Source organism: Camelina sativa, chromosome 7 (genome assembly GCF_000633955.1).
Source record: "Camelina sativa cultivar DH55 chromosome 7, Cs, whole genome shotgun sequence".
NCBI classification, from domain to species: domain Eukaryota; kingdom Viridiplantae; phylum Streptophyta; class Magnoliopsida; order Brassicales; family Brassicaceae; genus Camelina; species Camelina sativa.
In genome coordinates this window covers 18,569,674-18,621,100 of record NC_025691.1, presented here as the reverse complement: position 1 = coordinate 18,621,100, position 51,427 = coordinate 18,569,674, and the positions used below count along the sequence as shown (strand labels likewise).

Genomic DNA, 51,427 nt, shown 5'->3' with positions numbered 1-51,427 from the left:
TGTTAATGAAATGCGATCCACCATCGCTAATGACTACCCGTGGGACACCAAACCGTGGGAAAATAACCGACTTGAACATCTTGAGCACGGTCTTTGCATCATTATTGGGGCTGGCCAAAGCTTCTACCCACTTGGACACGTAATCGACAGCCACCAATATGTACTCATTGCCGAATGAGTTCGGGAAAGGTCCCATGAAGTCAATTCCCCAAACATCAAATACCTCAACCTCCAAGATGAAATTTTGAGGCATTTCATTCCTCCTGCTGATGTTCCCTTGTCTCTGACATGTGTCGCAAGTAGACACGAACCGCTGCGCATCTATGAACATGGTAGGCCACCAATAACCCGTTTGAAGAGCTTTGGACACGGTTTTGAAAGTAGCAAAGTGTCCAGCATAGGGTGAGCTATGACAATGAAACAAGACTCCAGGAACCTCCTCCTCAGTCACACACCTCCTGAAAACACCATCCGAGCAATGCCTATAGAGGTAAGGCTCATCCCAAAAATACCGCCTTATGTCTTTTAGGAACTTCTTCTTCTTGTTCCCCACAAACTCAGTAGGTTCTTTCTCTGCTGCTAGGTAGTTTGCATACTCTCCAAACCAGGGAAAACTCGGCTGTTTGTTGGTATCGATTGCCTTGCACGGGGTTTTCGGAGCATGTGCTCCCAGGCGGAGCATGTGCTCGGCGGGATCAAAGATGCCGATCGAGTAAACATGTTCTTCAGGAAGGCTATCATCCAAGGGTAGCTCTTCTTCTATCCTCATTCTTGACAAGTGATCTGCAACTCCGTTCTCAATACCCTTCTTGTCTTTAATCTCCAAGTCAAACTCTTGAAGCAACAAAATCCAACGGAGTAGCCTTGGTTTTGCATCCTTCTTGGTCAGTAGATACCTCAATGCTGCATGATCAGTGTGAACAACCACTTTGGAACCAACAAGGTATGATCGGAACTTCTCAAAAGCAAACACAACCGCTAAAAGTTCTTTCTCGGTTGTAGCGTACTTGCACTGAGCCTCATCCAAGGTGCGGCTGGCATAGTATATCACGTGCAGCTTCTTGTCTTTTCTCTGTCCCAGAACTGCTCCCACGACATAATCACTCGCATCAGTCATGACCTCAAAGGGAAGGTCCCAATCTGGCGGTTGTACAATCGGAGCGCTAACCAAGGCTCCCTTGATCGTGTGAAACGCTTCCAAGCAAGCAGAATCGAAATCAAACTTCACTTCCTTACACAACAGCTGGGTAAGTGGTCTTGCTATCTTGGAGAAATCCTTAATGAACCGTCTGTAGAAACCGGCGTGGCCAAGGAAACTGCGGATCCCTTTTACCGAATTAGGCGGTTGTAAACTCATCATCACCTCAACCTTGGCTTTGTCAACCTCAATCCCCTTTTCAGAAATCTTGTGTCCCAGCACTATCCCATCTCTGACCATGAAGTGGCATTTCTCCCAATTCAGCACCAGATGTTTGTCTTCACACTGCTGCAACACCCTGCACAAATTAGACAAACAAACGGAAAAGGAGCTCCCATAGACGGAGAAATCGTCCATGAAAACTTCCATTATATCCTCAATCAGGTCAGTGAAAATGGACATCATGCATCGTTGGAAGGTCGCTGGTGCATTGCACAAGCCAAACGGCATTCTGCGGTAAGCAAAGGTGCCGTAAGGACATGTGAATGTGGTCTTCTCTTGATCGTCGGGATGGATTGGGATCTGAAAGAAACCTGAATAGCCATCTAAGAAACAGTAGTAAGGATGGTTAGCCAATCTCTCAAGCATTTGATCAATAAACGGCAAAGGAAAATGATCCTTACGGGTCGCAGCATTAAGTTTTCTATAGTCTATGCACATGCGATGTCCCGTAACTGTCCTAGTAGGAATCAACTCATCCTTATCATTCTTAACCACTGTAATTCCACCTTTCTTAGGGACTACATGAACTGGACTAATCCAGGAACTATCAGAAATAGCATAAATTACACCCGCATCTAGAAGTTTCATTATCTCTTTCTTAACAACATCCTTTAGATTCGGGTTCAACCTCCTCTGATGTTCTACCGAAGTCATTGATTCATCTTCTAGATGTATCCTATGCATGCAAAGATCTGGTGAGATTCCTGGGATGTCATCTAGTGAATACCCTAGAGCATTTCTATACTTCCTAAGTTCACAAAGGAGCAAAGCGGTCTCTACATTGTTTAGTTCAGAGTTCACTATCACGGGGTATGTAGAGTTAGGACCTAGGAACGCGTACCTTAGCCCGGCTGGAAGTGGTTTTAGCTCTACCTTTGGAGCTCTTAACTCGCTCCAAGGACCGTCCGCTGACTTTACCGGAGCATGTGCTCCGGAATCCGGAGCAGGTGCTCCCTCGGCGGATTCCTCCCCTGATTGGTTCTCATCGTCTAGGCTGGCGTAAGCTACCAGTTGCTGGAACCGTGTACCTGCATCCAAAATGCGTGTAAAACCATCAGCTTCCTCATTCAAGAATCCATACTTACCCTCTGCCTTTGTCAAGGCAACCTCCAACGGGTCGAGAGTGAGAACTTCATCGGTAACCTCATGTGCAACCTCTGAACCATCATCAACCACAAAAGTCTGACCATCTATCATAGGTTTCTTGAGCAGCTTATTCATCTCAAACCTTGCGATCATATCCCCCAGCTGGAGATCGATCGCTCCCCCTTGCACATCTATAATCGCACCAGCTGTGCATAAGAATGATCTACCCAAGATCAGGGGGTCACGTGGTTCTTCTTCAAGTTCCAGAACCACAAAGTCTGCTGGTATAAGCGTGTCCCCTATCTGGACATGTAAATCCTCCAACACTCCTATGGGGCGCTTGGTGGATCTATCCGCGAATACTAACGAAATCCGTGTAGACTTGAACTTCGTGTATCCCAGCCTTTTAGCCACTGAATATGGCATAAGGTTCACACTGGAACCTAGATCACAGAGGGAGTTTGCAAAAATCGTTTTACCGATTCTCACGGATAAGACAAATCGCCCTGGATCATCTCTCTTCTTTAGCACTTTGTTTTGCAGCACAGCACTGCACTCTCTTGAAACCATCATCACGTTCTCTTCCTCTGACACTCTCCCAGAAACTAACCCTTTCACATATCTCTTCAAAGCAGGTATCATCTGAACAGCATCAGCTAGGGGTAGTTTTACCGTCAATTCTCTCAACATCTCCTTGCACTTTGCATCCTCCAAATCCTTGCGAGATTTCTTAGGAGGAACAGGGTAAGGAACCCTAGGGGTGTACACGCGTGCAGGAGGTACCTCAGTAGGAACGGTCTGATCGGGAGTCGGGAGCACGTGCTCGCTGGGTGGGAGCACATGCTCGCCGGATGCTTCGGCTTCTTTTTGACTCAACGGTGGAGTCTCAGCAGCATGTTGAGGAAGGTATTCTTCAGCAATACCCTTGCCCTTGTCAAGCCTAGCGGATGGTGCTTCTCTAGGGGGTAACTTCTTTCCTCCCCTTAGCTCAATCGCATTGACATACTCGTTCCGCGGGTTTGCTTCCCCTTTTCCAGGCAGAGTCCCAGGAGTTCTTTTCACGGCTTCAGCAGTCTGTGCAACCTGAACATCAAGCTTCTTCACATGTGACATTACTGCCTCATACTTCCCATTAAGGTCATTGTACATGGTATCGACCTTAGCGTTGATTTCCACTGAAGCTTTTTGTTGATTCACCAAGAGTTGTTGCATCATGTTTTTCAGCTCATCCTGAGAGCTGCTAGCAGGTGAAGATCCCAACTGCTGGTTGGTGAAAGGCAGTGCTTGCTGAGCGCTTGTATATGCCTGCTGGTTCCCCCCTTGGAAACGGTTTTGAGTGGGCACAAACTGTTTGCCTTGGAAGTTGTTTGAGAAGGTTTTCTGATAACCCATCTGATTCTGAGCTCCTTGCTGCGGATACACCTGATCCTGAGGATTCTCCACGTTGGTGCTTCTATAGGACAAATTCGGATGGCTTCTGTAGTTCGGGTTGAAACCCCTGTTCTGCACAAAACCTTGCCCACTCACATAATTAACCTCCATCGTTTCATCCTCTCCATCACAAATCTCCTGAGCTAGCGGCATGTCTCCGGTCTCATCGACAAAATGGACAGTTTTCTGGCTCCCCTTCAGAAGAAGGTTCACCTTGGCTGTCAACTCGTCGATCTTTTGCGTATCGACACTGTTGACCTTCACGGACCTGTCATACTCAGGAGCCTTGTTGCTGGAGCTTGCAGCTAGGTTCTCAATCAACTGATATGCTCCTTCCTTAGACTTTGTCATAAAATCCCCATTGCTGGCCGAGTTGAGAGCGTTTCTGTAGTCCCAGTTAACTCCATCATAGAAAATGCCCAGAATCTGTTCATCACTGAATCCATGGTGCGGACACTCTCTACGGTACTCTTTGTACCTCTCCCAAGCCTCGCAGAAGGCTTCTCCAGTGTGCTGTTGGAACGATGAAATCTTGTTCCTCAGGGCAGCGGTCTTAGCCTTGGTGTAGAAATGGTCCAGAAACGCAGATCTACACTGTTCCCATGATGTCAGAGACCCAGGTGGCAATGACTTCAGCCAACGTGAAGCTCTATCCGCAAGAGAGAAGGGAAAGAGCTTGCACTTCAGAAAGTCTGGCGGTATCCCATTTGAACCAGTGGTGCTACATATCTCCTCAAAATTCTCGATGTGGTCCATCGGAATCTCAGCTGGGAGACCGTGAAATAGGTGCTGCTTCACTAGAGAGATCATCTGTGGCTTGATCTCAAAATCTTGTCTCTGGATGGTGGGAGGAACAATCGCCGCTCGGTTGGTGTAGAACATATGCGGGTTGTCCTTGTCCCCAATGGGCGGTTGTGGCGGCGCGGCTCTTTCGTGTTGAGCACGGAGCAACTGCCCCAACTGTTGTCGAAGTTGCTGCAACTCGGCAGCCATATCCTCATTGTTTCTGTTGTCACCCATGTTGACGGATTGAAACTTTCTGTTCTTGCGGTTTGTTCTTTCTGCCAAAGAGAGCTCTGCGGCTGACAAAGCAACTAGTTCTTCGGTGTTGTTTCTTCTTGTAGATCTTCTTGACATGCACCTGAAACACACGCAAAGAAGAAGCAGAAAGACAAATCAGTAAGGTCTTAGTCTAGTAATTTCGCCGAAAACCAAAGGTAAAAATTTGGTCCCCGGCAACGGCGCCAAAAACTTGATACACAGAGTTTTAAACCCTATTTTCCTACTGCAAGTGCACAGCAAAGAAGTAGTACTTAGGGGTCGAATCCCACGAAGACCAAGTTTTACTCTATGGTTCTATTGGTTCAATTTCAAGCTAAGACAATTCAAAGTTGGGTTTGTTTGGTAACAGTAACGCGATTAAAACGGTATAAAAAGGCAATAAGCAAAACACTAGATCAGGGGTAATTCTTGGGAATTTCAGAGATAGCAACTAAACAACTATTCAGGGCATAGATTAAGTACCAGTCTAGAACTCAAACATAAATATAAACTGATCCACTGTTGTGGTATCAATAACTTTATCTGATCGATTCTGTGCGGAAAAGCGGAGCACGTGCTCAGACATCCGGAGCACATGCTCGGCGGTCCATAAACCCTAAACTGTCGTTTGAGCCCAGAATCGCAGACAAGCATTAAAGAACAGGAATGATAAGTTCACAAATCACCTACACATCAACTTTCGCAGGTCTAGGATAATTTGCCCACTAATGTCTTTTCTAGCAACCTATTACACTTTTGATGAATAGATAAACCTAGAATCATAGATTGGGTGATCAAATCAACCTAAGCATTAAGTCTAACAATAGTGAAGACAATCGATTATATAAAGCCCTATTTGTGTTCTGTTGCTAACCCATGAAACCCCTTTTGAAACCCCTAATCTAGCAAAGAAAACTACTCAGACATAGAGAAATGAATCATAGCAAAAGATGAGAAATTCAATGACATAAAAATAAAAAGGGTTCAGAGAATGCTTCACAAGGTAGCCGCTCTTCTCCCTCTCACAAAAACGTCGCTCAAAAACCAAAAGAAAAGGTATATTATCTCTCCTAAAAACCCTAGGTTAAATAGCATACAAGTAGAGAAAAATAAGGAAAGATTCCAAATTCAAATCTCCCTATTAAAAAGCGATCTCAGCCCTCTTTCTCTCACAAAGGATCGCCTAAAATAAGGGGAATTAGGCAGGGAATCAGCGCCTAGATGCTTGCCACGTGTCGTCATGAAACCGTAGAGTTGGGAGCATGTGCTCGGAAATCGGGAGCATGTGCTCCTGGGTCTAAAATCAGCTTTTCTGCTCCAATTCAACTCCTTTCTGCTCCGATTGCTCATGCTGTTCCAATCCTTGCTTTTAGCTTCCTAGCCTCTTATTATAACCTGAAAAGGACTCAAACAACTACAAAACTATCAAATAAACGGGGTCAAAGTGAGTCAAAACCGTAACATATCAATACCTAGAGCAGTGATCAGCGAAGGTGGAACTTATTTCATCAACAAAGTGTTTGAGAGTATGCTGAGAAAGTATGGGGTCAAACACAAGGTATCTACTGCGTATCACCCTTAGACCAGCGGACAGGTTGAAGTCTCGAATAAGAAAATCAAGGGGATCTTGTCCAGAATTGTTGGGGTTTCGAAGAAAGATTGGTCTGTTAAGCTGGACAAGACTCTCTGGGCGTACAAAACAGCGTTCAAGACGCCAATAGGCAGAACACCATTTCAGTTGGTATATGGTAAAGCATGTCATCTCCTTGTGGAGGTTGAGTACAAGGCGATTTGTGCTATCAAGTTGTTGAACTTGGATATTGATACAGCTTAGGCTAAGAGGACTCTTGATCTACATGAGTTGGAAGAGATCAGACGTGATGCCTATGAGAGCTCAAAGATTTACAAAGAAAGAACCAAGAATTTTCCTGATAAGAAAATGGTTGTCAAGGCGCTCAAGGCTGGAGATCAGGTTCTGCTTTTCAACTCCAAACTTAAGTTATTTCCTGGAAAGCTTAAGTTTAGGTGTTCTGGAGCTTTTGACGTCAAGGAGGTTCTGCCATTCGGAGCCATCACTCTTCTGAACAAGGATGGTAGCGAGTTCACTGTAAATGGTCAAAGATTCAAGAAATTTTTAGCTAATCAAGTCCGACCAGAAGGGTCTTCTGTGCTCCTCTATGAACCCGAAAAAGCATAAAAAGCTGAAAAGTCAAGCTAGGGACTTTAAACAAGCTCAGTTGGGAGGAAGTCCCAAAGGTATCATTGTAAATATTTTTTAGGATCCCTGTGTTTTTAATTTTTGTTTCTGGTTTTCTAGTGTTCAGGAATCTACAGAAGGGAGTCTAAGCAACATAAAAAAATACAATTAAAAAAGTGAGTTTAGAGTAAAGTTGAGTATGATGGGTTCTACAGGAGAGATAGAAGATATAGAGAAAATTGAGAAAAAAAAGAATTAAAAAAAAAAGAGTGAAGAGAAGTAAGAAAAGGAGAGAAGTACGTCATGCTTACCCCACCCATCACAATCATTTTTCTTCTTTTCCTCCCAACCATTCGTTTCCTATCTACTCCCTCATCACTCCCTCATCTCCCCACTCTCGCCGACGTCCAAACCTCTCTCCCTCTTTGTTGGATTTTCCACCCACGTGAACCTATCAACTCTCCATTTTTCTTGCTCCCTCTCATGAGACACAAAAACTTTGTGTCACCTCATCCCACCACAACACTCCATCTCTCTTTTTAGAACCTTCATTCTCTATTTATTTCACACCTCCCTTTCACCCTCTAATCACCCACCAACCAAACGTCTCACTTCACTCTCTCTCTCTCTTTCTGCTCGACATCACCACTCCGGTCCAGTCTGACGAAGTCACGCCAGTGCCCATCTACCGGAACCGTCACCACTTTCCGTCATCCTTGTACGTGTCTGTCGAGCCACTCTCAACTACTCGATCCGCCGTTGCAACACCACTCGAGCCGTTCTCCGTTCACTCAACCGAGTTTAGTCTCAACCAGTTCGTCGTCGCCAGTTCAACATCCGCTCCCAACCACTCTCTCGAGCCAATCTCAAAATCCCGTCTGAGACTCTACAATCGAGCCAATCTCACAACCCCTCTCGAGCCACGCTCTCGTCACCATCTCCATTCACCACTCGAGCCGTTGTCTTCACCGTCACGTCTCTGCAGCTGTATCACACACCATAAAGTTCAAATACCGTTGCTGTCTCCTTCTCGTCCACAAATGTTGACCCGCTCGAGCAGACCACCACTCACAATCGAGCCGACGACATCAAGCTTGACTCGAGCCTCGGTCGTAACACCTCTCTCGAGCCGTTTTCACACCTCTCTCTCGAGCCGCTCTCATACCGTCAATCGAGCCGTCTTCAACGCGCGTCCCCTCGAACTCAATAAAAGCCACTCTCGATTCTCGCCTCCGTCGCACCAATCGAGCTGTCCACCATTTTGTTCAAGCCAACAAGTCGACCTTGTCACCCACACGATCGGATAATCCTCTCTTTGCATTCTCAAGTTTTAAACTTCCTAATTGCTTTTGTCGCTTGCGCACTAACATATTAACGCTTAATTTTGGGTTTATCATGTCTCAACGCACTACAACAAATATGTACATTGATAGCACGAGAGAAACACTATAATATGTAATTTATAGCTTTTTCACAAACGCTATGCTAGGCCACTGTTATTGTAGGTACCTCACATATGATAGCGCAGAATTCATATGCTATGGTATAGTAATATACCATAGTAGTAGAGAAATGCTATGTTATCCCGCTTTTCAAATTTTTAAAGATAATGTTATAAGTCATTATACACGCTATGTTAGGTGATTCTACCATAATGTTAGTTAAACTCTACCATAATGTTAGTTAAACGGTTTAATTCAGTTTTCGTTAGCTATATGTTTATGCTATAATATATTTTGTTATAGCAGGATTTTAGATGCGATTATAAGTGTTTTGGGAACATTGGTTTCTTGTTATTTTGAAATTGATTGGGAACCTGTATTATTATTAAATCCCCTAATTCACCATATCACAATCCAACATAATACATAGTACATAACAAAAGTTTAAAATCCATAAGGAACAAGACAAGTCTCAAGATAAAAAGCAAATCCATAAGATAGATTGTAAGTTTGAAGTAGGAGTCAGTAAACCTCATGGTTAATTTAAGACATGATGATCACTTTGTCCTCTGGCCATGCAATGACTGTGCCAAAGGCATCTTCCATCATCTCAATTTCTTCTGATGGCCTCCAAACTGCTGCATCGCTTACCTTGACAATATCTACCCACACTTTAACTGCATTAGAACCCAAACGAACAAAGTGAACCTTTTGGTCTGGATCGTTTGTTGCCCATCGTCCTTTAGCAACAATCAACTTCTTCCCGGTAATATCCATCAGTCTGCACTTCTTATTTTCCTTTGAGACAACTTCATTGATATGCTGCAATGTCAAATAATATAAGCCAACCAACAATCATATGACTTGACAGAAACAACTTCATAACATATAAAACATTTACCTGAGATTCCAGGATAAGAGACTGTGAATGCGGTTGAGTTTTCTTAGTTGGAGAGCATGGACCTGTTGCATCCTCAATAGGTGATTTCGAACATGTTGCTGCAGATTTTGCCACTGCTGTTGATGTAGAACCTGATGGTATATTAGTTGATGGAGAATTACGTATAGGAGAACTCTCGCCATTCTGACGAACAACTTTATGGGCAGGCCATGCTACATAAGTCATCAAACAGTCCTCGAGGTATGTCATGTCCATTGTAGGCCTCCATATGAACGTGTCAGGTTGACATACTGAATCCACGAATACTTTAACAGCTTTTGGCCCAATAAGAAGACCATTAACTAATGCAGATGGTTCTTTTGTGTGCCAACGACTCTCAGCAACAATCAATTCATCCGTAGACAAATCCAGTAGTTTACATTTGTTCAAGGAACTTCCATTTAGGTCCTGTCATACACAATCACAAAAACACAATTCAAATAAGAATATAGTAAAGGACAATAAATTATCTGGATTGTCTGGAAAGGACAATAAATTTTACCCTCGGCACAATGTCTTCTATTTGAATCTCTTTATCCAAAAGAACACATTTATCTGCAGGCCATGCAATCATCTGTCCAACAGCTTCCTCAATAGTAAACATTTTAGTTGCAGGTCTCTAGAGGAATGCATCTGTTTTCGTAGCAGATTCAACCAAGACTTTCAGATCCGTAGGGCCTAGACGAGAGTCATTCACTATGTCATCAGGATCAGAAGAAAGAATACGCCCCTCATCAATGTTTTCATCAGTGTCAGACCAATCAACCAACACACACCTAGGGTGTGATTTTTTGTTTACGCTCTACAAATGTTGAAGTCGAAAATAAACATAAGTTAGAAATTTGAATAAGCTTGAAGGAAAAACTGACCATTTATAATAAGAATAAGGAATAACTTACTCTTGGAGCTGAGTTTTCACCAATTTCAGGCCCTAATCCCTCTAATTTAAGAAAGCAATGTCAAATTCCATTAAATAAATTAGCAAGTTAATGATTACTTTGAGAATCGTCAAAGTAATTAACTAACCTGCTTCTTATAATTTCATTTTGCAACTGATTGACCTGCTTTACTAACTGAACTTGCTTCTCTTGCATGTCAGCCATACATTTGTTCTTAATTTGGAAACAAGCTAATTTGGTCTTACTCATGCCTCTACCCATTGCCCTCAGCATACCAGGATTGTCAGGTCCCAAAAGCTGGGAGAGATGATCTACATCCGGATTTGTTGTACTTGTTGGACCATCAGTACCAACCAGTTCAACTGTCTTTTTCTGGATAAGAGGAAATACAATATTTAATGGGTAACAAAATCACTAAGCCACATGCCAATTTGAAACTTACAATCTTTTCTGCGGCAGTCGTATTAACTGGTGTACCATCCTTTTTGGTACGCGACTTGACCCAAACCTTTAGCCTTGTCACTTCAGATGGATCCTCGCTTTCAACTTTCTGTGAAAAAAGCAACACATCAATTATCAAGGTAGATATTACCAGATCAAAAAACATAGATGGTAGTATGCTTACCATTTCTTCCGTAAGTCTGACCATTCCTTTACGACTAGTAGTGTGAGGGATCTGTTTCTTCCTCCTTTCTTTAGCCGTGTCACTCACAACCTAACATTTAAACATATTATTAACCATCACTCAAATATTAAACTTACATAATTTAAAGTAAATACCTTAAAGGCTTGGCTTGTTTTTGTATTCACAAATTTACGCCAGTCGAGAGGAGAAATGTACATTGGTCTCAGATTCATCCTCTGCTGGTTATTCTTAGCCTCATTAAGTTGCCTGACAATGCGTGACTTGTATGCCCTCCACAAATTTCCCATCTGCTTCAGCACAACAATCCTTGGAAACTCTTCATCAAGCTCAAATCGTGCCTGCACTCAGTTACCATTAACATGTAATTATTAAAATCACCATGTTCTAAATAAACAAAAGCATATTTTAATGAAATTGTTACCTATACAGATTTCCATAGAACTGTTTTCATATCTTCACTAACTTGCTTCCAATTATCAATTTTGATAGGAACGTGTTCCCATGCCAATGCACCTACATACGAAGCCAACTTAACTGACCCTGGACCATAAGGCTCTCCCATGAAAGTGTAGTCAACTATTACTCAAACCGTTGGATCCTTGGCGATGTTTTTCATCTTTGTGGGTCCTCTCTATCTCTTACGCTTGGCAGGACGGTCATTTTCATCATTCAACCCAATCTCACCTACATGCTCTTCCTCATTTAGCTGCTGATCTGCTACAATCGGGGGCTCTTCATGGCTGTTGGGTTGCTGAGCTGCTACATTCGGGGGCTCTTCTCGCATGCTGGGCTGCTGAGCTTCTACACTCGGGGGCTCCTCATGGCTGCTGGGTTGCTGAACTGCTACAGTCGGGGGTCCACAGTACCAATATATACTGGGTCATCATCTACTACCTTTTTTTTTTTGTGCAACCTTTTTCTTTGGTTGACCCATATTAATTCACCTACATCACAGAAGAAACGAGTTAGAATCTGTCAACGCTAAACATATACTGAGTAAATAGACATATATCAAGAAAAAATTCACACGATGAGTTAACAAACATAAAAAAAAAATCACAAGCAAGAGGAGACACAAATTAAACATGTAATCACTACATTTGAGACATATATGCCTTCACAATCAGCTCTAGTATATTCAGCTTCATCCAGTTCAACATCCATGTCAACATCTACTAGCATCGGACCAATATCTGCAGGTCCATCTTGATCATCTTCTTTACTATATGTCCGTGAAGAACTTCTCATAACAACATGCCAATTTGATGAATCATCTTCCCTTGAATAAAAGATTTGCTTTGCCTGAGAAGCTAGTATATATGGATCCCTCAAAAAGCTTACTTGGCTTTGATTCAAGTTAACAAGTGTGAACCCAACTTCAATCTTAACTCTGTTACCTCTTACTGCCCATTGACACTGGAATATAGGAACATAGAACACATTATAATCAAGCAATATTATGTCAATTACTCTCCCATAGTAGGATACCAGATCAACTACTTGGGAAGTATCTTTAGCACTAGACCTACACATAGCCGTTGTCTCATAATAAACCCCACTATTCTGATTTTGCTTTTCAAGTGAGCTTGTGTGAAAACGTTGCCCATTCACTATATAGCCAATGTAAGATCTTGCAGTACACCTTGGACCATATGCCAGCCATTTAATTATATCTTCATGATTATTTGAAGCCATATGTATCTACCAAATTAAAAAACAATAAGAGTCAGTAACTTATAGACAACTAAACCATACTCAATCTTACAAACGACTTACGAAATTACTTGCCTATTCTTTTAACCAAGATGCAAAATACTTAGCATGCATAGTCCATAACATTGATGCATCACGTATACACCTTGGATTTATGTCTTGAAGATGTTGCAGGTGCATGCTTGCAAAAGAGATATACAAATAGAAATAATCAGCTTGATATATATGTACAATGCAAATGACAAGGACATATATCAAATAAACAGAACTTACTCTACATAAGGATCCAAGGCAGCCATATTTTGAATGACAGCAAGATGTGCTATGTTCTTCTCCATTTCAGTGAGATTAATTGTTGTTCCTGCGGATAAGGGACGACCTTCTAGTATTGAGCTGTTCTCATAGTCTATATTTCTATCAAGTTTTTCTTCTGCACTTGTTGTCTTTTTCAGAAAATCACTACATAACTGCATACATTCTTCTGCCATATATGACTCAGCAATACAACCCTCTGGTCTTGCAAGGTTTCGAACAAATTCTTTAAGAACTTTCATATATCTGCAAATTGAAAGATATACGGATTAGCAACAAAATAGAAAATCACTACAAATACATATCTAAAAATAATAGTAGAGAGAAAATAAACCTTTCAAATGGATACATCCATCGAAAATGGACTGGTCCTCCTAGTCGAGCTTTCCTTCCTAGATGTACAGTCAAGTGTACTATGATATCAAAGAAGCTAGGGGGGGGGGGGACCTTTCAAACATACAAAGAGTTTCCATGATTTCAGCTTCCATTACCGAAATCACCTCTATATCAATAACTCTCTGACACAAATGGTTGAAGAATGCGCATAAGCGCAAGATTGCTGTCCTAGGACCTTTTGGTAACAACCCTCTAAGTGCAACCGGAAGTAATTGCTGCATCAACACGTGATAATCGTGGGATTTGAGCCCTGTGACCTTACAGTCCTCTAATGACACACCCCTTGATATATTAGAACAGTACCCGTCTGGACCTTTAAAGTCAAATAGATGTTTGCAAAAAAAAAATTTCTCTAGCTTGGATGTTTGGATGCAAGTCCTTTCTTATACCCATATCTTCCAAATCTTTACGAGCATTGAGACCATCCTTAGATTTATCACAATGCAACAATGTAGAGACAAAGCTTGCAGCCACATTTTTCTCTACATGCATTACATCCAAATTATGCCTTACCGGAAGATCCTACACAACACAATTACAGTTCATAAAAATCCCAACTTAAACATAGCTTAATTAATCAAAAATTAATAAACATACCTCCCAATAAGCCAGTTTGAAAAAAATTGATCTTTTTTTCCATCTTGACAACCCCTCCTGATCTACTTCTACTTCCTCATCTTCCTCAGATTCACTGGATACATCGTCATTATCATAGACTGGTTCCATACAGTCAGATATTTTTCTCTTCCTCCCAGATTCTTTCACATTTCCAAACTCGTTTTTGAAGTTTTTCAGATTCTGAGATATCTCACGACCTGTTAAAATTCTTCCCTTCCTCCCATAATCAGCTTTTCTATCAAACCAAGTCTTCTTCTTCCTATAACTATGTGTTGGTGCCAAACCCTTTCTGTGACACATATACACATGCTTTCTGCTGAACTTCAACCACTTACTATCTGTGTTTTTACCACAAATGGGACAGCCCATTTTCCCTTTTACGTTGCAACCAGCGAGGTTTCCATACGCAGGAAAATCACTAATGGTCCAGAGAAGCATTGCCTTTAGAGTAAAAGTACTTCTACTAGAGGCGTCATATGTTAACTATCCCTCCTTCCATAGATGGTTTAAATCGTCAATGAGAGGCTCCAAGTAGACATCAATACTGTTGCCAGGTTGTTGTGGACTAGGAATCATCAAGGTTAGCAATATGTTCTCCTTCTTCATACAAAGGTGAGGAGGCAGATTATAGTTCACTAACAGAACAGGCCAGCAACTATACTTAGTATTCTGCATGTTGAACGCATTAAAGCCATTAGTGGATAGTCCAAGCTGTAAGTTCCTCTCTTCGGCTGTAAATGAAGGATACTTGTCATTCATCTTATCCCATGTAACATAATCCACACGATGCCGGAGTTTACCATCACTGCTCTTGTTACTAAAATGCCACCTTAAATCCTTGGCCAATTCCTCAGACCTGAACATTCTCTTCAACCTTGGGATTATTGGAAAGTACCGTAATACTTTCTGTGGGACACCTTTCTTTATTTCACTAGTGTGCGTATTTATCTTCCACCGTGAAGCATTGCATTTGGGACAATTGTTTAGCTTCTTGTACTTGTTTCTAAATAGACAACAGTCATTAACTCTGAAACGACCCGACCCGTTTTATTTTTCAATATTAAATAATAAATATAATATAATAAACAAACTACGACTAGTGGTCCCATAACCACTAGCCACCTAACCACAATCACAATCAACAGCGGAATAACCAATCTCAATAACCAATAAATATAACAATAACAATATCCAAAATCAAATGACAGGAAACATAGAACCAGAAACCTAGCAATGTTCTAATGACCCAACTCTAGCAACCTAGCAATGCCAGACAACATCAAACCGAGCCTCTAGAACATCCTCCTCTTCATTGTCTTGATTCCACGATCACACTTTGCCTTTACCTGCACCACAAACACATATTGCAATGCATGAGTATTTAATAAACACTCAGTAAGGCAATCCTCCCATCTACTGGGCTATACACACAACTAATAGAGTCATCTCTAACCAACAAACAACAATCAACAAACGACAAACACAGACTCTGCATCGATCGACACCATCATGCATCGACCGACACCACATGGGGATGCATCGACCGACACAGAAGCTGCATCGACCGATGCAAGTTACACTTGCATCGACCGACACCCAATCTGCATCGACTGACGCATGCTCGACATAACACGAAAACCCTAGAGTTTTACGCGCCGTCCTTGCACTTGCATCGACCGACGCAAGATATGCATCGACCGATGCAATGCCGAGCATCGCGTTTTCCCCGAAGCTTCTCGCCGGATCTTCGTTCCTGCAAACACAAGACTCGATCCCAAGCCACGAGAAAGCTTCCTAACGTCCCAATTATCCATCTAACAAGTCTAACAACACATAAAAAGCAGATTAAAGAGTTCTCTAGCTTAGATAAGCTATGGTCCTGCACTTACCTTTGCCAAGACGATTCTGAACCTTAAACACGCAAGAAAACACTTCTAGGAAGTTCCTACGACGATCCTAGCTACAGATCTCCACAAGAACAGCCTCAAATCTCCAGAAATCACCAAGAACACCCACAAAACTCTTTCTCTCTTTCGTTTTCTCGAAAACAGCCCAAAAATGTCGAATGAGACCAAAGCTCGACTTAAGGGTTTCCTTCCCCCTTTGCCCAAAACGCAGCGTTTAACTTAAGTTAAAACGCACGAAATTGAGTCTGCATCGACTGATGCTCCACCTGCATCGATCGATGCACATCCTAAACCGGGATTCCGGTTCGCGGATGTTACAATTCTCCCCCACCAATCTAGATTCATCCTCGAATCTCGAACAACACTCGACCAAGGACTCCCGTGCTACCGTCTCCACGGCCTGCACTCCTCTGACCGATCTACAGAAGGTCACCTCTAGGCGATAGACTCACGCTCTAGACATTATTTGCTCTCGACTTTTGGACTCTCCTTTTTACTCACAGGCCTAAACCTTGAGTTTTTATTGGCTCCTCATCAGACCGAAGTCTGCATGCCATAATATTGGCTCCTCATCGGGCCTAAGCCCGCATGCCATAATGTATATAAGGGAGCCCAATACTCGTCTCTCGGGTTGCCACCCTACAGCGCGCCCCCGAATCGTCATCCGAAGTCGATATACCAGCCATACTCCCAAGCCACAAAGTCTTAGAATATGACGGTACTAGGAGGACCTAAGTCCCCCAAGAGTCGCGAGCAAACAATTCTGAACACGTCTGAGTCTTATCCCTATCCAGGTTTCCTTCCCGTGGCTCACGTAAGACAATACGATGCCCTACCAACCACTTATCCCCTCACTGGAATACCTCATGACCACACAAGGATCATCTCTCTACCCAAAAAGGGCCGCCACAAAGGCCAAACAAAATGTCCTAAACAGGACCGCCACCAAGACCAAACAAATGTCCTAAACAGGACCGCCACCAAGGCCAAACAAATGTCCTAAAAAGGACCGCCACCAAGGCCACTCGTCCCGAAGGACCGTCGCGAAGACCATCTGTCCCGAAGGACCGCCTCAACAGGCATTCTGGCTAAACAGCCCGCCACAAAGGCCACACTCTAGCTAAACAGCCCGTAACAAAGGCCACACAATGGCTAAACAGCCCGCCAAAAAGGCCACACAATGGCTAAAAAGCACGCCACAAAGGCCACACAATGGCTAAAAACCCCGCCACAAAGGCCACACAAAACTCAAAAGACCATCACACACGGCGCAACGACTCAAAAGTCCACCACAAAGGCCCCACAAGCCCTCACCAAAGCTCTCCACCACTAAATGGACAAATTCTAACTCACATAAAACTTTCCATTTTTAGCACTTTTCACTTCCGGAAACTTTCCACTTATAGACACTTCCAAAACTGGAAACTTTCCTCCAACACACTGCCTCGCAGAAACTTTGTACCCCCAACACCACCTCATCTTGTTACTTAGTCGCACAACCAACCACCCCAAGCGACAAAGTAAACAAGAGAGATGGGCTGGAATACTCCATTCCCGCTCCAGCCACGGACTACAGATGGGACCAGGCTAGGCAAGCTCAAGGCGCGGCTTGTTTCTCATACCACTTCTTAAACCTTGTCTTCATCCTCGCCTCAGGCTCCCAAGTCTGCTCCTCGACACGATCACAGTCCCAAAGGACTCTCATCAAAGGAATCTTCTTCTTTCGAAGTTCCTTAATTCTCCTATCGAGAACCCTCACTGGTCTCGCCTCCAAAGTCATGTTAGGCTGAAGATCCTCAGGAATCTTAGCTAACAACTGATCATCCTCACGGAGACACTTCCTCAACATATTAACATGGAAAACCTTATGGAATGCACGCATAACCTCAGGTAACTCCAGTCTATAAGCCACTGGTCCAACATGCTCAATCACTCTGAACGGACCCATATACCTCAGACTCAACTTAGTCTTAGTCAATGACCTGTTCGGACCCTACAACATGGCCATCTTGAGGTACACTCTATCTCCAACCTGAAACTCAAGATCTCTCCTCTTCCTATCGGCATAACTCCTCTGCCGATCCTGAGCTTCCTTCATGTTCAACTTGAGAACCCGGATCTTCTCCGAAGTCTCCTGAACAAAATCTTCCCCGTAAATGCTCCTCTCCCCCACCTGAGTCCAACATAACGGTGTACGACACGACCTCCCATACAAAGCCTCATAGGGAGCCATCTTAATACTTGTCTGATAATTGTTGTTGTAAGCAAACTCTACCAAGCTCAAATGATCTACCCAATGGCCTCCCCAATCCAACACACACATCCTCCAGCATCTGAATCGTCCTCTCTGACTGTCCATCTGTCTGGGGATGATAAGCTGTACTCATATGCACCTTAGTGCCCATCTCTGCCTGAAACGCTCTCAAGAACACCGAAGTGAACTTAGAATCCCTATCAGACACAATGCTCGTTGGCACCCCATGCAACCTGACTATCTCCTTCACATACTTCTTAGCCAAGACCGCTGCTCCATCAGTCTTCTTAATGGCCAGAAAATGTGCTGACTTAGTCAACCGGTCCACTATGACCCAAATAGCATCAAACGTCCTGGACACTGGCAAACCCACAACGACTCCTGAGCCAACCGCACTCTGCTCAACAAATCTGCTCTATCAGCTGCAACCAAGCCCAACAGTTCCTGAGAAACCGCACACAAGCTCAACGCACTGATCTCTCCTACCAGAGAATCCATATCCTGCTCCTGAGCCGAAGCCGCCCGCTTCCGACTCAAAGCATCTGCAACCAAGTTAGCCTTACAAAGATGATAAGCTATCTCCAAATCATAATCCGCCACAAGCTCCATCCACCGCCTCTGCCTCAAATTCAGCTCAGGCTGAGTGAATATATACTTCAGGCTCTTACGATCTGTAAACACCTGCACCTTTGCACCATAAAGATAAGATCTCCAAATATTCAGGGCAAAAACTACAGCAACCATCTCCAAATCATGAGTAGGATAGTTGCCTTCATGCTTCCGCAACTGCCGCGAAGCATAGGTAATCACCATCCCATGCTGCATCAGAACACACCCCAAACCAACTCTAGATGCATCTGTATAAACCACATAGGGTTCTCCCTGCTCAGGCAAAGCCAAAACTGGTGCAGTAGTCAACATCTCCTTAAGGCTTGCAAAGCCTTCCTCACACTCCTCTGACCAAACAAAAGGAACATCGTTCCCTCTCGACGTGGTCATAGGACGTGCTCTGCTCGCAACCCCCTGCACGAATCTCCTGTAGTATCCTGCCAACCCAAGAAAACTCCTGATCTCTGTGGCATTCTGCGGTATAGGCCAATCTCTGATAGCCTGAATCTTCTCCGGATCTACAGAAACCCCGTCTGCAGACACAATATGACCCAGAAAGCCCATCTCACGCTGCCAAAAACTGCACTTGCTCAACTTAGCAAACAACTTCTGCTCCCGCAGCTTCTCCATAACTTCCCTCAAATGCACTGCATGCTGCTCAGGACTCCTAGGATAGACCAGAATGTCGTCGATGAAAATGATGATAGACACGTCCAGAAACTCCTGAAACACGCTGTTCATCAATCTCATAAACGCAGCTGGTGCGTTGGTCAACCCAAAAGGCATCACCACAAACTCATAATGCCTATACCTCATCCTGAATGCAGTCTTCCTCATATCTGCCTCATCTATCGGTATCTGATGATAACCCGACGCCAGATCTACCTTGGAGAACCAAGTAGCACCCATCAACTGATCCAACAACTCATCAATCCTGGGAAGAGGGTACTTGTTCTTCACAGTGACCCGGTTCAAACCCCTGTAATCAATGCACAACCGGAAACTCCCGTCCTTTTTCTTGACAAACAACACCGGTGCTCCCCACGGTGATACACTAGGACGGATGAAACCCTTACTCAACAAATCCTCTAGCTGCTTCTTCAGCTCTGCCATCTCTGCTGGAGCCATTCTGTAAGGAGCCTTGGATAACAACATCGTCCCTGGTTCGAGTTCAATCGTGAAAGGATCAGACCGAGATGGTGGCAACCCCTGCAACGACTGGAACACTTCCTCAAACTCCTCTACAACTGGGATACCGCTAACCGTAGACTTTCCCACTGACTCTAGCATAGATATATTAACCAAATAAGCCTCACGGCCCTTCTCAATCATCTTCCCAGCCTGAATGGCCGAGATCACGAGACTCCCCAAAGTCGGTCTAATCCCATGAAAAACCAACTTCCCTCCTGGACGCTCAAACTCCACTCTACCTCGATAGCAGTCCAAATGCACCATATGCCGATGCATCCAATCCATCCCGAGAATAACATCATACAGCTCCACTGGGCTGATAAGCAAATTCGCTGGCCATGACTCTCCTGCGATCTGAATATCAACTCCCCTAGTTTGTCCAATAACCATCAGGAACTTGCCTCCTGAAACTCTGACAACTCCTGTACGCTCCCCGGGATCCCCTTTGATTCCTGCACTCTCTGCACACTACAGAGTAATGAAGTNTGCTACCGGCTGCAACTTGGGACAATAGGGCCTGATGTGCCCTGGCTCCGTGCAATGATAACACACACGATCTACTGCCGTCTAAGCACTCCTCTAGGGACAGCTAGCAACCTTGTGATCCTTGCCTCCACACCCGAATCAAGTCAGACCACCTGGCCTCTGCGTAGCCTCCCATCTCCGCTTGGTTCCCTGCGCAGGCTTGCCGCCCTTGCTAAAACCTCCCTGATGCTGTGCCTTGCTAGGCTGGACTGCTGGGTTAGCTGCCACTGACTGTGCCCAGATATCCTCCTCAATCCCTGCTGCAGTCTCAACCAGCTCCGCACGCGTAGCATAACTCCGCCCTCTACAGTTAACCCTCAAGTCATCACGTAGGGCCCTTAAAAACCTCCTGATCTGACCCTCCTCAGACTTCATATCCCGACCCCCATACCTCAGAAGTCGGCTGAACTCCAAGTCAAACTCCCGCACTGACCGAGTCCCCTGAGCTAGCTGGAGGAACTGCACCTTCAACCTATCCAGTGCCTCTCTAGGGAAATAATTGCGGTTGAACTCCAAGACGAAGTCAGCCCAAGTCATCTCCCTCTACACTCTCCTGGCTGCCACAGAACTCCACCACAACTGAGCATCACCAGTCAAATGGTGGACCCCAATGTCCACCCAAAACTCCTCAGGACATCTCAAAGTATGGAAGTTACGTTCCACACTCGTCCTCCACGCCTCCGCAGCGGTAGGATCAGTACCTCCCGAAAACCGCTCGGTATGAATACGACCCATCTCTATCAGCATACTGATATAATGAGAATGGACCCCCACATCCGCAACCATTGGCTGCCGCTCCTCCGCCACCACCGTGGCACTACCTGAGCCTGAGCCGGTGCCACTGGCTGCAACCGCTCTAACAACTGTGCCAACAAACCCGCAAGGTCGACACCCATGACTTCCCCCACTAGGACACCCACACCTGGGGCCCTAACATCACTGCCCCCTCCGACCACACTCACGGAATCCCCCTGGACACCCTGCGACTCGCCGACACCCTCTGCTGTCACACTCTGGTCCTCGGTCTCACTAACCACTGGGACTCTGCCCCTACCATGACCATGTCCGTGTCCACGAACACGTCTGCATCCACGACCACGTCCGCGTCCATGACCACGACCAGCAACAGCACCATCTCTAGCCATCTGCACTACCATGAACAAAAGACTAAGCAACAATTTGTACTACAACACACNCCACGCCTCCGCAGCGGTAGGATCAGTACCTCCCGAAAACCGCTCGGTATGAATACGACCCATCTCTATCAGCATACTGATATAATGAGAATGGACCCCCACATCCGCAACCATTGGCTGCCGCTCCTCCGCCACCACCGTGGCACTACCTGAGCCTGAGCCGGTGCCACTGGCTGCAACCGCTCTAACAACTGTGCCAACAAACCCGCAAGGTCGACACCCATGACTTCCCCCACTAGGACACCCACACCTGGGGCCCTAACATCACTGCCCCCTCCGACCACACTCACGGAATCCCCCTGGACACCCTGCGACTCGCCGACACCCTCTGCTGTCACACTCTGGTCCTCGGTCTCACTAACCACTGGGACTCTGCCCCTACCATGACCATGTCCGTGTCCACGAACACGTCTGCATCCACGACCACGTCCGCGTCCATGACCACGACCAGCAACAGCACCATCTCTAGCCATCTGCACTACCATGAACAAAAGACTAAGCAACAATTTGTACTACAACACACAAACATAAACTCACCATGGAATCACACAGTAGGCTCGAAGAGGATGTTCTAGGACTCGATGCCACACACAATTGACTAACTCACATAATCAATCAAGACATGCAATCCCAAACATCACAACAGAAACCTAGTGAACCCAAACCTAGAACCGTAAGGGCTCTGATACCAAACTGAAACGACCGACCCGTTTTTTTTTAATATTAAATAATAAATATAATATAGTAAATAAACTACGACTAGTGGTCCCTTATCCACTAGCCACCTAACCACAATCACAATCAACAGTGGAATAACCAATGTTAATAACCAATAAATAACCAATAAATAAACCAATAAATATAACAACAACAATATCCAAAATCAAATGACAGGAAACATAGAACTACCAACCTAGCAATGTTCTAATGACCAAACTCTAGCAACCTAGCAATGCCAGGNCTGGTCCTCGGTCTCACTAACCACTGGGACTCTGCCCCTACCATGACCATGTCCGTGTCCACGAACACGTCTGCATCCACGACCACGTCCGCGTCCATGACCACGACCAGCAACAGCACCATCTCTAGCCATCTGCACTACCATGAACAAAAGACTAAGCAACAATTTGTACTACAACACACAAACATAAACTCACCATGGAATCACACAGTAGGCTCGAAGAGGATGTTCTAGGACTCGATGCCACACACAATTGACTAACTCACATAATCAATCAAGACATGCAATCCCAAACATCACAACAGAAACCTAGTGAACCCAAACCTAGAACCGTAAGGGCTCTGATACCAAACTGAAACGACCGACCCGTTTTTTTTTTAATATTAAATAATAAATATAATATAGTAAATAAACTACGACTAGTGGTCCCTTATCCACTAGCCACCTAACCACAATCACAATCAACAGTGGAATAACCAATGTTAATAACCAATAAATAACCAATAAATAAACCAATAAATATAACAACAACAATATCCAAAATCAAATGACAGGAAACATAGAACTACCAACCTAGCAATGTTCTAATGACCAAACTCTAGCAACCTAGCAATGCCAGGCAACATCAAACCGAGTCCCTAGAATATCCTCCTCTTCATTGCCTTGATTCCACGATCACCCTTTGCCTTTACCTACACCACAAACACATATTGCAATGCATGAATATTTAATAAACACTCATTAAGGCAATTCTCCCATCTACTGGGCTATACACACAAGCAATAGAGTCATCTCTAACCAACAAACAATAATCAACAAACAACAAACGACAAACCAGGACTCTGCATCGACCGACACCATCATGCATCGACCGACACCACATGGGGATGCATCGACCGACACAGAAGCTGCATCGACCGACACAGAAGCTGCATCGACCGATGCAAGTTACACTTGCATTGACCGACACCCAATCTGCATCGACCGACGCATGCTCGACATAACACGAAAACCCTAGAGTTTTACGCGCCGTCCTCGCACTTGCATCGACCGACGTAAGATATGCATCGATTGATGCAATGCCGAGCATCGCGTTTTCCCCGAAGCTTCTCGCCGGATCTTCATTCCTGCAAACACAAGACTCGATCCCAAGCCACAAGAAAGCTTCCTAACGTCCCAATTATCCATCTAAAAAGTCTAACAACACATAAGAAGCAGATTAAAGAGTTCTCTAGCTTAGATAAGCCATGGTCCTGCACTTACCTTTGCCAAGACGATTCTGAACCTTAAACACGCAAGAAAACATTTCTAGGAAGTTCCTACGACGATCCCAGCTACAAATCTCCACAAGAATAGCCTCAAATCTCCAGAAATCACCAAGAACACCCACAAAACTCTTTCTCTCTTTCGTTTTCTCGAAAACGGCCCAAAAACGTCGAATGAGACCAAAGCTCGACTTAAGGGTTTCTTTCCCCCTTTGCCTAAAACGCAGCGTTTAACTTAAGTCAAAACGCACGAAATTGAGTCAGCATCGACCGATGCTCCACCTGCATCGATCGATGCACATCCTAAACCAGGATTCCGGTTCGCGGATGTTACAAACACATACATGAATCTTTTTATACCCCATATCAAAGCTCTTCAGAAATTTTTTATCATCATTAAATGATGTGTGAAGCACATTATCCTCGGACAATATCTTTGGCAATGTCTCCAGCAGTTCATTGAAGCTCTTGTCGGACCAGCCATTATGTGTCTTAAGCCTGAACAAAGACACAATAGCCGATAGCTTGTTGTTGATTGAACAACTTTGATATAATGGCGTACTAGCATCTGCAAGANCTGCAAACACAAGACTCGATCCCAAGCCACAAGAAAGCTTCCTAACGTCCCAATTATCCATCTAAAAAGTCTAACAACACATAAGAAGCAGATTAAAGAGTTCTCTAGCTTAGATAAGCCATGGTCCTGCACTTACCTTTGCCAAGACGATTCTGAACCTTAAACACGCAAGAAAACATTTCTAGGAAGTTCCTACGACGATCCCAGCTACAAATCTCCACAAGAATAGCCTCAAATCTCCAGAAATCACCAAGAACACCCACAAAACTCTTTCTCTCTTTCGTTTTCTCGAAAACGGCCCAAAAACGTCGAATGAGACCAAAGCTCGACTTAAGGGTTTCTTTCCCCCTTTGCCTAAAACGCAGCGTTTAACTTAAGTCAAAACGCACGAAATTGAGTCAGCATCGACCGATGCTCCACCTGCATCGATCGATGCACATCCTAAACCAGGATTCCGGTTCGCGGATGTTACAAACACATACATGAATCTTTTTATACCCCATATCAAAGCTCTTCAGAAATTTTTTATCATCATTAAATGATGTGTGAAGCACATTATCCTCGGACAATATCTTTGGCAATGTCTCCAGCAGTTCATTGAAGCTCTTGTCGGACCAGCCATTATGTGTCTTAAGCCTGAACAAAGACACAATAGCCGATAGCTTGTTGTTGATTGAACAACTTTGATATAATGGCGTACTAGCATCTGCAAGATTTGCAAGGAACTCATCTTCTCTCTTGTCCTCACCCTCTGCAATCTCAACTAAGTCACCATCTGCAATCTTACATGAGTCACCCTTACCCTTACTCGCCAACTCTTTGTCAGAATATTCAGCTGCTTTATATAACTAAAGAATTTCCTCATTCCACTGATTTAGTTTGCTGTCACCATCGACCACTAAGTTCACGTCTCCATGATGATACCAATCGTTTTTCAGCTTGTAAGCCTCATCCATCCCCCTAGTTACAAGATGATCAACCACGTCACTGCCTGATTTGCGTTCTACATTACAACAGTCTTTGCAAGGACATATCATCATATCAATGTCCCCTAACGCCGCAGTCACATCCCGTACAAATTTCCGAGCGCCTCTCTCATAACCAGGATCGCCTCTTCAATGAATAAGAAATGGGACAGAATAAAGAACTGGGGTAAGTATCCAAACCCCAGCTTAAACCTAACTTATATAAAATAATTCCTTACCTGCATAGATGCACCCATGCCTTGTCCAACATTATATGTTCTAAGCTTAATTAAAACCTTATCACAACATTTCAAACCAAAGCAACATTAAAAAAGTGTTCCAGATAAGTAAACAATTCAATCACATACCACTGCAAATACGCTAATATCATCTCTAGTGCACAACAAAACAATTACAGCCACAAAACAATTACAACCACAAAACAATTACAGTCGCAAAACAAAAACAAAAAACCCAAACAACAACCAAAGAATAACCATAAAATTTTGTCTCAAGGGACTAACCCGCACTGTTGAGTACAACAAAAGCGAGCTTCAGTCCAATGCCAACAACCACAAACACTTGACAAATAGCAAAAAGTATCCAATTAGAAATGCATGTTTCGATAAGCTTTGGAAATTTGAAAATTCTGAAAATCCCTAATTTGAATCAAATCCCTAATTATCATAATCCAAAATTTGAATCAAATCCATAATTTTCATAATCCGAAATTTGAATCAAATCCCTAATTTGAAAATTCCCAAAATTCCTAATTTGGATCTAATCTCAGATCGATGCTCATAAACCCTACAATCGATAATTTCAAACCTTTAGAGTAAGAAGAAACAAGGAAATTAGAGTAAAGAAGAAAGACATGCCTTCGATTCGAGCTCACTGACGGCTGTGCTGGAGAATGTGTCTGCGGAGGAGCACGAATCTATGGCTGGCGAATAGAAAAGAGGTGTATTAGCTTGTTTTGTCGTTAAAATAGAAGAGAATCTTAGAGAAATTAGGAGTGTGTTATTTTGCTGTTTTGCTCGAGAGTGTTAGGTTTTGCTCGAGAGTGTTGTTTTGTTTGACAGTGTGGTGCTTAAGTGAACAAATGTTAGGCGCTTAAGTGAAATAATTCGGCTAAGGGTTGGCGGAATAAGATTTTCAGATTCCCACTTAAGGATTTTATACCATAGCGTTTATATTGAACTATTAAAAAGTGACCAAAAAAAATAATCATCTTTTATAGCAGTTCATGAAAATGTGCTATCTTCTACTGCTATCAATGTACATATTTGTTGTAGTGGCAGAGCAGAAAGAGTACTGATCTAATAGAGGAAATGAGAGATGAATATGGTTGTAAGGCTGGAGAACGCTCATCGCCTAAGTTTATGACGAAGAGTTTCTTAGTAATGAAAAACATGGTCGGCGAAGTTGTAGGGGGTTCAGGCCAAGCAGCAGGGTCAAGCAGCCCAGCCAATCCGCTCTCTAAGATCCCAAGAAATCTGTAAGACGGAAATCAACCAAGACAAAACTGACTCCCAAGGAGTATTACGAGCTGTTTCAACAGTTGGAGTTCAGTGGAACATGATACCCTCATGTTGAGACTATGAAGCAACTCAGGATTGCGGAGGATGTTCAGTACTTATTTAGGCGGTGCCATCTGGAGAGACTCATGAACACCCCCAGGAATGGATACTGGGAGGAGACAGTTCAGTTCTTTTGTACTCTGGAGATGCACTTCTATGCGGATGAGCCGAGAATGATGTCTGATGGAGGTCTGGGCTACATTACAATTCGTATTCACGGCCAGTTNACACTCTTACCTTCAGAACCGTCGAAGAGATATTTGGACTTTCCAAACGGGGACTACGCCACAGTTCGATAAGAACGAAATATCAGCACTCTGGGTGACAATTGGAAGCACGCCCATATTCACTTCGTCAAAAACGAAGGCGACGAACCTGAGAAGTCCAGTGTTGCGTTACTTCTAGAAGGCGATAGCCAGTGCATTCTACGCCAAGGAGATTAAGGGACTCTCATTCGCAGCAATGGATAGCATCGAGCTGCAAGGTGACACGTCCAAAACTTCCGTCTCGCTCTACCTCCTCAACTACATGATGTTGTACAAGACTTGGGTCTCAAGACTCAACAACAACCACTCTCCAGGAGTGATGTGTATGGGCGGCGTGGTGACTTGGTTTCTTGAGGCTGCTGGAGTTCCATTACTATCCGAGTCATATCGACCACGCTGGATCGACGTGAACAACCTACGATAGTTGCGCACTCTGGAGCGGGGTTTGAGGCAGGTATAGTTGCTTTACAAGTTTGTGCATCCGGAGGTCGGTCCCTCGAGATTACTCCTGCCTTGCGTCGAGTTGACTACTATCTTGAGGGGTGAACATGTAGAGTTCATACCTCCCACAGACACTCTGTACGAGTCTGGGGATGAGGTGCAGCAGGTAGAGATTGTAGAAGCAGGAGCAGACCCGATGGAGGAGGACGCAGTTGAGTACCGCCATGAGCAGTTTCACTTTGAAGAGTACTCAGAACCGAGAATGGCTAAGGGAGTTAGAGCAGCTCATGAACGCCTAAACAAGCTTCAGCGATGGGGGAAGGCCAGAGACAAGGCGTTCAGCAGCTTCACCAAGACTATGACGAACTTCATGCGTAAGTTTAGCTGCTCGACTTCCATTACCACCGTCCCTAGGTCTATCCCCGAGGACACCAGATCCATGCCGGGACGCGCCTCTACCACACTCGAGCCAACTCGTGCAGAGAACATTCTCTCCGGTTCACTCCCCAACACGTCAATCTTCATATGTGCCTCAGGAGCGCCAACCTTCACCCGCTCCTTCATGCCACTCGTCACATGAGTCTAGGGAGAGACAGAGACACGGTTCGCGAGGTTCAAGAGCCTCTTCTAGTCGTCGATCAGCACGTTGTTGTGCAGCTCGAGATAAGCCTGAGGTTGAGGTTGAGCAACAAGTTGAAGCTCAGGGTGATTATCAGGGTATGCACGAGGTTGAGCAACAGATCGAACATCAAGGTGATTATCAGCCTACGGAGGTTGTTGTGTTGGTATCGGACCATGGTAGTCCAGAGTTGATGACATGCAGTGTGACGAGCAGCCGAACATGTATTAGAACACGCAAGCGGTTGAGCAGCAAGTCAACCAACCAGCTGAGGTCACTCTCGCGGATCTGGAACAAGCTGAAGGACAAAGTCAATATAACGCTCCTCCTTGGGCAAGCACCGACTCCTTCTTCTACTACTGAGGTACTCCTACCTTCCATTTTATATACAATTTCATTCATGCATTGTTTATGTTGTGATTCTTAAATCCTCCTGCAAATTTTTCTTACACAGGAGACTGTGTAATTTAAGTTTGGGGGAGGGTTTGAGATGATGTATCTGATGTTGTGTCTTGTGATTCTTATTTCAATGTTTTTGCGTCATATCATGTTTGAGTTTGCATCCATCTATTTGCATAGAAAAACCAAAAATTTTTGAAAAACAAATCAAAAATTTCTACAAAAAACAGAGTGTTCATGTGGTTTGCACTTGCATATTAGGATTGAGTATAGTGTTATTCATACAGGGTTGTTGCATTTAGCATAGGGGTTGATGATGATTGTAACCTTGGTAGCATGCTGAATTCAATAGGATAGGATCAAGACCCTTGTTATTAGTTCTTTGATGCTTGTTGATTGAAATTGAAATGTAAGACTAAACCAAGTTTTGAATTCTCGAAATTGCATTCTACTCTTGATTGAAGAATGTTTTGAATTGACGTCATTCCCTATCTATCTGAACCTAATCCTGATTTGCAATTATCTTGTTATGCATTGAAGTTGAACTCATGGATACCATACACATACTTGGATTGTCTTTCACATTTTTACTACCCTTGTCAATCCAAGTAGCTGATTCCCATCTTTGGAACAGTTCCCCACACCCTTAACCAACCATTCTTTCAAGCCAATTGTATTCTTGAGTTTAGGCTTTTTCCGAGTTGAGCTTGTTAGAAAGTGTTAGGTTCTAACCGACAAGAGTAGGATCCTGTGTAGTTCTAGTTCGCGTTATCCGTACTGGTAGGACTAGGTGAGAACTCGATTTTGGGTATTGGGTATGGATTTGTGCAGAAAAGTAAAGGGTAGAAAGTCTTAAGGAGAGGGATGTGTTTTCAAAGTTTACAAGTCTAGTAAAGGATTTGGGTTGAGAAAAGTAAAAAGAGTTATTGGTTATGGGCATAAAGTAAATGGTTAGAAAAAGAAAAGAAAGTAAAAATGTTTAAGATGTCTAGAGTCCTTGGAAGAAAAGAGAAGGAACCATAGTGATAATAAAGATTTTCCAATTCGCTAGAATGAAAAGAAGTGAACTCCTCCTAAGACTAAGTGTAAAGAGTTTGAGATGATGTTTCTGATGAAGGGTAGAGATAGGAGCAATTTCTGGATAAGAATGTTAGGACTGAGTTTCCTTGGGGACCTTGGGGTAGACAGGGCACTGCTCTTGTATGTATCAGTTGGTTTCAACCTTTAGCCTTCTTTTGAGCTCAACTCCTTTTCGTGAGAGAACCTTATTCTGTATTGACAAAAACACTTGAGAAGGAAACCATCTTCGTCTTTGACCTTTTACCCTAGCCAAATGAGTTCAACGGCACTGCATAGCTTGATTCACGGCTCTCCGTTAATGAATGTTAAAGGGAGTGATTGATAGGATTGCATGTGTAGATTAAAGATCATAATCGTTTTAATTAAGTTAAGAAACAAAGTTCTTTCACCTTGCATCATAGAACTAAAAACAAGGACCTTGATTCTAACTACTCCATTCAGCATGTTTTAGGTTTTGAGACCCCATCTTCACACCTCTCTTCCATACTTTGTTCTTGATTGTTTGCTTGAGGGCAAGCAAAGAATAAGTTTGGGGGAGTTGTTATGTTTATATTTTGCATCTCCTTAGCATGTATTTGTCATGCGCTTAGCTAGGATAACTAGTCGTTTTGCATCATCTTAGAACCTCTTTTATACACTTTGCATGTTTAGGAGGTTTTTGCATCATCATTGCATACATTGTGTATTTCGGAGTATTTCAGGTGTCTAGGAGACGAAAACGCAGACGATCGAGCCACTTTCACCCAAGCAATCGAGCCACGCAATCGAGCCACTCTCACCCAAGCAATCAAGCCACGCAATCGAGCCACTCTCACCCAAGCAATCGAGCCACTTTCACTTACTCAATCGAGCCACTGTCGCCCACTCCGACTCGATGCACATGACAGGAAGACGTTCCGTCTTACACGCTTCAGGAGATTCCCAAACCGACGCTTCACCTTGTCGTTTTAAGTTTTAGAGATTTACATGTTTTTACTATAAATAAGTTTTGTTAAGTCTTGGCTGGAGACATCTTTTATCTCGTATTGTTTTCTTTTCCTTAAGGTTAGCCTAGCCACCAAATATGTTCTGAGACTTTGTATTCCGATATCTTTGAGATTATTCAGTTTTTGCATTGGATTCCTTCTACAAAGTTGTTCATCTTATTTTTATCTACCTAATAATGCTTGTTTCAATGTTTTCTATGTTTGCATCCTTGATGATGATTTTCGGATCTGAGTAGTGTGGTAGTGATTGTGCTTCTTTGTGCCATCCAAAGAGGTTTACGTTTCTTATGTCTCAACTCAATTATGCTGCTCCGATGGTTTGGCCGTAGTCTCCGCCGCTATGTTACAGACAGTGGTGGTAAAATCAAATTCACGATTTGAGATTTCTCCGGCAAAACCTGTGTTCAATCCTTTCATCTGAGATTTTCATTATTAGTTCATCCTCATCAATTTTTGTGAGAAATGCCAAGACGATTTGTTTATTCGATTTATCGTACTCCACCGCTTTAGCCGCTACAAACTCCGTCGTAGCAAGAAAACCCAACCCAACCTTACTCTGGACTCACGACGAGACTCTCCGTGACTGTGGTCCTCTTAAATCGAATCAACTCACGGGGAAGAGATTGTCGTCGTCGTCTCAGCTTGTTCTGATGTTGACTGGTCATCTATCTCGATTTGGCCTTTATATAATCAAATGGAAGAGTTGGATTAGAACCTTGCGCTTATCTCAGGCTGTTCTCTCACACGACTGCCTCCAAATTCGAATAATCACTATCAAGAGGACGAAGATGAGGATTATGAAGAAGAAGATGAAGAGAGACATAGCAAATTGAGGAGTATTAACTACATAATGACAAGATCTAGTACAATTTATAGATTTGCTGGAGTTGGTGGATCGACGACTCTTGTCATGAAGACAAAGAGAGAGATCTTGAAGAGGAAAAGGAACAACTATGGAGATGGTTGTGAGAGGCAGAGGAAAGGAGCAAGAGCCATGGTAGCAGATATTAGAGTGTTGATGAGAAAGTTATGGTAATGGAGAAGAAGAAGAAGGTGGAGTTTGCGAAGGAGACAATGAGACTTCATAAGGAAATGGAGATTAGAATGATTGATTTGATTAAGACTTTTAAAGCTCAACTTCTTTGGTTTTTTCAACTCTTCCTTTGATTCCTCCTCTTTCTAAAGAGAAGAAATTATTAATTAAGCCAATAAAATAGAAGATGATGCTATGTTTATTGTTCTTCTTCTCTCTTTTAGTTCTGTGGACTAAACTGGAAATCCAAAGTTAGCTGGTTTCAGACATTTAGGAAGATCTTCATAAACTCAAGGACATCTTTCTAAACAATATGAAATCTTTCTTAAATTTAAAGAAATGAGTTTTGACCTATCTTTTTATTCATGTTTTGCCTCAATATATTGCAAACTACTCCATTTAGTGAAGAATATTGATTTTATTTTTGTGAACATTCTGATGTTAAGAAATTCTAATTTTTTATGAAGGTCTTCCCGAATTTCATATAGTCCTTCCCGAATTTCATACATTCCTTCCCGAATTTCATACAATCCTTCCCGAATTTCATATAATCCTTCCCGAATTTCATACAATCCTTCCTTAATTTCAAATAATGTTTCCTGAAGTTCAATCACAAGTAAAGTAAAGGGTAGAAAGTCTTTAGGATGGGATGTGTTTTCAAAGTTTACAAGTCTAGTAAAGGATTTGGGTTGAGCAAAATAAAAAGAGTTACTGGTTCTGGGTATAAAATAAAAAGATTAGACAAAGAAAAGAAAGTAAAAATGCTTGAGATGTCTAGAGTTCTTAGAAGAAAAGAAAAGGAACCATAGCAATAATAAAGATTTCCTAATCCGCTAGAATGAAAAGAAGTGAACTCCTCCTAAGACTAAGTATAAAAAGTTTGAGATGATGTTTCTGATGAAGGGTAGAGATAGGACCAACTTCTGGGTTAGAATGTTAGGACTGAGTTTCCCTGTGGACCTTTGGGTAGACAGGGTGCTGCTCTTGTATGTATCAGTTGGTTTCAACCTTTAGCCTTCTCTTAAGCTCAACTCCTTTTCGTGAGAGAACCTTGTTCTGTCTTGATAAAACCACTTGAGAAGGAGACCATCTTTGTCTCTGACCTTTTACCCTAGCCAAATGAGTTCAATGACGTTTCTTAGCTTGATTCACGGTTCTCTGTTAATGAATGTTAAAGGAAATGATTGATAGGATTGCATGTGTAGATTAAAGGTCAGAATCGTTTCAACAAAGTTTTTAAATAAAGTTCTTTCACCTTGCATCATATAACTAAAAACAAGAACCTTGATTCTAACTACTCTATTCAGCATATTTTAGGTTCTGAGACCCCATCTTCACACCTCTTTTCCATACTTTGTTCTTGATCGTTTGCTTGAGGGCAAACAAAGACTAAGTTTGGGGGAGTTGATATGTCTATATTTTGTCTCTCCTTAGCATTTATAATGCATTTAGTTAGGATAACTCATTGTTTTGCATAATTTTCTAGTCTCTTTTATACACTTTGCATGATTAGGAAGTTTTTGCATCATCCTTGCATACATTGTGCATTTCGGAGTATTTCAGGTGTCTAGGAGACGTCGGAAGATCGATCCACCTTCGAGTCACCTTTCGAGCCAAGCAATCGAGCCACTCTCACCCAAGCATTCAAGCCACGCAGTCCAAAACGCATCACCCGAGCCATTCTCAGGTCACCTGTCGGGAGCGCATCACCCGAGCCATTCTAAGGTCACCAGTCGGGAACGCATCACCCGAGCCATTCTCAGGTCACCAGTCAGGAACACATCACCCGAGCCATTCTCAGGTAACCAGTCGGGAACTCATCATCCGAGCCATTCTCAGGTCACCAGTCGGGAACGCATCACCCGAGCCATTCTCAGGTCACCAGTCAGGAACACATCCCCCGAGCCATTCTCAGGTAACCAGTCGGGAACTCATCATCCGAGCCATTCTCAGGTCACCAGTCGGGAACGCATCACCCGAGCCATTCTTAGGTCACCATTCAGGAACGCATCACTCGAGCCATTCTCAAGTCACCAGTTGGGAACACATAACTCGAGCCATTCTCGAATCGCCAATCGAGCCACTGGTTGCACACCGACCAAATCGTGCATGTCAGGTTGGTGCTCCATCTTACACGCTTCAGGAGATTCCTGAACCGACGTTCTATCTTGTTGTTTTAAGTTTTAGGGATTCACACATTTTTTTTACTATAAATACATTTTGTTAAGTCTTTGTCCCGGGACATCTTATCGATTATTCTTGTATTGTTTCTTTTCCTTAAGGTTTACCTAGCCACCAAAAAACGTTATGAGACTTGTAATCCGACACCTTTGAGTTTATTCAGTATTTTCATTTGATTTCTTCTACAAAGTTGTTCTTCACTTTTTAATCTATCTAAGAATGCTTGTTTCAATGTTTTCTGGGTTTGCATCCTTGATGATGATTTTCGGATCTGAGTAGTGTGGTATTTCTTGAGGATGGGATAGATTAGGTGGAGGATCTTAGTATGTAGAGTGTTTAAGCTTTGATTTGTATGATTCCCTTCTGGACTAGAGTTAGAAATACTTGTTTCTCTCTGATCAATTGGAACTAGGTTTTAGACATTTCCGCACCCAAAAGGTGTTCGATGAAATGTCTCACAACCTAGTGCCAAAGACTTACGTTCCTAGCCCAAAAGATTAGTTGTTTAGGATGTTTGTTGACGTGAATGAACTTGTTTTTCATGCCATGCTTGATCATGTTTCTCTAGTGAGAGCTAGGTTTGGAAGTTGATGTTCATATATATCACCATGTTTTACCTTAGTATATTCACATCTTTTGCATGATTTATTAGCACATTTAGCCATTATTGAGTAGCTTTAGGACTGTTTGTGCATTAGAGTAGAATTGCATTGCATCTGCATAGATTTTAGCATAAGCAGGTGATTTTGGATCCTAAGGAGTATGGAAGGATGCTGAGAGGGATTTGAGCTATCAAGGGAAGAAAATCAAGGAGTTAGAGCAGATGGAACCAAGTCCGGAAGTCCACTCGACCACCACAATTGACCAGACACTCAACTGTGTGCGGAGAGGGACTCGACCGGCTGGGAGAAGCAGAAGAAAAAGCCACTCGACTAAGCACTCGATCGAGCACCTGGTCGAGTTGACCGCCGACTCTCCATTTTGTCTTCTAGCTATTTTTAGGGCTTCCCCCTCTCTCCTATATAAAGACTTGTACCCTACAGCCACGAGAGAGAGCCACCCTTTTTAGAGACAAATGTGTAAAACCTAGTATTTACCCTTTTTGGGAATTATCTACTTTTTGCCTTTCTTTTGTTTAGATTTTCTAGCCACTTTTGTATAATCTCAAGAAATCTTTGATACTTGTATGTTCCATAACTTTCTAAGTATTGAGATTTTGGGTTTGATTTCTTCTTCAATATTATAGATCTTGATTTCATCTTTCTAATCATGCAAGTTTCATTGATTTCAGGGTTTATGATTTTGTTCATCATGTTTAGTGATTGTGAGTAGTGGTTTAGGATCTTAAGGATGGATTAGGATGGATAAGGGTTATGGTTGTTTAGATTGATCAAGATTGATTGTTTAATATCTCTTCTGGGTTAGATGCACTCTATGCTATTCTTATACTGAGAGGATAAGGGTAGATCTTAAGCTTCTTAGCATCACACCAATGTCTAAGTTGTTAGATAAGGCTAATACTAGAGTTTATCATGAAGCATGCAAAGAGATTAGATGTTTTAAGTGATTTTTGACATTAATGATCTTGTTGTTTAATGTCTGCTTTGATATGTAATAGCTAGTGAGAACTAGGTCTAAGAGTATCTAAGCTTGATTGTTATTGTCATGAGAATGGATTAACATGTATTAGAAGATCATTGTCTAGAGATAGCTCATTGTTGATTGAGGTTTGTTGACCAATTTAGATAACCATAGCTTGAGTCCAGCCCATGAATCCATCCTTACGACCTTTCTTTGTCTATTGATTACGATCTTTTGTCATTGTTTGCTCTGTTTCTGTTCTTCGTTTGTCAACTCGACCTCCCACTCGATCGCACATCCGATCGAGTGCTTGCTCGAGCTCGTTCCAGAGTTTGTTGTTTATGTTCTGCAACTTCCTGTTTCGTTTCCTGTTTAATGCTAGTTTCATTCATGTTGCATTCATTTCATTTCTGCTAATCCTGTTTCATTACTTGTCTTGCATTAGTATAGTTCCTGTTCTTGTTTAGCATCATTACTGCTTTGTTTTCACTGTTCACCTGCATTTAGTGTCTTGTCTTAGTTGCTTTACATTCTGCATTTTATCATTATCATTAGGTTGCTAGTTAAAAACAATCATCATATTTGGCTTGACTTAGATAAGTATTCACATCCTGATTGCTTGCATCACACTCATTATGGTTTGACATCCTTTATGCTACAACATCATAAGGGTAATTGAGACACCTTGCATCCATCTCTATCATCATCATCATATCATACCATCACCACCACAAAAGATATTGTTTCAGAAGTGGTTGAGTTTGAGTAGCTTCAGTCAAAAGATTGGATTAGCTAAGAAGTGATGTTCATTGTTTAGGGATGGTTTGCTTGTCGCATGTTAAACACTCTATAGACTAGGATACTCCACCGACATCAATTACCCCCATTCTTAGGACTTCTTTCTTTATGATTTTTATTACATTCCTGAGTCTGTTTCGATTACTGTTGTTTAGTTCATGCTTAGACTCGTTTCTGTTTTCATTCATTTTCGCTTCTTGTCAGACATTCTTGTTTATAGTTCTATAACACATTTCCGTTTTGCATTCTGATCATTCTAGGATTGTTAGATAAAAACACTCTCTTTGAATTGGCTTGACTTGTGTAATCTTGATTGCATCCTGAGTGACTAGCATCATCCCAATTGGATTGACACCTTAAGTACTACAACTACATAAGGTTAATTGAACATGCTAGGATAGACATACAAAAATCCTAATATCACTGAGCGGTTTTCACGTGGTACCGATCTTACTGTAGCTGATGCGTGGAGGACGAGAGTAGAACATAACCTCCAGTATCTCGAACTTCTTGAGGAGTTTTGGGTGTACATAGGGGTCCACAACCTGATTGGTGATTGATAATAGGATTTTCACCCAGGGTATCAATTCCCTATGCAGTTGTACAAAGGGTTATCAATCCAAATGGTTGTTATGCTAGCAGATAAGATATGATTAGAACAAAAAAGTCAAGCCAAGCAATAGTTGAGGTTTGATCTAACAATCCTAAAATAATTAAAAGAAAATAAATAAACAAGAACCACATGACCTAAGTACTCGATGCGAGCATTCGAGTACATGATCGGGTGGAGTGATCGGGTAAAGAAGAAAAGTAAGAACAGCTTGAAGGTGTACACGAAGCTAGTGATCGAGTACCAGTTCAGGTATAGGGTCGAGTTATGAATAAAAACGTAAACAATCAAGATGCGAAAGCTCCTAAGGATGGGGTAATCGACTCCTAAATGTTCCTGACCAGTATGGATGTCCTACATGCCTCAAGCAAATGTTCCCTAGACAATGAATCTCCAAAACCTTGTTAAAACACTCTCGTGATAGAAATAATCAACCTTGATCACTCCCCTACCCAACTCTCGTTGGAGAAACATGATCAAGCAGGCAATACAAACCGATTCATTATTGTCAATAAACTCCTTACACATCTAATCTCTTAGGCTAAGTGAGTAAATCTCTAGCATTGATTCATTCAAACATTTCAACAACATCTCTCGATGGCAAAACACCCTAGATCTACTCTCAACCTCTCGGTCTGAAAATAGCATTAAGAACATCAATCTAGAAGGAAATTTATATAAAACAAACATTCAAGCTAAGACATCCTATCCGATCAAGAACACTTATTTGTCTATCCCATCCCTAGAAACTTTATTTCACTACTCAGATCCGTGATAGAAAGCATAAAAACACAAGAAGATGAAGATTGAATTGTATTGAAAATAAGATAAAAGTAATAAAGTACAAAATCAAAACTAAAAGGAATAGCAAAAGAAACGAAATCGAATCCTAGAAAGTGGAAAAAAGAGTTTGAGTTGCTCAAGATCTCTCTCAGAAGCTAGGGCGAGAGGAAGAAGAGGGGGGTTTATATATGGAAACCCTTTAAACCTAGCTGCCCAGTCCTACCCGAGGGTCTACTCGGGGCGGTGCTCGAGGATGTGGTCGGGTTACTCCTCGGATAGGTATTCGGGTTGTTCTTCCTGCCCTTGGATCCTCTTTGATCGGGTTGAGGTTTGGACTGTTCTTCCTTCTCCATAGCTCCTTCGGGTACATGCTCGGATTTGACCTTGTTTCTCCCCATTTTAGAGAGTTATCAGACCCCCAAACTTAAATCTTGCTAGTCCTCTAGCAAGGAAGTAAGAGGAAGAGGTTAAAAATGGGACTCAAAACCTTTTGAACTACCCACAACCTTGATTTTAACTCTTTTTTCTTTTAATAATCCCTAAGGTCTAAACTTTAAACATCTAGCTCTTTTTTTTTTCTTTCTTTGCAAAACTCTTAATAATTTTCCTATATTCTTATTATTATTTTTTTTCCTTTTCTAGGAGACTATAGCAAGATCTTTTTCTCTTTTTTTTTTTACTTAGAGATATGAACAAATCGAACCGAACCTTAGGGACCTTTTTCTTTAATTTACTTTTTATTCCTCAACCCAACCCCAAATAATCATGCTAACCACCTATCTTTCAAAACCGATTCTAATAGCTAGTCCAAATGATTCTAACTTAGCTAAATCAAGAGCCAGTTCTTTGTCGTTCTCAATACTCTCAAGGTTTCACAACCTATAGCACAATTAAAAGGTCTCACTCAACGATTCACAACAAGGCTTGAAGAAAGGTTTGGGTTCCAGGGTAAGAAAAAACAAATCGGGTTAAACGAAAAGATTGACAAAAATGGAGTGTTAACCCGAGTTTAGAGTTACCATGAGCAAGCATTCAAATTCCATAAGCAAGATAATTTAGTTCAAGTTAAGTCCAATAATATAGAGATGATGCAATGTTCAAGCAAGTTTCACACAAGTGGAGGAAGCTTTCAAAAGACACAAGGTTTTAAACAAAGATTTTTCATTTTTTTCCAAAGAATGATCTAGCAACAATGAACTGTGATTAATGGTTATAGCTTCAATCCTAAGGTTTGGCTTTAAACAAGGTGGTTTTAATCATTTTACCCTAAAATGCATATGAAACAATCCTATATGAAGCAGTCTAGACTCAATCCTAATATGTAAATGCAACTACATGAAAACTCTTTTTTTTTTTATAAAATTTTTCAAATTTTTTGGGTGTTTTTTAATGCAAATAGATGCAGACTCAAATGAATAAAACTAGCATACAAAAATTTGAAATGACAAAATATGAAAATAAAACAAAATGTTATATACATTCTCAGACCCTCCCTGAAACTTAAATTACACAGTCCCTTGTGTAAATAAAAGTCTGAAAAAGAAATCTGAGAATCACACAAAATGAAACAAAATAAAATGCATTGGTATAAACAATGGTTTGGATGAAAGTGGTACCTCATGGGTTGGTGAAAAAGGAGGTTGTGGCAGCCTCCATGCTTACCAACGTGTACCTAGGATCGTCACTGGCTTCAGCAGGCGCTAAGGTTCGCTCATCAGAAAGCTCGGTTATGCACACGAACGACCTGCTCGGACCAGCATCCGAGGGGTTGATCGGGTAAGGCATCGGGTAAGTCATCGGGTATGGCATCGGATAGTATGAAAGGTATGGTGGGAGAGGTCCGGAATGGTCACCCATGTAGCTGCTCGCAGGGTGCATCGAATACGGCATGGATATGACATCTGATATGTCGGAGGGAATGGACTCGAGTGGTCACCCGAATGTGTGCTCGATGGTGGCATCATGTAAGGTATTGTGTACCCCGTCGGGTGAGGCGTCAGATAGGCATCTGAATGGCTTCTCCGTGACCTATCGGGTCTGGTTACACCTTCTTCAGCGTGGGGCTCGTAGGAGGATGCCCTATGGGGCTCTGGAGGTGCTAATCCTCGGATTCCTCCTAATGGTCCACTCCTCCCCATCCATGTGGGTGCATAAGCCGAAGTGGGAGCTGAGGCACAGCTTTCCTTGTCTTGCAGCTCCATGATCTGTCCTCCCATCACTTTCACTGTGCCAGTAAGGTCCTTCTCTTTCCTAGCCAGAAACTTGTTCATCCTCTTCAACCATCCAATCCTCTTGTGAGCTTCCCTCACTCCAACTGGTTGCTTTTGAGAGCAAACATACTCCTTAAAATCATAATCCTCCGAGTTTTCTCCCTGTCCTTGCGCTGTTGGCTCTTTCTCCTCAGCTTCGGATTCCTCCTTAGGGTTATACAGCTCCTCCAATGGTGGCATGAAGTCTATGTTCTCCCCTAGCTGGATTTTTGTGCACACGAGGTTGTGCATGATCATTTGAGTGGCTCTGACTGCTGGATGAACGAATTTGAAGAGCAACATATCATTTGGCTTCTCATAAGCCAAAAATCTCGCCAATGTGAGGTAGTCTATGTCTAGCCATCTCGGCTCATGTACAACCCCCTTTAGGGGCACATCGCAAGCTACCAAAATCGGTGTGACCAATCCTCCTATGGTGATCTCTCCAGCTCCGTCTCTCCTCTCAGTTTTCATTGCCCAAGATTTTGAATCCAAGAACTGATCAAGCAAAACGAAGAACAAACTTGTATCCGCAACATCTCCTACTAGAGTTCTACCATCCCTAGTGTTATCAAAGATTCCACACAAGGATATATCTAGCAGCTGGAGCTCATGGTCATTCACATTCCTGGTTTCCTTCCTAGCAAATAAAGTGCAGGCTAGGGACTTGTGAAAATTCCTCAAAACAGGGCTCCTTATTTGAGAAGATTTGGAGCTTGTGGACTTGTAGGGAAGCTTATATCCTATTGTCAGCCATAGGGATTTCATTTCTTCCTTGATTACTTCCATGTTTTCTCCACTCCCAGCCTTAAATCCATACAGCTCCTCCATCTCCTTGAAGGTAAGTCGGTATTCCTTGTTGCGCACGGAGAAAAAGATGAACCCGATCCCCCCATTGGGTAGTAGGGTTGGGTGGTCTTCAAAGTAGTGTAACCGTAACGTGGAAAGGAAATGAACCGTCTCCTCCTGGTTTGCATCATCTGGCCCAGGTGGCACATATCGAAGAGAAACTCGACGTCTCTTGCGATTCCCAACTGCTTCATCGTTTTGCGGTGGGGGTAGCGGGTAACAACGAAGCTCATCTTGCGGAGAACCTTGAATATCTTGGCCAGAGTCTCCACTTCTCTTTGTTTCAGCCTCCTCGATGCTAAACGTGTGTGTTCCCTCTGCTCCTCTTCATTATCACGGCTCTCATCCTCGGTACCTTTATCTTCTTCTTCTGTCGCTCTCTCAGCTACCTTCTCAGCCTTTTCAGAGGCTGGTCTCTTCCCCCTCGCAACCGCAGCTCTTCTTCTCAACCTGGAGGTTTGGATCACCTCCGGTTCCCCTCCATCTGCATCTGAATCGACCTCCATTGGGTCGGTGACAGTTCTCTCGGACGTAGACAGGTCCCCACGTCGAGGAGATCGGCGGATTGCAACCGCTACTGGGCTAGGTGAGCGAACACGGGTATCTACCCGATCGGGTGCTCGAGCATCTCCTCGGGTAGATGATCGGGTTGAGCATCAGGTGGGGGATTGGAAACGTCCACTCAGCGAATGGGAATGTGAAACGTTTCCTCCTCCCTGAGAATCGCGAGCATCCACACCGTCACCTCCGGTTCTAGCAGTGGCAGAGTTTGATCTTGTCCCCTTCTTTTGGTAAGTTTTCATCTTGGGAGCCATTGGTGAATCCTTGAAAAGAGAAGAAACTAAACTCGAGATCAATAGGGTTAGTTCCCATGAGATTAAAGACTTTCGATCCTTTGAGAGAAAATAGAAAGTTGGAAGGCAAAAAGTTATTAGGGTTGAGAGACTTATCGATTTTGTGATGCTGATCGAGAGGGGTCCTAGTCTCTTTAAATAGAAGAGGCAGCTTCTAGGGTTTCACCGAGAGTGGGTTAGGGTTTTGTGGAATTCGGACTCCACTCGCCACCCGAGTAGGGACACGATCAGGCGCGTCGGGTACGGATTCAGGTAAAGCCTCGGGTTCCCCAAAATTTCCTTTTTCTCTTTTGATTTTTTTTTTTATTGTAAATATGTAAAAATCAAAAATAAGACAAAATAATTAAATAAAATTAAAAGAAAATAAAATGATACATTTGGGAGTTCCTCCCAAGTGACCTTGTTTTAAGTCACTAAGCTTGACTCTTCATGCTCTTTAAGCCTGGGTTTTAGGAGGGAGAGGTTTTGGAATTCTCTCCACTGTAGCTGGCTGATTTAATGGATTTTCCAGTTCTTGTCCAGGTTCCACAACAAATGTAGTATGGACTTCTTTGTGATGCTTGACTCTTCTTCGTTTTGTCTGGGTGGAAAAAGCTTGTCCATCAATGGTTGGCTTTTTAATTCCATTCTTGATACCAAATTCCATTTTGAAGTGTTCTCCATGCTCAATGCTGATCTTCCCTTTTTCACATCTATTACCGCTCCTACTGTTGCCAAGAATGGTCTTCCAAAGATAAGTGGATCTTCTGGTTCCTTATCCATATCAAGAACCATGAAATTGGTAGGAACTTCCACTCTTCCAATCCTAAGAGGAAAGTTTTCCAAAATACCAATAGGGTGTCTGACCGTTCTATCAACTAGAACCAAGTAAAGGCTACTCGGTTTAAAACTGCTGAAACCCATCTTGTTGGCAACTGATAGTGGCATGATGCTGACTTAAGCTCCCAAATCGCACAAGCAGTTGTTGAAAATCCTAAGGCCTATTGAGCATGGCAAGGTAAGAGTGCTGGGATCCTCCAATTTTTCCTCAATTTGTTGTTCAGGATCTAAACACACTCCACTCCTCATAATTGCATTTCCAATCTCCTTGACAACTTCCTTCACCTCAATCTCCAGCTGAGCTGTCTCATTGATGATCTCCTCTTCAAGTTTGTGTGGTGGCAAGAGCTTAGGAGGCGGGGCTTTTTGTTTGGGCATACGCTCTGCAAGCGCCTCTAAGTGGATGTTAAGAGCAGCTCTGAACCTTTCCTCTAATTCACCTTCCTCAGCTTGAGGCAATTGAGGTTGATCTGTCATCTGAACGTCTACCCGATGAATCATCCAATCACCATCATCGGGTATGTCATCGAGTTCAGCCTCGGGTGGTGCATCGGTTTGCGATTCTCGAACCAGTGCAGCTCGATCAGCCTCCTCGGGTGAAGGATCGGGTTCATACTCGGATATGTAGTACTGATACTCATTCATCCTATAGTGATCCATATCCTCCCATCTTGAACATCGCTGTCCTCAGTGAGGTAATCCTCAAAATCATCATTAAGAAAGATGGCTTGGGCAGTGGCATAGTCCTTTGAGTTCTGAACAGCTTTACCTGGAAGCTGGTTGATTTTTAGAGGTGGTTGGGTGTTGTGCTGGCCTTCTAGGTATCTCAGCGTAGTGTTGAAAGAATCATACTTGACATTCAAGTCATTATACCCAGAGTCGATCTTGTTGCTCATTTCCGCAAATCGTTTTGCATTGTCCATTGCAGCTGATGCTTGACTTTGTATCATCTGCTGAATTAGGCCACGTCTCTTAGCTTCTTGAGATTGGTTCTGCGGGCCTTGCTGTTGTAGGAATCCAGGTGGTGCAATCGGTTGGTGGTAGTTGCCAGAATACTATTGCTTGGGAGCATAGCCTTAATTGTATTGAACAAAAGGCTTTTGCTGGCCTTGGTTCCCTTGGACTGCAGATGGGTAGACTTGGTCTTGAGGATTTTCAACATTGGAGTTATGGTATGAGAGATTTGGGTTCGGTTTGTAGTTGTTGTACCCTTTATTGTAACCTCCTTGATTGTTGATGTAGTTCACATCCTCTATCTGAGCACACTCCCCATCTTGTTGTTGAAACTGGTCTTCCTCTGAGATGGCGTGGACATGCTGCTGCTGGTTGAGGAGCTTATCCAACTTGTCATTGAGGGCTTTCAAGTCTCTCTTGTATTTAGCATCATCCTCGCCAGAAGATCGTATATTGCGATCATACTCTTCATTGTAATGATCATCAGACTGAGCCAAGTTCTCCACTAGATCCCAACCTTCATCAAAATCCTTGTTGAGGAAGTTACCATTACTAGCGGTGTCCAGAAACATCCGTATCTTAGGGACCATACGTCGGTAGAGTGTACTTAGCAATGAAGCATTGCTCAAGCCATGATGAGGGCATCTGGTTGTGTATCCCTTGAAACGTTCCCAAGCTTCACTAAACGTCTCATTGCTTTTCTGAACAAAGCTGGAGATGTCATTTTGCAGCCTTGCCGTTCTGGAGTTGGAGAAGAATTAGGCTAGAAACGCCTTTTTGCATGCTTCCCAAGTGGTGATGGACTCCTTGGGAAGTGATTTCTCCCATATGTGTGCTTTGTCTCCCAAAGAGAATGGGAAAAGCCAGAGTTTGAATAAATCTTCATTGACTCCATTTATCTTGGTTAGGCTACATAGCCTATCAAACTCATCTAGATGATCCTATGGGTCCTCCATTGGCAGTCTATGAAACTTGTTGCTCTGATTCATCTGGATGAGACTACTCTTGATCTCAAAATTGTTGTTTTGAACAGCAGGTGGCACAATGCCATGTCTTTGAGTGTGAGTAGATGGAGCATCTCCTGCTCCTATGTTGGTCCTCTCTTGAGGAGTTGGTGGACCATTCTGATTATTCATGACATCCTTAATTGTAGTTGGTTGTGGTTGATGGACTTGTCGTTGACGTAGTAGCCTAGGTCTATAGATGTTGTTGATGAAAGGACTTAAGTGTTGGCTACCTTTGGATCATGTTTGCATGCACAATCAATCGACCGAGTGAGTACACGAGGGTCTACTCGATCCAGGTGATCGAGTGATGACGGGTCGGGTGGGTTCTCGGGTTGTACCTGAAATCCAAAACAAACAAACACGAAAGTAAACAAGTCAGTAACGAACCTAAATATATAATAGAACTTGATCTAGCAAGTGCTGAAATCTTAAACGTAGCAAATTAAATTCAACCAAATGGCAACAGCGCCAAATTGATAATAGGATTTTCACCCAGGGTATCAATACCCTATGCAGTTGTAGTACAAAGGGTTATCAATCCAAATGGTTGTTATGCTAGCAGATAAGATATGATCAGAACAAAAAATTCAAGCCAAGCAATAGTTGGGGTTTGATCTAACAATCCTAAAATAATTAAAAGAAAATGAATAAACAAGAACCACACGACCTAAGTACTCGATGCGAGCATTCAAGTCCAGGATCTGGTGGAGTGATCGGGTAAAGAAGAAGAGTAAGAACAGCTCGAAGGTGTACACGAAGCTGGTGATCGAGTACCAGTTCGGGTATAGGGTTGAGTTTTGAATAAAAACGTAAACAATCAAGATGTGAAAGCTCCTAATGATGGGGTAATCGACTCCTAAGTGTTCCTGACCAGTATGGATGTCCTACATGCCTCAAGCAAATAATCCTTAGACAATGAATCTCCAAAACCTTGTTAAAACACTCTCTTGATAGAAACAATCAACCTTGATCACTCCCCTACCCAACTCTAGTTGGAGAAACATGACCAAGCAGGCAATACAAACCGATTCATTATTGTCAATAAACTCCTTACACATCTAATCTCTTAGGCTACGTGAGTAAATCTCTAGCATTGATTGATTCAAGCATTTCAACAACATCTCTCGATGGCAAAACACCCTAGATCTACTCTCAACCTCTCAGTATGAAAATAGCATTAAGAACATCAATCTAGAAGGAAATTTATATAAAACAAACATTCAAGCTAAGACATCCTAACCGATCAAGAACACTTATTTGTCTATCCCATCCCTAGAAACTTTATTTCATTACTCAGATCTCATGATAGAAAGCATAAAACACACAAGAAGATAAAGATTGCATTGTATTGAAAATATGATAAAAGTAATGAAGTACATAATCGAAATTAAAAGGAATAGCAAAAGAAATCGAATCCTAACAAAGTGGAAAAAGAGTTTGAGTTGCTCAAGATCTCTCTCAGAAGCTCTCGCTCTCTGGTTTGAGTGTCTGCGGCGTGCTAGGGCGAGAGGAAGAAGAGGGGGGTTTATATATGGAAACCCTTTAAACCTAGCTGCCCAGTCCTGCCCGAGGGTCTACTCGGGGCGGTGCTCGAGGATGTGATCGGGTTATTCCTCGGATAGGTATTCGGGTTGTTCTTCCTGCCCTTGGATCCTCTTTGATCGGGTTGAGGTTTGGACTGTTCTTCCTTCTCCATAGCTCTTTCGGGTACATGCTCGGATTTGACTTTGTTTCTCCCTATTTTAGGCTCTAAAGCACCTGTTTTCATCCAAAATGTGCAAATGCAAGAATGCAACACCCTAAATGGCCTAAATGTGGATTCCTACAGTTAATGACCTAAAAACGCTAAGGTTAGGGTATATATAATGCAAAATATGGACAAAAAAGGATGCGTAAAACATGTAAATTAGAGAGTTATCAGTGATGCTCAGTTGTGGTGGAGATCAGTAGCTACTAGGACAGTGCAAAAAGAGATGTCTTGGGCTGAGTTTGTCGAGGAGTTCAACTGCAAGTATTTTCCTATAGAGGCAATAGACCAGTTGGAGGTGCAGTTCCTATAGTTATCTCAGGGGACTCGATCAGTTCGGGAGCTGGACTTGGAGTTCAGTCGACTTCTGATGTATAGGGGTCGGGCGATGGAGTCTAAGGAGGCTCAAATCAAGAGGTTTATGAGGGTCCTTCGTGATGATTTGAGGGTTCACTGTAGAGTGCGGAGCTATGGTACGCATGCAGAGCTGGTTGTGACTGCGGTAGAGATTGAGGAGGACATTCGGGCACAATTAGTGACGGTTAGTCCAGCAGTTAAACCTAGGAAAGCTCAGCATTCCGGAGGTTCTGGCAAGGGCGGCAAGCCTGCATAGGGAACCAAGAAGATGTGGGAGGCTACTTAGAGGCCGAGTGGTGCAGGGTGCTTCGGTTGTCGGAGCATGGATCACAAGCTGGCTAGCTGTCCCTAAAGTAGTGCTCCGATATCAGTGGTTCGTGTATGCTATTATTGCACATCAAGCCCAAGTTTTCCAACTTGCAGCAGAAGGCAGCGGCAGCGGTGCAACATGTAGTGCAGCAAGTGGCATGGATTGAGCAGGCGCCATGGGTGTACACGACTGTAGATACTGGTGGAACTAATGTCGGGGCAATCACATGTATAATTTCTGGTACCCAAACTGTTGCATTGTTATATGGTTCACCTTGATTGTCATTAGGGTAGAGTGGAGTTTGAGCGTCCAGAAGGGAAGTTGGTTCTTGAGGGAATTAGACCGACTTTGGGGAGTCTCATGATCTCGGCCATGCAGGCTTGGAAGATGATCGAATAGGGACGAGAGGCTTATCTGGTTACTATATTGATGCTGGAGTCAGTGGGGTTGTCTAGGGTCAGCAATATTCATGTTGTTGAGGAGTTTGAGGATGTGTTCCAGTCATTGCAGGGGTTACCACCATCTCGGTTTGATCCTTTCACGATTGAATCGGAACCAGAGACGACGTCGTTATCCAAGGCTCCTTACATGATGGCTCCAGCAAAGATGGCAGAGCTGAAGAAGCAGTTGGAGTATTTGTCATAGTGTATCACCGTGGGGAGAATCGGTGTTATTAGTTAAGAAGAAATACGAGAGCTTCCGCCTGTGTATTGATTAATAATTACCCTCTTCCCAAGATTGATGAGTTGTGGAATCATCTGAGAGGTGCTACTTTTTTCGCCAAGATAGATCTGTGGTCGGAGTATCATCAGATTCCGATAGATGAGGCAGATGTGAGAAAGACTGCTTTCAGAACGAGGTACGGGTGATGCCTTTTGGATTGACCAATGCGCCAGCAGTGTTTATGAGATTTCTGAACAACGTGTTTCAGGAGTTTTTGGACGTGTTTGTCATCATTTTCATCGAAGATATCTTGGTTTATTCCAAGAGTCCTGAGAAGCATGCAGTGCGATTGAGGGCAATCCTAGGGAAGCTGCGGAAGCAGAAGTTGTTTGCTAAGTTGAGCAAGTGTAGTTTCTGGCAGCGTAAGATGGGATTTCTAGATCACATTATTTCTGTAGAGGGGGTTTCTGTAGATCTAGAGAAGACTCAGACTATAAGAAATTGTCTTANATGTGGATTCCTACAGTTAATGACCTAAAAACGCTAAGGTTAGGGTATATATAATGCAAAATATGGACAAAAAAGGATGCGTAAAACATGTAAATTAGAGAGTTATCAGTGATGCTCAGTTGTGGTGGAGATCAGTAGCTACTAGGACAGTGCAAAAAGAGATGTCTTGGGCTGAGTTTGTCGAGGAGTTCAACTGCAAGTATTTTCCTATAGAGGCAATAGACCAGTTGGAGGTGCAGTTCCTATAGTTATCTCAGGGGACTCGATCAGTTCGGGAGCTGGACTTGGAGTTCAGTCGACTTCTGATGTATAGGGGTCGGGCGATGGAGTCTAAGGAGGCTCAAATCAAGAGGTTTATGAGGGTCCTTCGTGATGATTTGAGGGTTCACTGTAGAGTGCGGAGCTATGGTACGCATGCAGAGCTGGTTGTGACTGCGGTAGAGATTGAGGAGGACATTCGGGCACAATTAGTGACGGTTAGTCCAGCAGTTAAACCTAGGAAAGCTCAGCATTCCGGAGGTTCTGGCAAGGGCGGCAAGCCTGCATAGGGAACCAAGAAGATGTGGGAGGCTACTTAGAGGCCGAGTGGTGCAGGGTGCTTCGGTTGTCGGAGCATGGATCACAAGCTGGCTAGCTGTCCCTAAAGTAGTGCTCCGATATCAGTGGTTCGTGTATGCTATTATTGCACATCAAGCCCAAGTTTTCCAACTTGCAGCAGAAGGCAGCGGCAGCGGTGCAACATGTAGTGCAGCAAGTGGCATGGATTGAGCAGGCGCCATGGGTGTACACGACTGTAGATACTGGTGGAACTAATGTCGGGGCAATCACATGTATAATTTCTGGTACCCAAACTGTTGCATTGTTATATGGTTCACCTTGATTGTCATTAGGGTAGAGTGGAGTTTGAGCGTCCAGAAGGGAAGTTGGTTCTTGAGGGAATTAGACCGACTTTGGGGAGTCTCATGATCTCGGCCATGCAGGCTTGGAAGATGATCGAATAGGGACGAGAGGCTTATCTGGTTACTATATTGATGCTGGAGTCAGTGGGGTTGTCTAGGGTCAGCAATATTCATGTTGTTGAGGAGTTTGAGGATGTGTTCCAGTCATTGCAGGGGTTACCACCATCTCGGTTTGATCCTTTCACGATTGAATCGGAACCAGAGACGACGTCGTTATCCAAGGCTCCTTACATGATGGCTCCAGCAAAGATGGCAGAGCTGAAGAAGCAGTTGGAGTATTTGTCATAGTGTATCACCGTGGGGAGAATCGGTGTTATTAGTTAAGAAGAAATACGAGAGCTTCCGCCTGTGTATTGATTAATAATTACCCTCTTCCCAAGATTGATGAGTTGTGGAATCATCTGAGAGGTGCTACTTTTTTCGCCAAGATAGATCTGTGGTCGGAGTATCATCAGATTCCGATAGATGAGGCAGATGTGAGAAAGACTGCTTTCAGAACGAGGTACGGGTGATGCCTTTTGGATTGACCAATGCGCCAGCAGTGTTTATGAGATTTCTGAACAACGTGTTTCAGGAGTTTTTGGACGTGTTTGTCATCATTTTCATCGAAGATATCTTGGTTTATTCCAAGAGTCCTGAGAAGCATGCAGTGCGATTGAGGGCAATCCTAGGGAAGCTGCGGAAGCAGAAGTTGTTTGCTAAGTTGAGCAAGTGTAGTTTCTGGCAGCGTAAGATGGGATTTCTAGATCACATTATTTCTGTAGAGGGGGTTTCTGTAGATCTAGAGAAGACTCAGACTATAAGAAATTGTCTTAGACTGCAGAATGCCACAGAGATCAGGAGTTTTCTTGGGTTGGCAGGTTATTACATGAGATTTGTGACTAAGTTAACAGGGAAGGATGTTCCTTTCGTTTAGTCACAGGAGTGCGAGGAGGGCTTTGTAAGCCTGAAGGAGATGCTGACGAGTACGCCAGTGTTGGCATTGCCAGAGCAGGAAGAACCTTATGTGGTTTATACATATGCATCCAGAGTTGGTTTGAGGTATGTGTTGATGCATCATAGGAAGGTGATTGCCTACGCTCTGCGGTAGCTTCAGAAGCATGAGGACAACTATCCTACTCATGATTTGGAGATGGCTGCTGTAGTTTTTGCCCTGAAGATTTGGAGATCTTATCTTTATTGTGAAAAAGTACAGGTGTTTACAGATCATAAAAGCCCGAAGTACATATTCACTCAGCCCGAGCTGAATTTGAGGCAGAGCTGGTGGATGAAGCTGGTAGAAGATTATGATTTGGAGATAGCAGACCACTTTGGTAAGGCTAACTTGGTTGCAGATGCTCTAAGTCAGAAGCGGGCGGCTTTGGCTCAGGAGCAGGATATGAAGTCTCTGGTAGAAAAGATCAGTGCGTTGAGGTTGTGTATGGTTTTGCTGGAGCCGTTGGGTTTAGAGGCGGCTGACAGGATATATCTTCTGAGCAGGTTACGGTTAACTGAGGAGAAGGATTTCGGGCTGGTGAATGCCTCAAAGGATGTTGATTCAGAGTATCAGGTCTCAACTAATGGTACCATATTGGTGCACAGGCGGATTTGTGAGACCAAAGATGAGGAGTTGAGGCAGGAGATCCTGAGGGAGGCTCATGCGAGCATGGTCTTTATTCATCCATGAGCGACTCAAATGTACCGTGACCTCAAACGGTACTATCACTAGGTTGGGATGAAGAAGGCTGTAGCTAGTTTCGTCGTGAGGTGCGAGGTCTGCCAGCTAGTGAAGGCTGAGCATCAGGTTCCAGGCGGGTTGCTGAAGAGTTTTCACATTCCAGAGTGGAAGTGAGACATTATCACGATGGAATTCATGGTAGGATTGTCGTTGTCTCAGACCTTTGATGCTATTTGGGTCATTGTAGACCGGTTGACTAAGTTGACACCTTTTTTGGCCATTAAGAAGACCGATGGAGCAGCGGTCTTGGCTAAGAAGTATGTGATATGTTACGGTTTTGACTCACTTTGAACCCGTTTATTTGATAGTTTTGTAGTTGTTTGAGTCCTTTTCAGGTTATAATAAGAGGCTAGGAAGCTAAAAGCAAGGATTGGAACAGCAGGAGCAATCGGAGCAGAAAGGAGTTGAATTGGAGCAGAAAAGCTGATTTTAGACCCAGGAGCACATGCTCCCGATTTCCGAGCACATGCTCCCAACTCTACGG

General features: G+C 43.1%; 3 protein-coding genes across 3 annotated transcripts; 1 reads left to right on the top strand and 2 right to left on the bottom strand.

Annotated features, from left to right (window-relative positions):
- On the top strand, positions 6,520-7,175 carry LOC104704746. Its single transcript, XM_010420781.1, has 3 exons — positions 6,520-6,536; positions 6,614-6,719; positions 6,813-7,175. The coding sequence occupies exons 1-3, from the start codon at positions 6,520-6,522 to the stop codon at positions 7,173-7,175; spliced, it is 486 nt and encodes a 161-aa protein (XP_010419083.1).
- LOC104704745 lies at positions 12,038-14,579 on the bottom strand. The gene is made up of 7 exons (XM_010420780.1): positions 14,121-14,579; positions 13,913-14,045; positions 13,575-13,836; positions 13,094-13,373; positions 12,591-12,803; positions 12,201-12,518; positions 12,038-12,046 (listed from the first exon to the last, which is right to left on the bottom strand). Exons 1-7 carry the CDS (start codon positions 14,577-14,579, stop codon positions 12,038-12,040), a joined length of 1,674 nt encoding a protein of 557 aa, XP_010419082.1.
- LOC109125595 (RNA-directed DNA polymerase homolog) lies at positions 19,491-19,913 on the bottom strand (the record flags this gene model as incomplete). Its single annotated transcript, XM_019227528.1, has 1 exon — positions 19,491-19,913. A coding segment is annotated over one exon (423 nt), but the record flags the coding sequence as incomplete, so codon positions are not given.

What these genes read in the sequence shown, in the direction of transcription:
- LOC104704746 (XM_010420781.1), top strand. An exon ending in GCAGAACACCATTTCAGTTG is followed by an intron (nt 6,720 to 6,812) that starts GTATATGGTAAA and finishes GATACAGCTTAG; the next exon opens with GCTAAGAGGACTCTTGATCT.
- LOC104704745 (XM_010420780.1), bottom strand. Translation starts at nt 14,579, where the DNA reads ATGCTTCTCTGGACCATTAGTGATTTTCCTGCGTATGGAAACCTCGCT. An exon ending in TCAAACTGGCTTATTGGGAG is followed by an intron (nt 14,046 to 14,120) that starts GTATGTTTATTA and finishes TGTGTTGTGTAG; the next exon opens with GATCTTCCGGTAAGGCATAA. An exon ending in CTTCCCAAGTAGTTGATCTG is followed by an intron (nt 12,519 to 12,590) that starts GTATCCTACTAT and finishes CCTATATTCCAG; the next exon opens with TGTCAATGGGCAGTAAGAGG.